This window comes from Schistocerca cancellata, chromosome 6 (assembly GCF_023864275.1).
Source record: "Schistocerca cancellata isolate TAMUIC-IGC-003103 chromosome 6, iqSchCanc2.1, whole genome shotgun sequence".
NCBI lineage: Eukaryota > Metazoa > Arthropoda > Insecta > Orthoptera > Acrididae > Schistocerca > Schistocerca cancellata.
Genome location: NC_064631.1, coordinates 678,370,577 through 678,436,014, shown reverse-complemented (window position 1 = coordinate 678,436,014; position 65,438 = coordinate 678,370,577). Strand labels below are relative to the sequence as shown.

The 65,438-nt window shown below is 40.9% G+C and overlaps 1 protein-coding gene across 1 annotated transcript; it reads left to right on the top strand.

The window, feature by feature from the left end:
• The first annotated feature begins 4,761 nt into the window (after window positions 1-4,761).
• Window positions 4,762-32,989, top strand: LOC126190624 (translation elongation factor 2). Its single transcript, XM_049931038.1, has 18 exons — window positions 4,762-4,915; window positions 5,383-5,597; window positions 5,799-5,992; window positions 7,322-7,530; window positions 10,600-10,724; window positions 10,799-10,907; window positions 11,065-11,178; window positions 11,341-11,487; window positions 11,565-11,666; window positions 25,950-26,088; window positions 26,638-26,805; window positions 26,882-26,991; window positions 29,680-29,859; window positions 29,939-30,148; window positions 30,261-30,443; window positions 30,558-30,690; window positions 30,776-30,900; window positions 32,570-32,989. The coding sequence occupies exons 1-18, from the start codon at window positions 4,913-4,915 to the stop codon at window positions 32,636-32,638; spliced, it is 2,535 nt and encodes an 844-aa protein (XP_049786995.1). The 5' UTR covers window positions 4,762-4,912; the 3' UTR covers window positions 32,639-32,989.
• The last annotated feature ends 32,449 nt before the right edge of the window (window positions 32,990-65,438 follow it).

Genomic DNA, 65,438 nt, shown 5'->3' with positions numbered 1-65,438 from the left:
GCGTTCCGGAGCCCCTTAACCATTTCTAGAGAGAGTCTCACTTGTATAATCAAGAATGCTGTATACAAATGATGGATTAAAGTTAAGTATTCCAGCAGTTACGTACTTTTCTTTATAGCATTCATTACGTATCCTGTTTCAGACCTAAGGAAGCCGGCGTGATTTGACGCGTGCATTACGGCCTCCTCTAACTACAAGGTGTTGGCACATCTGCCAATACATCAAGAAACACGGCATCTACCTGTGAACCCGTGTCTATGGCCCTCTGAGTCTCGTGGACGAATAATGCGAGCTGGGTTTCACACGACCGTCTTTTTCGAAACCCATGCTGATTCCGACAGAGTAGATTTCTAGTCTCCAGAAAAGTCATTATACTCGAACATAATACATGCTCTAAAATTCTACAACTGATCGACGATAGAGATATAGGTCTATAGCTCTGCACATCTGTTCGACGTATCTTCTTGAAAACGGGGATGACCTGTGCCCTTTTCCAATCCTCTGGAACGCTACGCTCTTGTAGAGACCTACGGTACACCGCTGCAACAAGGGGGGCAAGTTCCTTCGCGTACTCTGTGTAAAATCGAACTGGTATCCCACCAGGTCCAGCAGCCTTTCCTCTTTTGAGCGATTTTAATTGTTTCCCTATCCCTCTGTCGTCTATTTCGATATCTACCATTTTGTCATCTGTACGACAATCTAGAGAAGGAACTACAGTGCAGTCTTCCTCTGTGAAACAGCTTTGGAAAAAGACATTTAGTATTTCGGCCTTTAGTCTTTCATCCTCTGTTTCAGTACCATTTTGGTCACAGAGTGTCTGGACATTTTGCTTTGATCCACTTACTGTTTTGACATAAGACCAAAATTTCTTAGGATTTTCTGCCAAGTCAGTACATAGAACTTTACTTTCAAATTCATTGAACGCCTCTCGCATAGCCCTCCTCACACTACATTTCACTTCGCGTAATTTTTGTTTGTCTGCAAGGCTTTGGCTATGTTTATGTTTGCTGTGTAGTTCCCTTTGCTTCCGCAGCAGTTTTCTAACTCGGTTGTTATACCACGGTGGCTCTTTTCCATCTCTTATGATCTTGCTTGGCACATACTCATCTACCACATATTGTACGATGGTTTTGAACTTTGTCCACTGATCCTCAACACTATCTGTACTTTAGACAAAACTTTTGTGTTGAGCCAACAGGTACTCTGAAATCTGCTTTTTGTCACTTTTTCTAAACAGAAAAATCTTCCTACCCTTTTTAATATTTCTATTTACGGCTGAAATCATCGATGCCGTAACCGCTTTATGATCGCTGATTCCCTGTTCTGCGTTTACTTTTTCAAATAGTTAGGGTCTGTTTCTCACCAGAAGGTCTAATATGTTATCGCCACGAGTCGGTTCTCTGTTTAACTGCTCAAGGTAGTTTTCAGATAAAGCACTTAAAAAAATTTCACTGGATTCTTTGTCCCTGCCACCCGTTATGAACGTTTGAGTCTCCCAGTCTATATCCGGCAAATTAAAATCTCCACCCAGAATTATAACATGGTGGGGAACTCTACTCGAAATATTTTCCAAATTATCCTTCAGGTGCTCAGCCACAACCGCTGCTGAGCCAGGGGGCCTATAGAGACATCCAATTACCATGTCTGAGCCTGCTTTAACCGTGACCTTCACCCAAATCATTTCACATTTCGGATCTCCGTCAATTTCCTCCGATACTATTGCACTTCTTATCGCTATAAACACGCCTCCTCCTTCACTGTCCAGCCTGTCTCTGCGGTATACATTCCAATCTGAGTTTAGGATTTCATTACTGTTTACGTCTGGTTTCAGCCAACTTTCTGTCCCTAGTACTATAAGGGCATTGTGACCGTTTATTAATGAGAGCAGTTCTATGACCTTTCCTTAGACGCTCCTGCAGTTTACTATTAGCACATTAATATTGTTATTCCCTGTTGCATTTTGCCTACTCCTACCTTGCCGCGTCTCAGGAGGCGTCTTGTCGGGCCTAGGGAGGGAATTCTCTAACCTAAAAATCCCCCATGTGCGCTCCTCACATACTCCGCTACCCTTGTAGCCGCTTCCGGCGTGTAGTGCATGCCAGACCTATTCAGGGGGACCCTACATTTCTCCACCCGATAGCGGAGGTCGAGAAATTTGCACCCCAGATCTCCGCAGAATCGTCTGATCCTCTGGTTTAAGCCTTCCACTCGGCTCCAAACCAGAGGACCGCGATCGGTTCTGGGAACGATACTACAAATAGTTAGCTCTGATTCCACCCCACGAGCGAGGCTTTCCGCCTTCACCAATTCCGCCAACTGCCTGTACGAACTGAGGATGACCTCTGAACCCAGACGGCAGGAGTCATTGGCGCCGACATGAGCAACAATTTGCAATCGGGTGCACCCAGTGCTCTCTATCGCCGCCAGCAGGGCCTCCTCCACATCTCGGATGAGACCCCCCCGGCAAGCAAACAGAGTGAACACTGGCCTTCTTCCCCGACCTTTTGGCTATTTCCCTAAGGGGCTCCATCACCCGCCTAACGTTGGAGCTCCCAATAACTAATAAACCCCTCTCCCCGTGTGCCTGCTAGGACCTTGCTGAAGGAGCAGCCACATGTCCACTCACAGAGCGGGCGATGCCACACAGCCAGCCTCCACATTTACCCTCTGCCTCGTGTGTCGCGAACGCCGCTGAACCCGCCACTCCCCTTGGGGAGAGGGTGGCCCAACCATGCCCGGTACCCGCGAAGATGTCTCGACAGCAGGGACAGTGGGTGAAGCATGTAACACCTGGGGTGTACCATGCGACACACCGGACTCCCCACTGCCACTACACTCCGAGGCAGCAGCCTGAAGACAGCTGACCGCGGCCATCAACACACTCAGCTGTTCGCCAACAGTGGCCAGCTCCTCCTATGTCCATACACAGCAGTCACACATCCTATCCATCCTAAGGACTCAATTTACTGTAGAGAGTTAATCAACTTTTAACTAGACTGCTAATTCACTAAAGGCGGCTTATTGTTGACTAAACTGTGATTGCTAGCCACTTATTGTAGAAAACAATGTGTAGTCTTGTGTTGAAAAAGACAGCCTCATGTGGTCATGTTCCTATGTCTTGTGCCAGAAAGACAAAGTTTCATGGTACGGTCTGCAACAATTTAGGATTTTCCTCTCATGACAGCATGTTTTGCACACATTGCTCATAACCTATATTGATGGTCACTGCTACTTATGTACTACCATTGATCGTTATGCCAGATGGCCAGACGCTGTACCACTTGCAGATGACATGGCTGAATCCATTGCCAAGACACTTTTGGGTGCCTGGTTTTCCCACATTGAATTTCACTTGAAATCACCATGGACTGCAACCATCAGTTTGAGGGTTCTCTGTTCAACAATCTGTCACCTTTGTGTCAGTCATCACACTCATATCACAAGCTATCACACTGCCAGTAATGGCGTGGTGGAACACATACACTACTGCCTGAAATCTACTCTCATGTGCCACAGAGATGCTTGGATCGAATCATTGGCATGGGCTCTGCACAGCCTATGGACAGCTGTAAAGGATGATTTGTCTTTCTCGTCGGCACAGTTGGTATTCGGTGAACAGCTGGATATTCCCAGTAATTTTATCCCATCAACACTCTATACAGCACAGCTGCCCTGTGATGACACTGATTTTCTATAAAAACTTGAGTTTCTTATACAAGAACTTTGGCCTTATAACTCGCAACGCCATGACCAATGTCATCCTTTCATTGTCAAAGATTTAGAAACTGTAACACGTTTGTCTGTGTGATGACATTGTAAGTCCTCCTATTACACCTCCATATTCCAGCTTATATGAAGTAATATCAAGAGGAATGAACACCTTCATCATCCGCAAATGCAGTGTGCATGAAGCAATGTCCACTGAGCGACTTAAACCTGCTTTGCTCGACAGTTCGACAAATGTAAATAAGAGCAATTTCTCGGTGGTGGCACCAACACAACAGCAACATGCAGCAGCAGCCATGACCCTCTGTGCACTACATGCGGCAACACGCGTGCAGGGTCAGTCGTACTTTCCTCCCCGTCCTTCCTTCCTTCCTTCCCTCCCTCCCTCCCTCCCTCCCTCTCTCGCTCTCTCTCTCATATATATATATATATCCTGTAATGAGCAGACAGACTAATCATGTGCAAATACCTGGATGTTCCTGGCGCACCAGGCTATCGTGCGGACAGACACTGACAGGACAATGTCACCAAGCTAACCGAGATTCTTACCAATATTTCTGTGCTGTCTGCTTGTCGCTTCCTTCTTCCGCCCTCGGCTCATTCTGAAATGACCCAGCTATGTCCCGACCCCAGCGGCCTACCATGGGCATGTGTTGTTTGCTTCCTCATAGATACTTCAATAAATTCAGCAATGACGCTCTAGAGCATTGGCGCGTATCGACCATTTCAGAATTCAGTGAACACGTCAAGACGAGCAGTACTGCACTGAACGAAAATCTGACTCAAACACGTTTCGCGCGCCAAATTCGCAGCGATATCTAGTCCACAAGGTATGCTTGCAATTCATCTCTCTTTTGTCTTAATTTCCTCCCGACAAATCTGAGCCTGATGCTGTGTCTCCGATTTCTGATGAGGATATCATTTCGATGAACATTTATGATCTGTACGATTTTAAATAGTAAATCCACTTATTAATTCTTTGAAGCCAGATAGTCAGTCACAGATGTGGAACAGCCTCCTAGTACGGAATTCTGACACAGCAGCAGCACGCGCACCCAATGAAACTCTATGTTCTAAGCACTGTGAAGCAAAGGCTGCACTCCGTGGCACAGTCCTTTCGCAGGGAGTCCGCCATTGTTGGACGACCGTGTTCGTTAGTGAGGAAGGAAATCCATAGTAATCCAACATGGTAAGAAAGAAGTCATCAAAATTAGCACTATTTTCAGAAGATAACGTTTTACTTAATTGGAATATATTATTCTCGATGACTAAATCTATTTAATGTGTGTTGTGCTAGTGTCCGTAATGCTCCCAGTCACATTGTGTCAGACAGAATGTCATAATGCATGTTTTAGATAATAATAGGTTGAAGTTTAGGTCTAGTAGGCTTGTACAAACTTTATGCAGCTCTAATGGTTAAGTAGACTGTCATTGATTAGACTTGCTAAAATTAAAGTAGTCTTCGTGAGAAATATGGCTGTGATTGAACCATGCTTTTTCTTGCGCACTATTATCGATCATACTGCTGTGAAATATTAAAATTTCTAATTCATGTTATATTACATACTTTAATCTGTGCGAATTCGTGGTCATTTTGTGTCTTACAATAGTTTTCATGGTGTTGTGCAATACATCTTACACTTCATCAAATTTCAGGTGAACTTCACGGTAGATGAGATTCGTGTGATGATGGACAAAAAGCGGAATATCCGCAATATGTCCGTCATCGCACACGTGGATCACGGAAAATCAACACTGACAGACTCCCTGGTGTCAAAAGCTGGTATTATTGCAAGTGCTAAAGCTGGTGAGACACGGTTTACAGATACGAGGAAAGATGAACAAGAACGCTGCATTACCATCAAATCAACGTAAGTAACGAACTATGTTGAAAAAAAATGTTTAGTAGTGAACTTCCTGCATGAACATAGTAGCAGCTGTTTAAAGTTATTGACGTTCATTAGGTGTAATACAGTGTATATAGTTGCAACTATAGTACTATTGCCTTGTACCAGTGCCTTTGTTATTATGCACCTGGATAGGAGTTTTAATAGAAGCATGTTTGATTCCAGTGCAATATCTATGTTCTTCGAGCTTGAAGACAAAGACTTGACTTTCATCACAAACCCTGATCAGCGAGAGAAAGGAGAGAAGGGCTTTCTTATTAACCTGATAGATTCTCCTGGACACGTAGATTTCTCAAGTGAAGTAACTGCAGCTCTCCGTGTTACTGATGGTGCCTTGGTTGTTGTGGATTGTGTGTCAGGTTGGTACAGAAATTTCTAATGTTTAATTAAGAAACCATTTAAATGTGGAAATTTAATTGTATTTGTGATTAGCAAGAGGAGCACTACTTAAATTGTGTTCAGCTAATGAAATGGCTGTAGCTCTGTTTGAATCTGTAATGGCTCATAAGAGAGTATTGTGGATAGGGAAAGCATGCATGTACATGGGAGGAAAAACTGCATTACCATTGAACTGTTTCCACTGGACCTCAAACTTTATGTTCAGTAGTGGATGCTGATGTGGTAATGTTATTCAATATAGGTTGAATATAACTCAGCACCCTTTGTTGGGGCTGGTAGGAAGTAAACCCTGCTGTTCTCTTGCAGTCTGAACAGTATGTTTCATGCTGTTATGAAAGCAAAACACTTCTAATTAATTTGAAATTGTGCAGGGATTACTTATAAGCATTATCTTTCATTCTTATTGGCAGCCTTGGAAAACTACTAATTTAGTTTCTAAACACATGGTAGTTTACGCAACTCATAGTATCTCCACCGAAAGAACAGACTGTGGATACTAAGCATGAAATAGCTTTTCCTGAAGTGACAAAAGAGCATGTAACTGTAAACAGTAAGATTGCATCAGGTGACTTGCTTTACCTATTTTGAAACTTACTTTTGTGCTTATCAAAACACAAAGCTGTTGCTTAGGTTTGCAGTTTTTTATGCTATAATCTGCAGAATTTAGCCGTTTCCATACAGTGGCTGAAAGTAACCTTTTTGGTATTGTTTGAGGTGAGTTATAAATCACCCATTAGTATTTGATGTTAAACTGATAACACTTTATAGCTTTCCATGACGATTGGTACACACATTGGTACATTCTAAAATTTCAAGTGACAGTGCATGCAAACTGACTTACATGATATGTAGTTATAATGTAGATACCGGTTGTACTGTACATTTTGAAGACAATAGAGTTTTCTGGATGATGAAAAATATTTCAAATTTACTTACGTAGTTATAAATGTTCTGCCATATGTTCCTGAATGAATGGGGGCATAATGTAGTTAAGTTGATGCTTTCTCTCCCTTGGGGAGGGGGGTGGGGGGCTGAAGACCTTGTGTGCCAACACCAACCTTGTCATTCCCTCTGGTAATGCCAGTGGTTAGTTTCTGTACCTAAACTATCTATGCCTAGGTTGACTTTCTGCATTGGTGCTTCCAGTAAATAGTAAATTCATTGTGGGTGGCTTTATATTCAATGCATGCTGACAGCAGTGCTATCCTCAACAGATTTTGCAGTAGGGTTTGGGTTTCAGCCTTTATCAAATTATTTATTAGTAAAAAAACTTTTGCTAAATCTTTCAGGTGTGTGTGTACAGACTGAGACTGTTTTGCGTCAAGCAATTGCTGAACGAATTAAGCCTGTCCTGTTCATGAACAAGATGGACCGTGCCCTCCTTGAGCTGCAGTTGGAGGCTGAGGAATTGTACCAGACATTCCAGCGTATTGTAGAAAATGTGAATGTCATTATTGCCACTTACAGTGATGATTCTGGTCCCATGGGTGAAGTGAGAGTAAGTAAACATTGTTTCCTTGTGTTTTGTATTAAGTCATGTGTGGACTGTTAAGATTATTTGGTTAAGCACATTGGCAGCTGGTGGTATTAGGAGAAGGTAGTGTAAAAGGATTTGTTGAAATGTAAGAAAAGGATGCCATTGGTACTGATATTCAGAAATGTGATACATTAAGGCAGCTAGTTAATTTGAGGCCAGTGAACAGCAAAGTGCTTTATTGGCTGGGATTTACAAAGTTTTGTGTGTGTGCATGCTGCAAGTCTTAGCCAACACAGCAGTTGGCTGGGTTGCTGTTTGGGTTACTGACAGTAACATCAGTGTTTGCAGTGGGGGGGGGGGGTTACAACCCACTTTCCCAGTGGATGTTTTGTGAATGTGTGTTGGTTCAGTAGTGAGTCACTCAAAATTCCCAAGAAGTTGCGCTAGATACGGCATAAACATTGTTCGAACAGTCACATGACATATGGCTCGTGTAGTACTAACGCAAGGAATACGTGAGGGCCTGTGTAGTCACTCTAACACACTTTGCCCTACTTAAAACATCATTTTCCAAAACAGGATGAAATAGTACTATAGTCTGTCATATCAAACTTTAGTATTAGACCATATTTCCAATAAATTCTTACGTATATTGTTTCTGTGTACAAATGTTAATGCTGCTGTCTAAGTAAAAGGTAACATTCAAAAGCAAATGTGATGGTGAAATTTAGATGAAGGAAGATGGGTCCTGAATGAAATAAAGGAACTGTAATTGTGGGAATAAATTAGTGGCAAGACCTGTTGTGGAGATAGCACAAACAGATGTTAAGAGTGGGATGAGCAAAATTTTGAGAATTAGATCCATTTATATATTAGTTCCTGTTAAATGACTTGCACTGTAGAAGATATAGCAGTCAGTGTTGCACTGGTGCTCAACACTGCATTACAGAAGGACTGGGCTGGGGGGGGGGGCATTGGTACCAATTTGGCAGGGAGCATGATGAGAAGGGGGGGGGGGCAGCAGAGAGCAGGCAGAAAATTGTTGTGCCAACAATGGGAATTAAATTTACTTTAAAATTGTACACATGCTTGACAATAGTATTCATTTCTGCAAGACAGTCTTGATAGATGCCATGGTGTACATGTTTCGTGCTGCAATATTGGCACTTGCCATAGCATAGGATGGGAACAAATAGAATATCAGCTACTGGTTTTATGCAGTCAATGGGAGAGCAGTGGGCAGATATGTTTGGATGTGCTGCAAGAATTTGTGGGTCTGTTGGAAGTGCTGTCATTTACATCAAAGAAATGTGGGAAAGGGGAAATATTGACAAAGAAACTAAAGTGATCTGCACATTCTTCACTTCAAAACATAGAAAAGAACTCCACTATAATATTGGATAATGCATCATATTGTGTTCAGTTACAGTCCCTACCAGCATAGGCAGGATATAGTGGACTGTCTAGAGTGGCATTGATTCATTTGATAGAGAAATGAAAAAAGCAGAAATAGTGAGACCACATGCATGTGGCACAGTGTAGGAAGAGATTAGAGGTGAAAGCAGGAGTGAAGATAATGAACATGAATAGGTGTGGTTAACATGTTGTCTATCCTTTTCCATGAAGAGGTGGTATGTGATGCACCTATGCATTAAAATATGTACTGAAACAGTAATCTTTATTTTGATGTAATTTCTAAACCTTAAATTCTTTAATTGTGAAAAATTTCTGATGTAATATTTGTAATTGGACCATCAAACGTGCAACAGAAAACAGATATGGGGTAGGTGCTGTCTGACAGCCATTGTTTTTGCTGTATTGACCATAATATACTACATTCCACAGAATGTGCTGTGGCTGTAGTCTCTCAATGTACATTGTAATGTGCTTCAGTTGATAAATTAAAAAGACAATTTTCAAGAAGTTTAGAAATAGCTTAATTTGTAATGTTAGTTACCTGGAATAATTACAACCACCAAGATTTTTTGAGGGATATCTTCCAGCACATTCTGTGTCATGCTTGAGTCTTGGCATGGGTTGCCCTTGCTATTGACAAAGAAAGTAATGACTGTGCATATGGAAGGAGATTAAAACACACATGCTGAATGGCTGTCATTGGACCTCTATCCTTATGTCCTACAAAGGCAGCTGAGGTATGTGTGTTACAGTTTGCTTGAAAATAAATTTTCAGTGCATAAATATGCATTTACAGTTAAATTAAGTGAATTCAAATATTATTAACGATGAAAGCAGATAGAATCCAACAGCACTCTCAGGCAAGTTTTGTAGAATCTAGAATTTTAGATGGAAATACGGAAGCGTCCGATCCCGCCCGTCTGCTTTGACCCATGACGTCACAAATATGGTGGAAACACACACACTTTCCACTAGAAGCCTAATGGCACTAATGGGACAAGTGTGGGAAATGGGGTGTTTTGGTTGGGGGGGCAAACTAAATATAAACAAATTTAGACACCTTGTGTAGCTACAACGTGTAAGTGAAGACAGCCATGCATGAATACCCACCCACCTTCCCAGGGGTTGTAACCCATGCAACCCATAGAAGATAAAGATGCTTCAGTAGCTGATTAGTGTTTTTTGTCTTCTTAAAAAAAAGTCTCACGGGATAGAACGAACAGATCAGAAAGATAAGTATAATAAACTAAAACAGAAATTGGAGGAAGCAGATAATTAAAATAAGTAATAAGCATTTTTAAATTTAAAAAAATCTCAAGAGATAGAACGAACAGATCAGAAAAGTAAACAAAATAAGATAAAACAGAACTGGAGACAGCCACACTCAAACCAAACTCTGCGCTGTCATGACGTCACACACAACACCCTTACGTCACGGGTCAAAGCCGACGCGTGGGATCGGACGCTTCTGTCGACCCTTTTAGATCTGGATTTGAAAATCGAGCTGGAAACTAATTAGTGATTCTGGAAGAGGGAAAGTCAATTTCAAATGTGGAATTGTGTGACAGGTCATTTAGCCTTTTGAAATATTTAATTACTGCATTTGTGGTACTGTTTTTACAACACTCTTTAAGTATCGTACATATAATTGGAACTGCTGTGGATTTGTTACAGGTAGATCCCAGTAAAGGAAGTGTTGGCTTTGGGTCAGGATTGCATGGTTGGGCCTTCACTCTAAAGCAGTTCTCAGAAATGTATGCTGAAAAGTTTAAGATCGATGTAGTAAAGCTAATGAACAGGTTTGTAATTTATTTACTAATATGTTGAAATCAAATTTAATATAGCAGTGATTGGAGTAAGCTGTGTTCCTCAGGTTGTGGGGTGAGAATTTCTTCAATCCAAAGACAAAGAAATGGTCAAAACAGAAGGAAGTGGACAACAAGCGTTCTTTCTGCATGTATGTCCTGGATCCAATTTACAAGGTAAACATAAAACTATTCTGAAATGAATATTGCTTTAATGATGATAAATACAGACCTGTTCTGATAAATGTTGAATGATAATACTATCTGATAAATGTTAAAGATATTTCCTTATTTATTAAACCTGCATTCTCTGACACTTTAAGATGGTTCACAGGTATTTGATTCAATCATGAACTATAAAAAAGAGGAAGCTGCAAGTCTCATGCAGAAGCTGAACATTGAACTTAAACCTGAAGATAGGGAAAAAGACGGCAAGGCCCTCCTCAAGGTTAGTCAGATTTAATGCTGTCATTAAATATATGAGAATGATGATGAATGTTCATTTTCCTATTGTTGTTGCTGGATAGAAGAACGGCCAGCTGAAATAACGATTAAATTATGTATAATAACTGAACCTGTTGTTTGGTGTGTAACAAAAACAAATGTTTAGGTTGTGATGAGGACCTGGCTCCCAGCAGGTGAAGCTTTGCTTCAGATGATAGCAATTCATCTGCCATCTCCTGTGGTTGCACAGAAATACAGAATGGAAATGTTGTATGAAGGTCCCCATGATGATGAAGCAGCAGTTGGTGTCAAGGTTAGTGAGAAGTTATATACAGTTAATGTAACTTATTTTTGATGTCAGTGATTATAAGGCAATTTTTTAATTTGCAGAACTGTGACCCCAATGCCCCATTGATGATGTATATATCAAAAATGGTGCCAACATCTGACAAAGGTCGTTTCTATGCCTTTGGTCGTGTCTTCTCTGGAAAGGTAAGACAAAGTACAAATCTTTTTCTCCACTGTCAAAATTACATGGTGCTAAGAATTGGTACCATAATGCATGTCAGTGGAAGAGTAAAATGTTCTTGGTTTTGGTAGCTATGCTGTGTGGTTGCCTGAATAGGGGAACATACATTTTTGTTCGTTCCAGATGAACATATATGGATAGTAGACAAGATTTGTACTCACCACATAGAGGTGATTTTAAAGTAGCACAGGCACAACAGACTGGTGCTCATTTGAGCATTTGGCCAAAGGATATTCTAAATTCACACTATGCATATTTCTGTAATATTGTTGTAATTCAATATGTTTAATACAAAGTGTGCTGAGTTACGTGACAGTGTTCCCTCCTTTATTTCTTCTTTGCTATCCTCGGTTTTAACATACTGGTGAAAAAGATGGGGGTTGGAAGTGCAGTACTGTCTACTGTAAATGATGTAGCTGACAGGTGCACATTAAGGTTACATAGTTATGTTCACTTTTCCCACCCCCCCCCCCCCCCCAACCACCAGCATCACAATATACACATTTAATATTACCAGTGAACTGTTGCTTAACTTTTAATAAGCCTAATTAATAGGTAGCAGGTGAACATCTAAATATTGCTACAGTAGTTTACTGTTGAACATCTATGAACAGGAAAAACCTAACCACAAAGTTCAGTTGAGGAAAAGGTACATATTGAGCACACACTATTGTTTTAACATACAGTTTGTTGGTGTAATACTTATTTCACTGTTAAGTTGATGCATTGTCAGTCTAACCAACAGTTTCCTCGTCTGAAACTACGCTGTGGGCAGACTGCTTCGTGACCAAAAATCAGGCCCTTATATATCCTCATAGGTACTGAGACTACACATTGTTTGAAGCTAAATTTACTGAAATTACAATTAAATCATTCATTAAATTAACAGAATACATTGAAAACTTGGGTATGCAAACAAAACTTTAGAAAAACTGTTAATTACTTTGTACTTAGGGGCTGGCTTTGCTAACATGTTTTCAAATAGAGCCAAATAAACTTTAAGATCACTAGTATTTTGTCTTCCAAATGTTCGTAATTAGTACAGAATTTGTTTATAAGTCAATAATAGAATTAAAGTTATGAAACAGTTGCTGATTTCATCCTATAACAAAAATTACTAACTAGCAATAGTTGAAATAAATTACATGAAACTTAGCACAAAATTAATCTGGTGTTCTATTCTTTAGAACTGAGGGCCAACCTTCCTCTTTTATGAAACTGCAGATTATACTCATTTTTGTTAATGGTAATTAGTTAAAAGTGAAGAAATGTATTTTAAGGAGGCTGATGGCAAAACGAAAGGGGGAAGTAAAAAGTCCCATCTTGCTTTGTCACAATGTTCTCTTTCCTTTGTGTACTCCTTTCAGATTATGATATTCACTTTTCCTAGGCATTGGTAAAATTAAAACAAGTACTTTCAATACTTTTTGCTTTGCAATGTTTAGTTGAAGTATTTGTTCAGTGATTTCTGAGGTTTGGAGGTATGTGGAATGCTAATCAGTGTTTATTGCACACAATGCATAATATGTTGAAATTGTTGAGCAAAATGTGAAGTTTCACAGGTATCCCCAGTAATACTTTATGGTTAAAGGACAGTGAGAAGTAAGATCACAAACCCCATTTGTTTGGAATGGAATTCCACTATTGGCTTCAGTATGCATTGTCTTACAGAAAAAATGTTGACTCTGAAAGTGACAAAGATTTGGGTTTCTAGGATTTAGACATGTGGGTGTCCAGTTGCTGTTGAAGGAGCCATTCTAGTTTAGTCTACAGTAACAAGACATCATTGCAACAAGTCAAACTTCATTTCTTGTCCTATCACCACAAAACGTGATCATCTGTGTATCACTGATCATGCCTCTTATATTTAGGTACTTAGGAAAACACTTACTGTGCTAAGTAATGTTATTCATTATTATGAATTACCATTTGTTAATGAAACTCTTGAACAGTAGTAAGGTGGTACAGTTACTAACACTTCATTTTCTTAGAATGAAAACATGGTCCAGGTACGGCTGTTATTCTTCACTGTCTGTGTGATTTCTAAGCTTGTATCATAAACTTTCAGCTTCATTTTATGTTGATATATTGTTGGTACAGGTAGATGTAGTCTTGTCCACATGTAGCAACGATGTATTAAAATGCTAAATGAAGTTTAGAGCTTAAAGATAACAGGTTGAAATTGGGTGATTGCACAGAAAATAAAGAATACAACCTACTTAGACCATGTTCTTACTCTCAAAATATGTTGGGACAACCTCACCCCGAAAATTGTTTAAGAGACTTTATTTGAATTCCAATGTTGTGCATGTTACACACAAAATAATGCATGAGATGAGATTTGAGGTCCAAATTTAGACCAGGCATAAGTGTCAGCTCTGGTGTACATAGTGGTTTTTTCCTTCTTCTAGTAAGTACTCTTACTTAGGTGCAAATTATTTAGGGACTAGAGGCTGTAGTTGAAATAATTCAGGCCACTACAAAGTTTCTTCCTTTATTTGAATTAAGAATTTCCTTCTCTTCCTCTTGAATAAGTTAAATTACAGAGAATTGCAGTCTCTTCTAAACCTTGTAATTTAAAAATAGTTAAACATCACTTAACTTCACGATAATCATAGCATTTGCAGAATAGAAATATTAGCTTTGCATTTGATGACACATTCAGATGCCCTGTAGGACATGATTTCTTTTGCCAGTTGGTACTTTCGAACTTCAAAGGATTTTGAATCCTACTAGATGTTCTTTCTGGCATGAATTTGATTGACCTAGGTCTGACATGAATGGGGTAATGATTTTCTGTCTTGGTATGCATAACTCTTAGGAAAGCAGCCCCAGCCTCTGCAATATGGTCTTTGCATTAGAATGCACCTTCTGTTAAATTTTCAGTTCTTGAATCCCAAACCTTTTAGAATTGTTATTTAAATGGTAGCCCCCCCCCCCCCTGTGAAAGCAATCTTCTACAGCTGTGAAGTGCATGGCAGAGGGTACACCCCATTGTATCAATTACTAGGTTTCTGTCCCACACAATTCATAGTGTGGGAAGAATGATTCTTCGAATGCCTCTATGAATGCTTTGATTATCCTAATCTTCCCTTCTTGATCCCTGTGTGAGATGTATGTGACTAGAATATTCATAAAAGCATAACTTGAATCTGGCTCTTGCAATGTTAGATTTTCTTGGGATAGTTCACGTTGCATCTTTAAAGATACTACCAGTTCAGTTTTTTAACACTTTCCTATGTGTCAAACAAATGTAATCATTTGTGCACCCTTCTCTGTATATGTGGGTATTCCCTGTTAGTCCTATTTGGTATAGGTCCCACACATTTGAGCAATAATCTAGAACCAGTCACATTAGTGATTTGTAAGCAATCTCCTTTGTAGACGGACTGCACTTCCCCAGTATTCTACCAATAAAATGAAGTCTACAGCCTGCTTTACCCACAACTGAACCTATGTGATCATTCCATTTCATATCCCCACAAAGTGCTAAACCTCCAGGTATTTGTAGGAATTTGCAGATTCAATCAGTGACTCATTGATATTATTGGAAAGTTAGCTTTCAGCCAAAAGGCCTTTGTCAGAAATAGTGAGCATATGTCCCCCCCCCCCCCCCCCACCCACACACACACACACACACACACACACACACACACACACAAAGATGATGTGACTTACCAAACGAAAGTGCTGGCATGTCGATACACACAAAATTCAAGCTTTTGCAACCAACGGTTGCTTCATCAGGAAAGAGGGAAGGAGAGGGAAAGATAAAAGGATGTGGGTTTTAAGGGAGAGGGTAAGGAGTCATTCCAATCCCAGGAGTGGAAAGACTTACCTTAGGGGGGGGGGGGGGGGGGAAGGACAGGTATGTGCACACACGCGCGCATACAGACACAAGCAGACATGCTTGTCTCTCTGTGTGTGTGTGTGTGTGTGTGTGTGTGTGTGTGTGTGTGTGTGTGTGTGTGTGTGTGTGTGTCAGAGAGGGAGAGAGTATACCTGTCCTTTCTTTCCCCCTAAGGTAAGTCTTTCCACTCCCGGGATTGGAATGACTCCTTACCCTCTCCCTTAAAACCCACATCCTTTCGTCTTTCCCTCTCCTTCCCTCTTTCCTGATGAAGCAACCTTGGTTGCGAAAACTAATGCAGTATAGAATTTGATAGGGATTCCATCAGGCTGTGGAGCTTTTGTCAATTTTAATGATTTTTTAGCTGTCTCTTGGCACCAGTGACAATACTTTTCATTCATCTTTCAGTGCTATCAGCAATAAATTTGAGCAATTCTCCTGGTTTTCCCTTTGTAAAAGAACATCTGAAAAGTGTTAAGGACTTCAGCTTTTGCTTTGCTGCCCTCTTTCAGTTAGTCTCATTTGCTAGGGGCTGGGCACTTTGGTGCCACTAAAAGTCTTGTGTAAGACATCTGCCTTCTGCCTTGTAGAATGATTACCAGTTACAAAATTCCAATGCAGTACAATGAGCATCTTCCTGGAAAGTGTCCAAATATGTTGTGGCCAGTTTCCCATTGATCATTCTTTGGCGGAATCTATACTGTGTGAAACATCTAATGCCTCTGCAGTGCTGGCAGAATTTCATATAGGCTGACATAACTGTAGAAGTGAAGAAATTTTTATATTTGACAGGATTCCCTTACAATCTTTACCTTTAAATTACCATTATAGCTCACGAAAACTAGCAGTATTTCCAGATTATAATCACTGCTCCATTCACAAATGTAAACTTGCTTGCAGTGCATACTCAGGCAAATACAGTATAGTTAGTGACAATGAAGTTGCAAAGTTGTACCCACAGCAGCATGAATGAATTTCAGCACTGCCACATAAACCTGTCTACAGGTGGTAGTTTCGTAATCATTGCTTCTTTGTGTGACCTTTCTTTGAATGACACGAAGTAGAACAATGCTATGGCAAAAGGATGAGCTTATTCTTGGACTCAGCCATAGCAGAGCAAAGGCTTTTCATTGGTACTTACTAATTGTAAGGAAGATGAGATCTGATGCAACCCTTGCAGCTCAGCTGCCATTTTTGCTGCTATCTAGTGTAATGAAGTGTTTCCTACAGATGGCATTTCTTGGGTATATAGGCACATGTAGTACCTGGGTCATTCCATGTCAAAACACACCTATTTTATCTCACCATTTTAGATTTTGTTAAAATTTAAGGTACTTTTAGTGGGTGTTGAGACTAAGAAAAATTCCAAATTTAAATTTTTATCTCAAACCATTCCTGAAATATGGCTATGTAATATATTCAAAAACCTGCCAAAATTGTGTGAAGGGACTTTTTTAAATTGCCCTAGGAGCTGCTCTAATTGAGCTAGAGCTGGGAAAGGTGTCATTTTGCATGCTCTTTCCAGGGATACACAAAAACATAGCTTCTAATTAATAACCTTCTTCAAAATACTAATTAATATTTGATACAATTTTTTACAGAAAGTACATAATTGAAAATTTTGAAAATATTTCCATAGCTACTTCATACTGTTGTAAATCACATGGCAAAATATAAATGAAGGATGATGGATTTGTTACGTCAAGTTTAACACACACATTTCAGAACAACACAACACATATGTCAGAGTAAGTTGACAAGCAAGACATGTGTAGACATTAGCATTCGAATGAGCATAGTCCCAGTCTAGCGGCCGCTGCTCGGCTGGCCGCTTAGGTGGCGCAGCTGCTGCATGGCTGGCAGACAGCGCCGCACGTAGACGACGCGCGTAATTGCGCGGCGGCGCTTTGAATGATCGGCGAGTCACAACACTTTTCCCCCTCTGAAATTGTTGCACTGGTCTTGGTGTCCTGGAGATGGTAACGTCCATAGGCATTGTTTGACTCGCCGTAAAGTCTCGAGGAGGAGGCTTCCCGTACGGACGGAAGTGTCCCCGATGATAACGAGTCAAGATGACAAGAGACGTAGGGGTCGAATCTGCTGGGGCCCCATGCACCAATCTGCCCATTGTGGCAAGTCCAGTTGATATGACAGGAGACATGGGCGATGTGTCGGTGTCCGTTGGAGGAGAAGGCAAGTAGATTTGCTATGACAGAGGATGGTCATCCGGTTCCTGCATGGGCACGTCTCCTGGTGGTCTCCGTTCTTGTGCTGGCATCGCGATGACGGTGAGAGGGCTGCATTGTGAGTATTGAGAGATTCCAAGATCCCGAGCATCAGGTAGAGCCAAAGGTGGTGTAGCGGCATTCTGGCACATGCGGCCGAAGCTGGTCCGAATGACGCACGGCAACACCCGTGTCCGTTTGAATTTCATACAGGTGTCTGCCACGGTGTCTTAAGATGCGGCCTGGGCTCCATTTTTGGCTGCCTGCCACATCCCTGTATCCAGACGAGGTCGCCGGCGGTGAACCAGCCAAGTGAAGGCACCCGCGACCGTGACATGGAAGGCGGCAGAAGATGAAGTAGCGTGCGGGGCTGTCAGCCATGTAAGAGCTCAGCCGGGCTGTGGTCGCCTGTGGGGGTGAAACGGTAAGACGCCAGAAACTGGAGAAGCTGCATCATCATCAGCAGCAGCAGAAGAAGTCAGAAGTTTCTGCATCTTAGCCTTAAATGTGCGGACCAGTCGTTCGGCCTCACTGTTGGATTGTGGATGTAACGGCGGGGCCGTGACACGCATATCGCCGTGACGAGCACAAAAATCCGCAAATTCGGAAGAGGCAAATTGCGGACCATTATCAGTAACAAGAGTAGAGGGGAGGCCTTCCAAAGAAAAAATGCAGGAGAGAGCGCTGGTGGTCGCCGCAGTGGTAGGCGACGTGCAACGGACAATGAAAGGAAAGTCAGAGTAGGCGTCAATTACGAGGAGCCAATAAGTACCTAAAAAGGGTCCCACAAAGTCGGCATGAATGCGCTCCCAGGGTTTCTCAGGCAAAGGCCACGGTGACGGATGACTTCGGGGCGGCGGCTTGTGACACACAAGGGCTGCAGGCAGTGACCATGTGTGCTATTTCAGTCAATGCCAGGCCAGTACACATGACGGTGTGCCAGAGATTTTGTGCGAGACACACCCCAGTGCCCTTGGTGGAGGAGGCGCAAGACCGAAGCACGCAAAGACGCAGGTACCACAACACGCGGCGAAGCATTGTCAGTGGAAAGGAGGATAACACCACCCCTATCTGTGAGGCAGTAGTGCAAGGAGTAGTAGTTTCGCAACGGATCAGAAGTCTTAGCGGATGGGCGATCTGGCCAACCCTTCTGAATACAGCGTAAAACCCGGGAGAGGGTAGGGTCAGAACCCGTAGCAGCCGCCAGCCTGTCCCCAGTGATGGAAACCCGTCCACAACCCGCTGCTCGGCAACATCCAGGTGGAAACACAAGTTCGTCCATAACGAATGCCTGATCTGGACCCATGGGAAGGCGAGACAGAGCATCAGCATTTGCATGTTAAGCCGTTGGCCGGAAATGAATCTCATAATTGAAACGAGACAAGTAAAGAGCCTAACGCTGGAGGCAGTGTGCAGCCTTTTAGGAAGCGACGTTGATGGATGAGACAAGGAAACAAGTGGTTTGTGATCCGTAACAAGATGAAATTTTGAGCCATAGAGAAAAACACCAAACTTACGAAGAGCATAAATAATGGCCAAAGCTTCTTTCTCCATTTGAGAATACTTTTGTTGGGCATCCGTGAGCGTTTTGGAGGCATAAGCAATGGGTTGTTCCAAACCGTCGGAAAAACCGTGCACAAGGACTGCACCGACCCCTTATTGGGAGGAGTCTGTGGCAAGAACAAGATGTTGGCCAGGTCGATAAGTAGCCAGGCACGGGGCCTGTTTCAGCATAGTCTTCAATTTCTGGAAAGCCCCTTTGCATGATGCGGACCAGTGAAAAGGCACATTTTTATGCAACAGGCGATGCAACGGCTGAGCCACCGAAGCCGCAGATGGTAAAAACTTGTGATAGTATGCTATTTTCCCCAAGAAGGCCTGCAGTTCCTTAACAGACGTAGGGCGAGGAAGGGCATCGGTCGCAGCAACAGTTTGCTGAAGTGGACGAATACCGTCCCGAGAGTTGAAACCCAAAGTACGTGATAGATGCCTGAAAAAATTGTGATTTCTGAAGATTACACTTAAAACCAGCAGTCTGTACGACATGAAAAAGTGTGCGGAGATTTTGAAGATGTTCTTCAGTGGTGGAGCCAGTGACAACGTCGTCTATGTAATTGATACACCCAGGGACAGGGACAATAATTGTTCCAAGAATCGCTGAAAGAGCAGGGGCACTAGCAACCCCAAATGGCAAGCGTTGGTATTGATAGAGGCCGAAAGGCGTGTAAAGAACCAGAAACTGCCGGGAAGCAGTGTCGAGAGGAAGTTGATGATAAGCTTCTGATAGGGGCATAGGGTAAGTGTCGATGAGGCATTGAGCATTTACAGTGGCTTTGAAATCGCCACAGAGAAGAATATCACCATCTGGCTTAGCAACGATGACATGGGAGGACCACTCACTGGAAGTGACGGGAAGCAAGACCCCTGAAGTAGAGACGATCCCACTCCCGTTTTACGCGATCACAAAGGGCCACAGGAATGGGCCGAGCCTGAAAAAACTTAGGCCGAGCAGTGGGTTTGAGTGTGATATGAGCTTCAAAGTTGTTCGCACGGCCTAATCCAGGAGAAAGGGACGAAAATGTTGTCAAGGAATCCAGTCGAACATAAGGAATAGCATTAGAGACAATATTGACAGTCATCTATGGAGAACCCAAAAATGCGAAAGGCATCGAAACCAAAAAGATTTTCTGCGTTGCTCTGGTCTACCACAAATATGGGAACAGTGCGAACGACGGATTAGTAAGATACCTCAGCATTAAACTGTCCCAAGAGAGAAATCTTCCCTTTATTGTACATCCGTAATTGCCGAGTGACAGGTGACAGGAGTGGAGAACCCAACTGAAGATACGTCTGAGAATTAATTAGTGGCAGCAGAACCGGTATCAACTTGCATGCGAACATCTCGACCAAGGATTCGTACAGTGAGGAATAACTTCCCTGAAAGGGAATCTGCGCAATTGACAGACAACACAGAATCAGAATCGGCGTCGTGTTCATGAACATCATGTATGTGGTCGGATTTGCAAATGGAAGACACATGACCTTTCTTTTTGCATTTGTGACACACAGCCCAACGTTGGGGACAATCCTCGTGTGGATGTTTCGTAAAAGACCGCGGACATGAAGGAAGTTGCCGGGGGGTTTTGCTGCAGTTTCTTAGCGGGTTGTTTACAGCTAGGCCGAGGATGCGTGTGGGAGTGCGCTGCGGCCACGACGGCCGGCGGGGATGCGTCACACGTGTCAACAGCGCACAGAGGTTGTATTTCCCCGACATCATCCCACACCTCTATTTGCGCCCCAGTGGTGTGAGATATTTCAAAAGACTGCGCAATGGAGAGAACTTCATCTAGAGTCGGATTCGCCAATTGAAGGGCACGTTGCCGAACTTCGTCAGGTGCCGACAGGATAATAGCATCCTGTACCATGGAATTGGCATAGGATTCTTTGTGAAAGTCAGTAACAAATTGACACTTTCGATTGAGGCTGTTAAGTTCAGCAGCCCAAGTGCGATAGAATGATTTGGTTGCTTTTGACAACGATAAAAGGCAACACGAGGGGCTACCACATGCGTTTGCTTTTGAAAATACAGACAGAAGTGAGCACATTTCAGCAAAGGACAGACACAGGATCTTCCGCCGTCTTGTCGTAAGGAGAAAAGGAGGTATAGCCAACAACGAGAAACGCCCCGCATTTGACGCCGCGACGAAATCTCAAATCGCCGCTGTTAGAAGCGTTTGCTGTTCAAGGAGATTTTGCAATAGTTGCTAGACAGTAGCCATAGAACCCTGTGGGTCAACGGTGAAGAGGAAAAATCCCATCCTCGTCACCAATTGTTATAACGTCAAGTTCAACACATATATTTCAGAATGACACAACACGTCACAGAGTAAGTTGACAAGCAAGACATGTGTACACGTTAGCATTCGAATGAGCACTGAGTCTGTCTAGTGGCCGCTGCTCGACTGGCTGCTTAGGTGGCGCAGCTGCTGCATGGCTGGCAGACAGCGCCGCACATAGAGGACGCGCGTAATTGCGCGGCGGCACTTTGAATGATCAGCGAGTCGCAACAGGGTTCATTGTTTTAAAAAAATTCTGGAGTCTTGTTTTAACTAACATGTGTAGTTTGACCAAAATGACCTTTAATAAATAGGAATTTCATTAAAATATACTGAAACGTAAGTAAAAGTATTAGAAATATCAAAACATCACATTATTAAAACAAAACTAATCAGCATATTTTATAATTGATTGCATATTTTAATTTCATACAACTGAAATAAAGTATGAAAAAGTAGAAGTATTTACATAATTACATAATAATTCTGGTCCATTATGTTTGGAATGAAACCATTAAAAAAATTAAATACCTAATGCTTGTCTTTGAGTAACAGGTATCTATACATAGCTAAATTTAACACAATAGGTACTAACAGTAATTTTGAAACTACTTCCTATAAAATATACACTAACCTGAGACAGAAATTTAAGTTTTGAGTTGAAAGCATTTTCCCAATAAATTGTCTTGGAACTTCACTGATTACATTATAATAAAGCCGTCTGGGTTTTGTTTACATCACTTTAAATAAGAATGTATGTTCTCCCTGTCGGAGTAAAAGGATTTTTGTGAGAACATCCACAACTGACATCCACAGGACATGTGCATATGCAGGATAGAATGACTTAGCTCTGGTCCACATGGATGAAGTTATTTTAACTTCATAAAGTTTTTGTTTTTTCTAAAATGTACCCAAGCCACTGGTTTCTGCCATATATGGTGATGACATAGCCTGATACATTCAGTTTGTCTAGTGATGTAGCTACTTCCGTCTCCCAGCTCTGCATATCACCTGAAAAGTATTTGATTATTTTTGATGTAGTGTTGGGAATCAGTGTGGAATTGCTGTGTTCCTTTGATTGTCAATACCTCTTAAAGCTGGATTTTTAATATTATTGCTGAAGCAGCATAGTCTTGAGTGAAATACGCAAAATAAACATTTGTGATATTATCTATTGCTCACTCATAGGTCTTGTGGGGGTTTGGATCTAATTTTGGTATGGCCGTTGCAAACTTGCACAAGCTGCCAGTCTCTTAACTGAACTCCCTAGTCCATCACAAGGCCCTTTCACATGTGCTGTGGCTGAAAAGTGCCACTCAACTGTTGTGCTGAAGTCTTCCTCATAAAGGCAAAGGTTCAGGAAGTTTCTTATTTCTGTACTGAGCAGCAGAACTGTCAGAATAATAGTATCTTTCTTGGAAGCTTTTGAAATTTGTTAGATAAAAAATAAGCTTATTTTGAAAGGTGTAAACAGCAGCTTTGTGCTCCAAGCAATCAAAAACAATGATAAAGCTCATATGCTCAATTTTGTATTCCTGTTTGCAATATACAACAGGATGAATGGTAATCTGTTTTGTCCAGTGGTAACTCAGAGCTTCATCCTATAGAACTAAAATATAATTTTCTGAAAAATCACAAATGACAACAAATTCAGATTCCTTAAGGTTTTCTCTTGTGGAGTTAAGGAATGTTCGTTGTTGCTTGACAATTAAGTCCTGCCAGATCAAAGTAGACAACTTACTAAAAAATAAATCTCTGAATTCTTCAGAAGTTTACTGAACAGTTTCCAGATCACAGTGGTCAACTGACACCCTCTGTTGGAACTGAACTCGTTCAATTAAGTTTTCATCAAAATAGTCTTGTAAAATTTTATGTATGACAGTTTCTCCTGGGCAATATTCAGTTTCCCATGTTGCACTCAACTGATGATGGATTGCAAAGAATTTCTGCGCGCACGCGCGTGCTGCTCCAGCCAGCAAATAGTGTTTTAGTCTCAACTCAGCAAATTTAGAGAAACCTATTTTTATGTTAGGAAACATGTCTTTAAAATGTTTATAAGCTTCTTTAAGGTTACACAAAATAAGTCTTTTTGATATTTTTGTTTTACTTGCACTTGATCTTTAATACCTGGCATTGCCTGGCTAACTTAATAATTTTCATAAAATGAATGTACAGTTTTGACAGTTTCTGTTGGCAATCACTTCCCTGGTTTTGGGTTTGGACCTTCCATGAATCCTTTCTCTTTCAAAATTTTTTGGACTGACAATGTAATTAGGAGCATTAAATTCCCTAATTTTCCTGACACTCAATTTTTCAGATAAACTTGTAAGAATCATTAGTTTTTTGCTCTACTTATAGAATTATTAGTTTGTTTTGAGATGTTGAAGAACTGTCATCAGTATCAGTATCTGACGAAGTAGTTTCAGCAGCAACAAAAGTTTACATGTCACTGAGATTTTTTCACTTTTGATTTGGTGTAACACCTAGATGTTACTTTTTTCTTATCAATTGGACTCTCCTAATTCTGGAAGTGATGTGTTAAGTGTTTGAACCACTGAAGTTTCAGTGAAGTCAGGGTCTCTCTCTGGGATGATTATATCTGATCCACAAGTCTTGAACAACTATCACTTATGGGCTCTGGTGTATTTTTTCAATCTTTCCTAAATTTGTCACAAATCCTGCCACCACTAGGTATCTGGAAATAATTTGGGCATCTGTGCTGTGACCTTTTTTTTGTCTAATAAAATGATTTGTCTTCTTCAGTGGATTACAACAATGCACTTTTTACTTGGCTCCATGTTGATACAAAAACTACCTACAAACTTTCCTTCAATTTATAGATTCACTTGTAAATGAACTATTAAATATACTAGATAAAAACTGGTCTACACAGAGGTAACAATTGATTTGTACTAAAACCACAGTACACAATAATGCTGTAGGCACACTAAGCCTTAGAAGGTAAGTTTTATATCCTCTCAACCATGGCACCAGTCTCTGATTGTACAGATATTAAGCACTGTGCTTGTTTCAACTTGTTCAGCCTGCTGCATACATAGACAGGAACACAAGCATGCCCAGCCTTCATATGGTGGCTAGTCTGTGCTAATGAAATGTGCATTTTTGGACCAGAAGTATTACATCAGTAGTCTACTTAAAAGTTTTTCACACATTATTTAAATCTTAGCTACAGGTCCCACACTCAACATTTCATTTTGCCAGTTAAGACTTAGTTTAAACTGTAAGAAACTAAAAATATAAGCAATCAGTTATAGAAAATGTTTAGTTTTGTTTCAAGAAGGTGATACTTTGATATTTTTAGTACTTTTTACTTACCATTCAGTATATTTTAATGAAATTCATGTTTGATAAGATCAGATGTGTCAAACTACAGCTGTTAGTAAAAAACAAGAGCCCAGAATACTTCTTTTTAACAATGAAACCATTATCATCCCACATTTATATTTTGCCATGTGATTTAAAACAGAAGTAGTTGTGGAAATATTTTGAAAATTTTCGAATATGTACTTTTGTAAAAAAAATTAAATCAAAATATTAATTAGTATTTTGAAAAGTTATTAGAAGCTATGTTTTGTTGTTTCACTGGAAAGAGCATGAAAATGCTGCAAAATGACACCTTTCCCACCTCTTTAGCTCAATTAGGGCAGCTCCTAGGGCAATTAAATCAGTTCACATTTTTGACCAGTTTTTGAAAAGTTTACATGACCATATTTCAGGAATGGTTTGAGGTGAATTGAAATTTGGTATTTTTTAGTTTCAGCACCCACTATAAGTATACCAACTTTCAGCAGTCTGAGGGCGAGGTCAAATTTTTAAAGTGTGATGATTTGACATGGAATGACCCACCCATGGTATTTCCATATTAATTTTTCATTTATAGTAGGCATAGTGTTATTGGTGTAATTATGAATTTTACGTTTCAAATAATTGGTTATGCTTTGCCCATCCAAAAAATTTCCTGCCAGAATCTTACTAATAGTGTTACCTACATTAAAATGTGGGGGAAAATGTTACATACAAAAAAATGTTAAGTTACCCAACTTCCTTGTCTGAATTTGTAATTTTTCCTGTTCATGTGTGAAATCAAAATTTGGGTGGTGTTGGTAGTAGAAAGTAAAATGTCTGCTGCTGCTTACTAGAAATTGTTCTAGTGCTCGTCACCTCCCCGTGATCTTCCAAAAATGCTAAATGCTTGTTGTGTTTGTACAAACATCACCCTTAGTAAGAGGAATTCAGAAACTTTGAGAGTAGCAAAACTTCGTGATTAAATTACTAAACTTACGTTACTACTTTTTTAATTGTTTGTGCTTACAGGTTGCAACTGGCATGAAGGCACGCATAATGGGACCCAACTATATTCCAGGAAAGAAGGAAGACTTGTATGAGAAAGCAATTCAGAGAACAATTCTCATGATGGGCCGTTACGTTGAAGCGATTGAAGATGTTCCAAGTGGTGGGTATTTGGTGTGATTACTGTATCAGTTTGTGAAATAGTCCCCATTGCCACGCTTTGAATTCCTAAATGAATTCAAAAGTGCCAAAATCTATTTGGGGAAAAGTAAATGTCTCCCAGGAAGCATCACAGTTTTGTGATTGTTGATGTGCCGATGAGGAAGACTACACTTACGTTTAATGTACTTACTGTGTATGAAATATCATATTGCTTTGCTGTGAGTATGCAAAGTTTAAGCCAGCAGAGGTGGTACTTATGTTTGGTGGGGTTTTAACACTAACCACTCCTGTTGCACGAGGAGTTTGTATTACCAGTTTTTATTTATGCATGTTAATATGAAATTGTTTGTTTATATGAAGTACTCAGGTTCCACAGAGCTATTACAGAAAATAAATGTGTTTTAATATATTGTAGCATTAATCTAGTTAACTAGACAAGTTAGAAGTACAAACTTTTATGGTGTATGAGTGTTTAAAGTAATTGATGGAATATGTATTTCAATTAAGCCTAGAACCTTGAAGTAATTAAATTTGGTGTTTCATTATATAGGAAATATCTGTGGTTTGGTTGGTGTTGATCAATTCTTGGTGAAGACTGGCACAATTACCACATTTAAGGATGCACATAATATGAGAGTTATGAAATTCAGTGTATCTCCTGTTGTGCGGGTAGCTGTGGAACCGAAGAACCCTGCAGATCTACCAAAGCTTGTGGAAGGTAAGATTGATAGACAATAAACCATTGTCAGTATGATAAATTTTACCGGAGAGTTAATTTCAGTTTTATTTTCCAGGTTTGAAGCGCCTTGCAAAATCAGACCCCATGGTGCAATGTATCATTGAGGAGTCTGGTGAACACATCATTGCAGGAGCTGGCGAACTGCACTTGGAAATTTGTCTGAAGGTACACTTGTGAATTAACTAAATCAAGAAATTAAAATTTAATTATTTCAATGTTCCAACAGTTAATGTTATTGAAGGTGAGGTATATATACAAAAATTTGAGCAAGAACCTACACCATTCCAGTGTAGAAATGTAATGCACTCAGCCTTGGCTTCTAATGTGAGATCACCTCGGCAACTTGATAAACTTGTGCACTATAACTTGTCATAGGATGGCTGCAAGTGTACAGGTTGGAACTGTGCTGCTGCTATGGTCACAGGTTCAAATCCTGCCTTGGGCATGGATGTGTGTGATGTCCTTAGGTTAGTTAGGTTTAAGAAGTTCTAAGTCTTGGGGACTGATGATGTTAGATGTTAAGTCCTGTAGTGCTTAAAGCCATTTGAGCCAAACTAAGGTTGTCATCCTCACTATCTTGGATCATCTGGCCATACTAACAGGAAAACAGTAAATGCTGTGTAGAGTTTTCCTGTTGCAGTGTAGCCAGATGAGCAAGATCGTCGTTGCTATTACTTTTCTGCATTCCCTGTGTAATAAAGTGGGACATGCGACTTCATTTGTGCTGCAGGTGACAGTGTGGAAGACTTTATTGTATGCCAGAAAGGAGAATTATCATTCTCAAACTGGTTATAAACAACAAAATATTTGTGCAGCCACTGTTGCAGTGTCTTCAGTTTGTGAAAAAACTCACAGGGCATTGCACCTAAGCTGTTCTTTATACTCTGCTCATGGGAAATAGTGCCAGCAACAATTTGGGGTGGCAGAAATCTCTGGAAGCATCACAGTTGGATACTGCTGGTGTGCAGTTGTTGAGACCGCATTCTATCAGATAGTGCAAAAAGTTATCTTTTCTGTTCCAAATGTAAACATGAATTTAGTTGATAAATTCATTTAATAGATGTTAATGTACACACCCTGTGTGAACATAGTTACTGTAATGTAAAATTTCTTTAACCATGCTTAAAACAGATATAAACATTGTTGCAGAGAATATCTATAGCTGTACTCTGTGAACCACCATGAGGTGCATGGCAGTCATTACATACCATTGCACCAGTTATTAGGAATTCCATTCATGTATGGGGCAGGGTAAGGATTGTTTGAAGAATGCCTTGGCGCAAGCAGTAATTATTCTGATCTTCATGGTCCTTGGTGGCCATTATGTAGGGGGTTGTAGTATATCCATAGAGTAATCATTTAAAGCCAGTTCTTCAAACTTTTGACTCTTGGGATAGTTGTCTGTTTTAATGTGTCTGCCATTTGTTTCCTCAGTATTTCTGTGACTCTCCCCTGGATTAAACAAACCAGTCACCACTTGTACTGCCCTTTTGTTGCTCTTGTCTGGTACAGGCCCCACACACCTGAACAATATTCTAGGATAGGCCACACACACAGACTGAGAACATTTCTTTCATAGAAATCCTTGACGTGTGTTGTTTTCTTTCAACAAGGATTGCCAAATGTGCACAAACTGCACATATTATGTTGACCCATGGCAAGGCTTTCACAGACTTCAGGAAATGTGTGCTCATTATTACATTTAAGTGGTTTGTTGGTCAATATGTAACACTCAGTAGCAAAGTTCAAATCAGTGGAGAATCCAGGCTGGAATGTAACAATATTATGAGAAGGAAAATTGCTACTCTATAACAGATGTTGAGTTGCAGATAGGCACAACAAAAGATTCTCACCCTTAAAACATTCACTAATAAGCCAATGTGAAGCACTTAATGATCCCCCATACACTGCTGGTACTGTTAGATGATTCCTTCTCATCCTAAGAGCTTAGTGCCAAAACTGTACAGAATGTGTTGGGGCTGTATACTAACTTGAAGCTTAAGAAATCAACTGGGGATCAGTAGTGCTGATGAATATGGCTAACATCTAATGTGTGGCGTGCACATGTGCACTACAATTTTTGTTGCTACTCTAATCATAATTTTTAATGTTAAAATGTGTTATCGTGCTGGCTGTTGTAAATCTGTTGCATGTGATATTAACTAATCATAATTTTTAAAAAATTCTTTCATGTATTAAGACGACAAAGCTTGTTGATTTTAATGCTTTAATTGGCCTGATGCTTTAGAGCTTTCTTGTAGCATGCCGACTGAGAACTAACACAAATTATGCAGGATATCATACCCCGAAGCCACGCTTCATTTTCTGCTTTGGAATTTGAAGTGCCAGTAGTATTTTGGGGAAAAGTAATGTCTTTTAGGAAGCATCACAGTTAGATACTGCTGGTGTGCCAATACAAAGACTACATAAAACTAGCTCTGTGAGTAAATTCATTTCTGTGCAGTTATGTTACCATATGAAGACACTTCAATTTACATTCCTTGCATAATTACATTTTTTTACTTAACTGACTTCAATTGAGACAATTGAGAATACTTATCTTCAGAACAGTATGCAGAATTATCTAATACAAGACATTATTCTCACTGAATGGCCCTCAACAGGGCTCAGGCTAATATGCTGCTTATTGATTTGAGAATGTATTTTTGATTTAAAAAAGCGGCAATTGTAAATATGCTCATGAATTAGTTTCTACTGCCAATTTCTTTGTGTGAATTCGCTGCATGAAAGTGCGCTGAATTACATTCACTATAAGAAATTACTTTTAAAAATTGATGATTTATGGGATTGAGACAGATTGTTGCATGGCACGGTGAATTTTGGTGTTTCTAGGATCTTGAGGAGGACCATGCTTGTATTCCCATTAAGAAGTCTGATCCTGTAGTGTCCTATAGGGAGACTGTTTCTGAAGAGTCAGATCAGATGTGCCTTTCAAAGTCGCCCAACAAGCACAACAGGCTTTTTATGAAGGCTGTCCCAATGCCAGATGGCCTTGCAGAAGACATTGACAGTGTAAGTTGATATACACACATCTTCATTTTCCGTGTAAATAAAATGTGCTCTTCATATTTAACTTTATTTTTATTTTCAGGGAGAAGTAAACCCACGTGATGAGTTCAAGGCTCGCGCTCGTTATTTAAGTGAAAAGTATGAGTATGATGTTACTGAAGCCCGTAAGATCTGGTCATTTGGACCTGATGGAACTGGTCCAAATCTGTTGTTAGATTGTACTAAAGGTGTCCAATACCTGAATGAGATAAAGGATTCTGTTGTTGCTGGGTTCCAGTGGGCTACGAAGGAGGTACTATATTTTGGCTTTCTTAAAGTATTGAAAAGTACAGTGTGTTATTTCTGCTGTTGGTTTTTACTGGGTAGGAGCTAATTTCCTGATAATTGTTTCAAAATTTTCCCAGGGTGTGCTTGCAGAAGAAAACATGAGGGGGGTGAGGTTTAACATCTATGACGTCACCCTTCACACAGATGCTATACACAGAGGTGGCAGCCAAATTATTCCAACAACAAGACGATGTCTGTACGCTTGTGTCCTTACCGCTCAACCTAGATTGATGGAGCCAGTGTACCTTTGTGAAATTCAGGTCTGTATTTTAAGTTACTTGTAATAATTTTTGCTGTAATGCTGATATGTAGTTGTCAGGTGGTAGCAATTTTGAGTGCTGTTCATAACTGTTACAATGTTACTTAAATTTCAGTGCCCAGAGGTTGCAGTTGGTGGAATCTATGGTGTGCTTAATAGGCGACGTGGCCATGTATTTGAAGAAATGCAGGTAGCTGGTACACCCATGTTTGTTGTGAAGGCATATCTTCCTGTAAATGAGTCTTTTGGTAAGTGCCTAGACTGCAGTGAGTTTTGTGTTGACCTTACTGACAGCATAGTGAAATAATATAATGTTTTGTTTTGTCTGTTCAGGATTCACTGCTGATTTGAGAAGTAATACTGGTGGCCAGGCATTCCCACAGTGTGTATTTGACCACTGGCAGATCCTTCCAGGTGACCCACTGGAAAGTGGTACCAAGCCATATGGTGTTGTGCAGGTACAGTGCAAGTTCGTCTTCTGTGCTACTATAGTAACTCATCAGTTTGTCAGTAATTTGCAAATACTTAGACATAAGAGTAAGGCAGGTGTGCAGTTGTAGAGGCATCAGTTTTGGAAATCTAGTTGTATGGATAAAAAATCTAATTACAAAGTGGCAGCAGGGGCAAATGTGCACAAAATTTAAAGAAATGAGCAAGCTTTTGGAGCCAATGGCTCCTTCTGTCAGGAAGGTTAAGGGAAAGGACTGGTGAGAATTACAGAACTCTCCCAGAACCACATTGTAGGGGAGACCTATTAGATGGGATGAGGACTCTCCTTCTCATCCCATCTGGTAATTCTCCTAGTGTGGATTTGTCAGCCCTTTCCCCTCACAAGCAGATGTTTAATCTACTCAGTTATATTGAGCTGTCCTCAGTAATTTTGCAAGTTGCAGCTACCCAAGAGCTTACATTGAACCAGTTTTATGGTGTATATCAATTACTAGTGTTGTGTGGAAATGAAAGAAGAAAATAATTTTTTTAAGGATGAACATGCAATGTTAAATAAGTCTTAGCCAAAAATTGACAGATGCTGGAGTTCCAGGTGGCAAAGTGTTAAGAAACAGATGGTTTTGGTGCAAGTCTGGCAAGACGTGAGCAGTTTATTAGTGTAGTTGCCAGGCATTAGTTTGTGCAGTGGAAAGAGTACAAAATGGTAATTAGAAGGTTGTGGATTGGAGCTTCCATTAACTTGCAAGAAAACTGAAATGATGCTCAGTGTTGTATTTTGCCATTTACTTTCATGTGTTTCTTGAGAATATTAAATATATTGAGAATCATGTGGTTTATTTGCAGTGTAACTAATGTAAAAATTAAAAATGTTCTGTGTAATGACTCTACAACCATTGGATTAGTGTTCAATGCTTTTGCTGTTGTGCCAACTGCTGCCTGGTAACTGCACAAACATAACGGACTTAGTGGCCTGTGTCAACAATACTATTTTTCTAAAGGCTTGGTGGCCATCTAGAGCTACCACTTCTGTCACTCATATCTGGTAGAGCTTACATACACCATAAAATATGGATGAAATAGCATACATGGAGTCACTGTTAGATCCAAAATTGAAGTTCTTACTTTGTCTGCCGCCAGATAGTATTTGAATGCCCCTCAGTTGAGTTTGAAATGAGAAATGGCCAGTTTGGGGGTCAGTCTGAAGGTAGTACTAATTGACACATTTTTGAGTGCCAGATTGTGTACACTGTTCAGGTTTTGACATGTTTTGCACCTTTAAGAATTTCCTTACAGTGTATCTGTGGAATGGAAGTATCACCTGTGAATGAACACATCATTGCTGCAGATTGGCAATGATACATCTGCTCCATGTTGCATTCTCTTCACTGGGGAACTCAGTTCAAAAGTGTGGTGTGAAGTATATAATCTTGTGTGTGTGTGTGTGTGTGTGTGTGTGTGTGTGTGTGTGTGTGTGTGTGTGTGTGTGGTATGCCAACCCCATAACAAATTTAAATGTGGAATATTGATAGTGGCTCACCATTAATTGCTGTGTTAAAGCTTACCAAGTGTTACTCTTATGAAACATTCTTTGAAGCATGAAAATAGAATGGAATTAATTATAAACTGTTAAATTTTTGAATTCATGATTTACATTGTTTACTGAAAAATTTGTTGCAGGACACACGTAAGAGGAAAGGGCTGAAGGAGGGTCTCCCTGACCTTACGCAATACTTGGATAAATTGTAAAGTTTGAGCAGCTTAGGTGTATTATAAAAACATAATTTAATCAATCAACATTGCTGTTAATTTCATCCTCATGAACAGCAAGTAAAGAGGGCTTTCCATTCAGTGATAGTTTATGAAGTTTACAGATTGCTTGAAGATTCTATGCAACTGTATGAAGCTAAAAGCTGATACCATGTTCCCAAATAAAATCAGTGGAAATGTGAATTATTTTTCTTTCTGTACACACACCATTCCTGTCAGTTATACATTTGAGTGGGCACTTCAGGAAAAGAGGTAATTTGTTATTTGTAAGAACTGTTTCTTTTTGTGATCATTTATGTTGTGATAATAAAAACATTTTATTTACAAGCATTTGGCATATTTAATTTATTGTGTGAAATAAATTAATTTGTGCAAGACTTACAAAAACATTCTGGTAAGAACAAGTCGGCTTCATTCAAAACTCTTTACCAAGTAGAGCATAATAGTTAATTTGATAGTGAATGGAGTTGAATCAAGATTAGAAATTATCAGTGGAAGAAAATTTGGATACAGAACAAAAGTTTATGGACAGATACTGGAATTCCAGGCTACTGCTGTAGCTGTATTTTAAAGTTACTGTCAGTAGTCCTCAACTAAATTTCAGAATCCAAGCTAAACAAATATTAGGTCTCACTTTAAATTCCAGCTGTTTGTTTAGAAATTTTGCCATTATGTTCCTGGTGCAGTTTTTAACAGCTTAGTAATGTTAAACAAGTTAAAAGGAACTATTGGGAATCTTATTTGTGTATACTCCCTATCAATGTAGAAATTTTGTGGATGAAATAAGATTCACTTCTTTTCAGAAAAATATTTAACCTCTGGTCAGTTTTTATTCAGAATGTTGCGAACGAATAGAAGAAAGGATGAAAGTACTAAAGCATAGTGCAAGAATTGAGGGCTGTAGGCTTGTGTAGCTTTGTGTGGAAACTATTTTAGTAACTTGTCTGTCATGTCAGCAGTTTCTATTTCCAGATGGAAAATAAGAACAGGTTTATACTAGCCTGAACGTTCTGTTGGGAGCTAAAACTGGCAAACTGAAGAAGTGTCCCCCCCCCAATCAGAGTGGTTTGATGCAGCCTGCCATACATTAATCTCCTGTGGCAATATATTAATCTCAAGAGTAGCAATTGCCCTGTACATTCTCAATTACTCGCTGGATATATTGAAATTTGTCTTAGGTTTTTACCCTATGCAGCTCCCTCTAGTACCATGGAAGGTATTTTGTGACATCTTAACATGTCCCAGCAGTCTGTCCTTTGTCAGCATTATTCATATGTTCCTGTCTTTGCAAATTCTCCAGAGAACCACCTCGTTCCTTATCAGTCCACCAAATTTTCAACGTTCTTCTGCAGCACCATATCTCAAATGCCTAGATTATCTTGTGTCCCAATTTCCCATAGTCTGACCATGTTTCACTGCCATACAATGTTCTCCCAATGTATATTCTCGGAACTTTCTTCCTCAACGTATGGGCTATATTTGACACTAGTAGACTCCTCTTGGCCAGAAATGCCCCCTCTTCCAGTGCTAATCTGCTTTTGATGATGATCTTGCTCCATCCATTGTGGTTTACTTTGTTGACTAGGTGGCATAATGCCTTAATTTCATCTACTTCATGATCCCAATCCTGATTAGTTTGTCACTGTTCTCATTTCTGCTACTTCCCATTACTTGACTGCAGTTGACTCTATAGACCCACACTCTGTACTTAATGCTGTTTATTCCATTCACCAGAGCTTGTAATTCACTTTCATGGAGGATAGCAATGTCATCAGTGAATCAAATCATTGATATCCTTTCACCTTTGAATTTTAATTCCACATTTGAATGTTTCTTTTATTTCTGTCATAACTTTTCAAGAGCAGTAAGGGCAAGATTGCATCCGTGCTATACTTGTACTTCTTTATATTGTTCCCTCTTGTTTCTTGTACATATCTTTCCCTCTAGCTTACCCCTATTTTCTTTAAGAGTTTCAAACCTCTTACACCATTTGACATTGTTGAAAACTTTACCAGTTTACAAATCCTGTGAATGTGTCTTTTTAGTATTTCTTCCAGAATCAACTGGAGTTTCAGAACTGCTTTTGTTTCCTTATGCCAAACTAAGCATCTTAACACATGCTGTTTCCTTTCAACTCTTCTGTATATTGTTGTCAGTAACTTGGATACATGAGTTGTTAAGCTGATTTGCAATAATTCAATTTGACAGCTCTTGCCGTTGTCAGAATTGTGTGGATGTCTTCCTGTACGCCTGATGGTACATTGCCAATATGTTCTACACACCGTGAATAGTCTTCCCTAACGATTTTAGAAATCCTGGGCAAATGTTACCTATCTCTTCTGCCTTATTTGATCTGAAGTTGTCAAACTCTTTTAAATTCTGACGTACTGGATCCCTAAATCTTACCTGTTAACTCTTGTCAGGTCATCAGCTAAGGCCCCCCCACCCCCCCACCCCCAAGAGGTGCTCAATGTACTCTCGCCACACTCTCCCTCTGCATTTAACAGTGGAATTCCCATGTTGCATTCTTGATGTTACTGCCCTTGTGTAAGTTTTGCTGAAGGTTTAGAATTTTCTATGTGCTGAGCCTGTCCTGACCATTTATTTTTAGATTTGTTCACATTTTTCATGCAGAAACTTAGCCTTCATGCACTCACTCCTAAGTGGGTTGTATTCTTGGGTTCTGTGAATATATTGGTATTTTTTTTAATAAGCTGAAGTATTTCTTCTCTTACCCATGGTAAGTTGCTTTACTTGCACTTAGTTTTGCTTTCCATTTCTGTGATGTTGTTGTCAGAGATATCCATTCCTGTTGAGCTGAACTGCCTAATTGAACTGTTATCACAGTATTTATAGTCTCAGAACTTAGTATCTCTCTTCATTCTTTGGAATGGAATGGGATGGGAAGGATATTTGTTACTCACCATACAGCAGAAATGCTGAGTCGCAGATACGCACAAGAACACTATCACAAGATGACATTGAGGCTTTTGTTGAAAACAGGAACATGCAAATGCAACTCTTAAAACGTGCATGACCAGTGTGTGTGGCAGCTGCTGGAGACTGTGTGTGTGGTGTTGTTGTTGTTGTTGTTGTTGTTGTTGTTGTTGTTGGTTTTTTTTCCATAAAAGCCTTGTTGGCTGAAAGCTCCTTTGTGACAGTCTTTCTGTTGTGAATATCTGCAACAGACAGCCTCTTCACTATATGGTGAGTAGGTTCCTCATTCTGTATCCCATTTCTTTGTGTGTTGGTTCTTCCTGACTAGTATCCTAAACTTAAGTCTACTCTCCATAATTACTAAACTGAGCTTAATCTATATCTGTTCCTGGGTATACTTTACAATCCAATATATGCTGTTGGAATCTGTGCCTGATCATGATGTAATCTAACTGAAATCTTCCTGTATCTCCTATACTTCTCCAGCTGTATCACATCTTGTGCTTCTTTAACAAAGTATTTGCTATTAGTAGCTGAAATTTATTGCAGAACAGCCTTTCTCTTCTTTCCTATTACCAAGCCTATATTCTCCTGTAACCCTTTCTTCTACCTCCTTCCCGTCAACCACATTCCAGTCCACTGCAACTGATTATTTCCCTTTATATACTGAATTTCCATTTTAGTATTATCCTACACTTTCTCCCTTGAGGTTGTGACATCAAAATGTCTACCTGAACTATCATTGTCTGTGTAGGTATGTTGTCTATTCTGATAACTCAATCACTGAAGTATTTATATTAAGTTTCTTACCTTCCTATTCACAAAATATACTCCTGTTTTACCATTTTCTGGTGCCGTTACTACACACTATTTTTCTGACCAAAAATCCTTATCTTTCCATTTCACTTAATTGACCCCACATTTAGATTGAGCTTTAGCATTTCTATTTTCAGGAGAAGAAGTAGACTTGTAAGTTGGAAAAATAAACTTATTGTGGCCTTAACACAGGACAATTTTGGGTTCAAACTGATCTCAAATTTTTTTGAAAATACAAGCATTGTGGTGGCAGTGGTTCTAGGTGCTCAGTCCGGAACCGTGTGACTGCTATGGTTGCAGGTTCAAATCCTGCTTCGGGCATGGATGTGTGTGATGTTCTTGGGTTGGTTAAGTTTAAGTAGTTCTAAGTTCTAGGGGACTGATGACCACAGCTGTAAAGTCCCATAGTCCTCAGAGCCATTTGAACTTTTTTAAATACAAACATAAAAATTAAGCAACCAGAATAGATTACCCACAATCCTTCATTTAGATGTCACCGATTAGTGATGAGAAACCTCCAACCTGCTCAAGTAAAGAGGACTTCTTGTTTCATAGCCAGATCACTTGACTAAGTGATAGTCTGAAATGGCTCCTCTTGTATAAATTTTCCAGGTTATAATGTATCAGGTGCTGAAGCTGATAAAAAGGAAGTACAGCTATTCACATTTGTAATTGAAATTCTTGTAAAGGTAGATTATTTTTGCTTCACATGAAATTACGTAGACTTTAAGACAATGAAAATTAGCTTTCCACTAAAAGGTCATATTGGGTTAATGATGTGCTTGATGAATGATCGTATGTAAATCTTTATACAAAAGAAATTTTACGAAAAGTTAATTTTGTCTCGGGATTAAAATACGGGCTTGACGTAAGATGATAATGTTAACAGCCAGAAATTTCTGAATCAATCAAAACTGGTTTGTTGATTAATAGAAAGTTGAAATGAGATTTTCAAGTTACTGTTGACAGAAAGGTACATCTGGTGCAAGTTGCATCTGTATTGTTGATTCCAAAACAGTGTAGTGTTGCATACTTCTCAGAATTATTGGGAAACAGATTAGTAAAACAGTGTTAATGATTTCTCAAGGTTGTTTACATATTCAACAAAGTTTCTTTGCTGAACCTTCAGTAGAATTTACATTTAACTGAAGTGCTATTATGTGGCAGTCTACAAGCAGGAACATGATTTGACATTTACTATCATGTCCCAGGTTATTTAAATGCAATGTCTTTAACTAAAGGTATAATTGATGGAGATTGTTGCATCCCCAAGGTTGCATCCCCAAGGTGCTATTTGGAATTTGTGGTGTAAACTATAAATTTACAGTTAAGTATAAAGATGAAACAAAAAATTGTAGTATTGTGTAGACCATTTTGATTTGAATCCTTATGCCCAAATACATTTCCACCTTAAGTTTTTGTTTTCATAAAAATTAGTTCCAGCAGAAATCTTATCTTCACGGTACTAAACAAATAATTTTATGTAGGTTTTGCTTCTTGTGTAAGATTGTGGTTTTGTGCTGTGGTACAAGGGTGGTCAACCAACTACCATTAACATAAACCAGTTCAATAGGAAATTAAAGATATACACCTTATTAGCCACTCTTTCTATAAATTATCTGAAAATTCAAGGGCCAAAAACTAACTATATAAGTAACAGTATTAATTGCAAAGCTGCATTCAAGTAGTAATGTTCTGTAAATAGGACAGTATTTAGGCATAGGTAACTTTTCTTTGAAAATTGCAACATTCCTGAAGTAAATATTAACTACTAACACGCTGTCATTGTATTTATGTATCAAATTTTTTTCATAATTTGAAGTATGTAAGATTATATAATTGAGATGTTTGTAATGAGTAGTGTTGATATATTGTGTAAATTTTGCACTATAAAAAAATTCACATAGGGTGATTCTGTATTTAAAAAAACGACGGGTATGGAAAAATGGGAAGTCCCTCTGTAGAGGCACAAAGACACTAAAGGCAAAGGTGCAGGTGAACTGTGACACTATATCGGCAGTCGAACAGGACCTGCCTAGCACTTCACGCAGCTGGCAAGAGGCCAGCTTGGTGCAAGCAAACTGATAAGCCCTTGAACAATAATACTGTAAACTGGGTAAGTTGGGCTCTTCTAACATTGCTCTATCAGCACAGGTGCTTGTGAAAGTCTGTCAGCTTGCCTGCAGATAGTGTACACAACCTGCCAGATGGCCCTGTTGCATGCAGTCTGCCCCTGTGTGATGTGCTTTGTCACCAAAGCTTGGTCAATGGAGTAGTCATGTATGCTGCAGCTCAACTTAAGTGGTGCCCGTCTCACTGTTCCTGAGCTGGAATAGTTGCGTCTACTTTTTGTGGCAACAGCTTCGTAGCATGTCGTAAGAGGTTATACTGCAATGAAGAACTGAAGTCCAGTCAGAAAAACTGTCATCCATTAGCCGCACATATGAATGAATAAACTCAGAGTTTGGGTACAGTACCGTTTTGGTTTTTAAATCCATGGGTGAATATTTGTGTTAATTGAATGTACTGATTTACTTCAAATATGTTAGAAATATGTATGTAATCATATGTTTTAAGATTGGTAAAATGTGGAATCGGGCACTTTTAGTTGGCACTCAGTGGTGCTGTTAAGTGATGAAAACATACTTCAGAGGGTATCACAGCAGCACACATCTGTAATCCATTTTCCCCCTACAATGGTCCCTGTACATATGTCAATTGGTTCACCCCTCTGGTATAGGTGGATGGGAGCAATTTACTCTATCTTTTCAGTTCATTGTGAAGATGGCTGAACGAGCAGTTTACAGCCAAAATACTAGTAGGAAATCAGTTTATGGCTGAATTACTACTGTTTCCTGGATCAAGTAATACACTGGAAACTTGGAAGATTCACATTGTTGCAAAATACCATCTGACAAAAGTAAACAAATTCAGTGAAGATACAAACATTTGCATAGATGTGTGAATAGCAGAAATCACCAGATACCCGAAATTCCTTGGAATAATAAATGAAAATGTAAACTGGGATAAACGCGTGACTAGAAGTGTGGAAAAATCAGCTCTAACCTGTATGTGCTGCACAAACTCGGTTACCAGATCCAAATATTATGAAAATTATGTACTGAGCACTAGGCCATTTGGCATTAAGTTTGACATAGTTTTATGGGGAAGCACCTCCAAAGCAAACATTAATAGAATATCCAAACTAAAGAGCAAGAAGAACGATAGCCAACCTTAAGTAGAATCATGTAGGCCAGCATTTTAAGATCCTATCACTACCCACCAGATACATATATAAACCCCTGTGATGGACAAAATTCAAATGTTTCTGATCACTGAAAATAGAATGCAAACCTGCCATCAGGAAACAGAACTTCTTCCACAGACAGATCACAATTCAGTCAAATGCAGAACCAAAAGCTGTAGGAAAAATTACCTTTGAGCTTTAGAGATAAACAATAAAAATATATTCAGAGACTCTCTCAAAACTTTATACAAAATTGTATTAATGATTTTATGCACACTACAGTTAAATTGTACGACAAACTGGATTGAAATTAGTGCATCAAAAAAGAAATGTTAAAAGTACAAATAACATGAGTGTTGTAAACAATAATTGTAATTTATAATGAAATAAGCCTCAAATAACATCCTAAAAAGATGACAATTTACTAAATGCTTAGTAAACAATGTGTACTTATCAATGTATGTAATATATTTTGTCTGTGGACCCAATAAACTAACTTGCATACACTGTGCCACTTTCTGCATTGATGTGTTTTTTAAAAAAAAAATTCTATAACGGTACTCACATTAGACACAGTTCTGGCTCAAGTAAAACTAGAACAGACACTCAATATTTGATGTCTGACAGTTACATCTTTCCAGTATTTAGCTCTTTGCCATGTTCTGAAAAATACAATTTCAAAAATCTTGTGTGATATTTAGGATGTTATTTACAGTGCCCTAAACATTATTTTAAATCAGTATTTTCACTCTTGCACCCAAATACTACAAAATAATAAATTTATTCTATATCAAATTTTGGAGCTATGCTTTGTGCAAGTGGGCTAAAAGACACTGTAATGTAGTTGATTTCCTTTATTGAAAGTGTACTCAATATGAAATACAACAACAAGAAATCTTGTTACTTTCTTTCTGAAAACCACTAGGCAAGTGTTCAAAGAGCATTGAAGTTTCCAGTATGGGAATCAGGTTAGTTGAATGTACTCCTGGCATTGCATTTATTTTCACCATTATTTCAATGAAGTGAGCTGCTATGAGACCCTGAATATATCCTTCAGTAATTAAATAAATCTAATGTACTTCATACACACAATAGATTCTAACCTAACGTAACCTATTTACCCCACCAACAGCTGACAAAGACATCGGATGCACTGTAACCAAGCAGTTGGCTGACGTTCAGTTGACCTATGGTGACGGCATCTGATGACTGTTGCTTGTGCCATTGTGAATGTAGCCTGTTGGGGGCATAATGCTGTTTACACGACTTGAGCGGAGTTTCTTATTGGCACAGTTTCATGATAGTGTAAAAAGAAGTAACTTTCTAGAATGAAATTTTCACTATACAGCGAAGTGTGCGCTGAAATGAAACTTCCTGACAGATTAAAACTGTGTGCCCGACCGAGACTCGAACTCGGGATGTTTGCCTTTTGCGAGCAAGTGCTCTTCCGTCTGAGCTACCCAAGCACGACTCACGCCCCATCCTCACAGCTTTAAATCCGCCAGTACCTCGTCTCCTACCTTCCAAACTTCACAGAAGCTCTCCTGCGAACCTTGCAGAACTAGCACTCCTGGAAGAAAGGATATTGTGGAGACATGGCTTAGCCACAGCTTGGGGGATGTTTCTAGAATGAAATTTTCACTCTACAGCAGAGTGTGCGCTGATATGAAACTTCCTGGCAGATTAAAACTGTGTGCCGGACCGAGAGCACTTGCCCGCGAAAGGCAATGGTCCCGAGTTCGAGTCTTGGTCCGGCACACAGTTTTAATCTGCCAGAAAGAAGTAATTTGTTTGTGCATTATTGTAGTTGCACAGATTTGTAGTTCAGTTGGCCATTTATTGCAGTTTGCCCAAGATCTCACAGAAATATTAACAAAGAGAACGGATTTCTTCAAAAAATTATGTGGAAACATTAAAAAACTAACATATGAGCTATGAAGAGTAGATGTTTGAAAAACATTTTTGAATGAGTAAAACTAATTTTGAATTGCTCTGAGCTGAGTTTCTTCCTCTGTAGAAGAGGCAAGAGGGAGGTGGGCAACAGGGACAAGGGTAGGCGCAGCTAGGTGGGGGAGATGGGTTACGGGAACAAAGGCAGTATTGTAAAAAGGTCCCACCTGTCCAGTTCAGAAGAGCTGCTATTGCTAGGAAGGATCCGGAAGGTGCAGTTTGTGAAGCAGTAATTGAAGTGAATCACACTGGGTTGGGCAGCATGTTCAGCAACTTTGTGGACTGTCGCTTGGCCTCTGTTTGGCAGTGGCCATTCATGCAGACAAGACGGCTTGTTAATTGTCATGCCCACAAAGAAAGCAGCACGGTAGTTGCAACATAGTTTGTAGATTGTGTGGCTGCTTTGACAGGTTGGCCTGCCTTTGATGGGAGATGCCTGTGACTGGATTGGAGTAGATAGTGGTGGGAGGACGTGTGGGACAAATCTTGCATTTAGCTCTGTTACACAGATATGAGAGGCATGGGGGTTGGGAGCAGGGGTTGAGTAGAGATGGACAAAGATTTTGCATGGGTTTGTTTGGGTGTGGAATACTGCTGTGGTAGGGGTGGAGAGGATATTTTGAGACCCTTGGCATACCCGGAGAGGTACTGTGCTTCACTATAGATGTGTGGCTCACAGGTGGTTAGGCTGTATGGAAGGGACTTCCTGAAATAGAATGCATGGCTATCTAAATGGAGATATTGTTGTTGGTTGGTTTGATATGGACGGAGCTACTAATGTAGCCATTCTTGAAGTGGGGGGGGGGGGGGGGGTAAACATTGAGGAAGGTTGCTTGTTGGGTTGAGGAGGATCAGATGAAGTGAACGGGGGAGAAATTGTTGAGGTTCTGGAGGAATGTACATAAGGTGTCCTCACCCTTTATCCATATCACAAAACTGGCATCAATGTATCTGAACTAGGAGTTGGTGGAGGAAATAGTTTGTGTCTTCTATATAGGAGGGTGGTTACTGGTAATACGCTGAAGGTGATGACCTGTGAGAGTGGAGATTCTGTTGGGTGCAGTGACAAGCCACAAGGGGGATGGCCAGGTGAGTAGATTTATGTAATTTCGGAAGCATGTATAAAGTAGGAGTGTGGAGACTGATAAGGATGAGGGGAGAGAGATAGTCAGGGGAGAAGTCTGGGAATGGGCCTAAGGGTTTGAGGAGGGGCTGGAGATACTGATGGATTTCTGGAATGGGGTCATTGTTGCAGGGTTTGTAGGTGGACATATCCAGCAGCTGGCAGAGTCCAACCGCCAGGTAATCCATGCAGTTCATAATCACAGTGGTGGAGCCTTTGTCAGCAGGTAGGATTAATAGGTTGAGATCAGTTTTTAGGTGGTGGATTGAAGTTCTTTCTACAGATGTAAGGCTGTTTTCCATGTTGAAGGATTTGGGAAATGATAGTGAAGCAAGATTCAAGGTTAGGAAATCTGTAATGTTAGCAGGAAGTGATTTGGGGGAAGTGGGGTAAGGATTGTAGTAGGAAAGCAAGTGATCGACTTCAGTTTATTTGGAGAATTTTAATACAATGTGGGTTATCTGTAATGCTCGAGTGTTTGGGATTCCCAACAGGTAGACATTAAAGAAATTCAGAAATGGGCTGCTAGATTTGTTACCAGTAGGTTCGAACAACATGCAACTATTACAGAGGTGCTTTGGGAAGTCAAACAAGAATCCCTGGTGGGAAGGCGACGTTCTTACCAAGAAACACTATTGAGAAAATTTAGAGACCTGACATTTGAAAATGACTGCTGATCTATTCTACTGCTGCCAACATATATTTTACCTAAGGACCATGAAGATAAGAGAAATTTGGGCTCATATAGAAGCACATAGGCTGTCGTATTTCCTTCACTTTATTTGCAAGTGGAACATGAAAGGACATGACCAGTCATGATACAAGATACCATGCACCATATGGTTACTTGTGGAGTATATATGCAGATGTAGGTCATGGCTTGATGGAAAAGTGGACTGAGTAAGACACGGTGCCGTATTGCTTTTGGGTTACGTCTGATTGATAGGGTCAGTTGTTGAAAAGTGTTTACACTGTGGGGCAGGGAAGAAGGTTGCTAACAAGTGCAGCATGATTAAATCTGGGAGTGGGGCAGAAGGTAAAGGCATTTGGAAAGAAGTGATACTTCTGTGGGGTTGAGGCTTTTGGGGGACAGGTTCATTACTGTGTTGCGGGTCGATTTAATCTCAGTGTTCTGGAGGGTGGCGGGAATGTGTTTTTGAGGGTGTGGCAAATGTAGTTGATCTGCAAGGTAGGGATTGTTGGCTCCGAGGGGATGCAAGGAAGGTTTGATGGAGTCTGTTGTATACATGGTGGATAGTGGTAGTCAAAGGTGACAGTAAGAGGTGAATAGGTTTGAGTGTTTTTTGAAGTGGCATTGTGCATGCTGCTCTAGTTCCTGGAGGGCAAGAGTTTCAGTCTAGGAGATGATATGTAGGAATTTGTAATTGCAAAGCAGGAGAATTTTACTAATGAATAGGAGGTATTGCAAGATTTGGGTCTGATTTATATGCTTTTGCAGGACTTCATTGGTGACAGCTATAGACTGATGGAATTTGAACAGATGGAGGTCATTGGGAATGAGGGGTTTGCAGCTGGAAATGAGTAATTTGATGCTAAGGCCATTTGGGGGCATTCCATGTACTAGGCAACAGTGCAGGAACAGTATGTGAGACAGAGTTCTGGTTAATGACATGGAAAGTTGTCTGCATTGGCTCAGATCGAAGGAGCAAGGATCCATAGTGGAGGATAAATGTGTAAAAATACGGGTGAGAGGGAAGGGGGATAGAACTACAGAAAGGACAAAATAGATGACTTTGGGAAAGGTAAAACGTGAAGGAGCGGGGCCAGCACCCTGCGTATCCTTCAATGCCATCTCCCTCTACATGAACATCCCCAATACCCATGGCCTTGCTGCTATTGAGCACTATCTTTCCCACGGCTTCCAAACCCTCAACCTCCTTTATGTTCTCCATGTTTGACTATATCCTCCTTCACAATTACTTCTCCTTTGAAGGCATCACCTACAGACAAATCCGTGGTAAAGTAAAGGGCCCATCCAGTACCATCCTATGCCAATCTACCTGTATTCATTGATCATTTAGAGGAATCCATCCTAACTGCCCAAAATTCCAAACATCTCACCTGGTTGAGGTTCACTGATGACCTCTTCATTATCTGGACTGAAGGTAAGGACATTCTATCCACATTGCTCTAGAATTTCAACACCGTCTCTCCCATCTGCTTCTCCTTGTCCTCCTCAACCCATCAAGCCAAATTCCTCAATGTTGACCATCTCAAGGGTGGATACATCAATACGTCCATCGACAAAAAAATACCAACCAACAACAATACCTCCACTTCGACAGCTACCACCCATTCAGTATCAGCAAGCCCCCTCCATACAGCCTAGCCCCACTTGGTTGTCACATCTGTAGTGATCAGCAGCCCTCTCCAAATATGCCATGGGTCACACTAAGGCCTAATTGGACTGAAATTGCATTCTCAACCCTCTTCAGGTACATATCTCCCATGTCTTCTCTCTCCAGTCACTGCCTCGCCACAAAGGAGCACTCTGCTCTTGACCCAGTATCACCCAGGACAGGAAAAACTGAATCACTTCTCTGCCAGGGTTTTCAACTGCCTCTAATTGTGCTCTGAAATGAAGAATATTGCACAAACTATCCTCACCACTGCTCCCAAACTGGTATTCTGCCATCCCCAAACCTACCCAGCACCCTTGTCCATTACTACTCAAGCCCTGCTCCCAGCCCCGTGTGCCATGGCTCATATCCCTGCAATAGAACTATATGCTCAAACGGTTTGGAGGACTTAAAGTGCTGAAATATGTATGCAAACTTCCATTTCTTTTCCGAGATGACTTACTTGAGATGTTCAGCCAAACTTCCCTGCTGGCTGACCTGCTGCTGCAAACTCTTTCACTTCTTCTCCGAAGTATGCTGCTAGGTACAGGAATTTCTTAAGACCCTTTCTACTTATAAAAATAAATAGACCTACCAAATTTCATTTGCTTCAATTAACGGCATATATTTTAACTTCAGGCATTTTAAAAATTCCACACTTCACATAAATAAATACTGTTTCATAAGCCTCTCATGTCTCCAAGCATTAGAAACAAAATAAGTTACACGTGAGAGAAAGTTGACTTAAAAACCATGTCCATTCTCAATACGATATCAGAAAACATGTCTTCCCTTCACCAAGGGTAAGACAGAAGTTTTGAATGGTTCTTTTTCAACTGTTCATGTTACAATAACAATGGTCAAAATACAATTAGAGCAGAGTAGCATAAACACTCCATGGTTCTTCCGTCCACTTTCATTAAACTTCCATGGATCAACCAAGTACTTGTCAGTGCAGTTTGACTGCCGCATTACCATTCTGCTCGCAACTCATTTCCAACCTGCACACACAAATATGTGACGTGCAGTAGGTAGGATTCCACTTTCTCACTCTCGTATCTAAAATACTCCACCTCTCATGCACTACTTTTAAAAGACAAAATGTCTTCTTTGCTAACCACAATGTATCTTTGGTATGCCTCTGCAGGCTTGAACAGAAATCTCATCAAATTTGATAATACAATAGAACATGGAACATTATACTTTATTACACTTAAGGATACACAACTAACAAACAAAAAAGTAACATATATGGAAACAGCAATGTGCTTGTGTGAGATGCATGATAATGTCACGTACAGGAAGTTTCATATTATCAAATGCAGGTAATTCCTCTCAGCTTCGCACTATGCACTGTGATGGCCAGCAGAACCCACGTGCATACACATGTAAAGTCATATCACCTCTCCACTTTCACACCAAGTGTCACACTGACTAAGTACACACAAAATGACCATCTAAGCACAATAAATATGTACTAATTACTAATGACAGAAAATCTGTTCACAAAATACAACATGTTTTTAGCAGTCATCTGCAAGTATCTGTTCCGCTACTGCTATACTCTACTATAGTGAGCCACATATGCTCTCAGGCTGCGGGTATTAAATGTCCCAACCTCATGCTCATCATCATAAACTGCATACACATTTGTATTAGCCACAGTATCCCCTGCTTCTGAGTAAGACACCAATTTTTCTTGCCACTTTGACACGTGGAAACACCTGCGGTCATCCAAAAACCATCTGACCTTCACAGATTTCTTTACTGCAGATGGAACAACATTATCTTCTAGTACTGGCAAGTGGGCACATACTGTACATTCGTGGCACAAGTCACAGTGCTCCTCAGCCACTTTGCAATCTTCTGTGTATTCTCTGCTCTGTATGAGTTTCCCTGTTGCTGTGAGGCTTCACACTTAACCATTGTTACAGTCTCAGTGCACTTTTTGTCATTGCATCTGATTGTGGTATCTATCTGCATGTTCTTATATTCCTTTTGGAGCATGTCTTCTGCACTCACGTGGATAGCTTGGGGTGTCATGGGATCATATTCTTAATGGCCTCTGGCCCCCTAAATCCTAAAAGTACATGTGCAAGGGTCTCTAATCCACGACCAGTCACATCATGTCTGTCAGATTCTCTTTCATCGGCTGTGTGTGTGTGTGTGTGTGTGTGTGTGTGTGTGTGTGTGTGTGTAATTCTCATCATTACTTGTGGTTGTCCAACTGACTTGATCTGGAAACCATGTTCCGTCTAATAAATTGTTTTATCTCCTGTGGCTGACCTATAAAAATTTTCTCATTACCCATACATTTACTAAATTAATTGTTCCCTTAGTGCTCTCTGCACCTCATGTGACTGATTCTTTGAACAAACTGACCTTAGTTTTAGTGGTCCAATCTATGATTATCACTCTATTCTAGAGTATGTCATTTCCGATTATACACCAAAGAGCCAAATAAATTGGTACACCTTTGTAATATCACATAGGGACCCCACAAGCATGCAGAAGTGCTACAACATGATGTGGCATGGACTCAACTAAAGTCTGAAGTAGGCTAGAGGGAATGGACATCATGAATCCTGCAGGGCTGTCCATAAATCCATAAGAGTACGAGGGGGTGGAGGTCTCTCCTGAACAGCACATTGCAAGGCATCCCAGATATGCTCAATAATCTTCATGTCTGAGGAGTTTGGTGGCCAGTGGAAGTGTGTAAACTCAGAAGAGTGTTCCTGGATCCACTCTGTAGCAATTCTGGACATATGGGGTGTCACATTGTTCTTCTGGAATTGCCAGAATCCTTTGGAATGCACAATGGATGTGAATGGATGCAGGTGATCAGACAGGGTGTTTACATACATGTCACCTGTCAGAGTCATACCTAGACATCAGGGGTCCCATATCGCTCCAACTGCACACACGCCATGCCATTACAGAGCCTCCTCCAGCTTGAACAGTCCCCTGCTGACATTCAGAGTCCATGGATTCATGATGTTGTCCCCATACCCACACACATCCATCCACTTGATAAAATTTGAAATGAGACTCCTCATCTGATGCAACAAGTTTCCAGTCATCAACAGTCCACTGTCAGTATTGACGGGCCCAGGCGAGGCATAAAGTTTGTGTCATGCAGTCATCAAGGGTACACGAGAGGGCCTTTGGTTCCAAAAGCCCATATCAATGATGTTTCATTGAATGGTTTGCACACTGACATTTGTTGATGGTTCAGCATTGAAATCTGAAGCAATTTGTGGAAGGGTTGCACTTCTGTCACATTGAACAATTCTTTTCAGTCATCGTTGGTCCCGTTCTTGCAGAATATTTTTTTGACCACAACAATGTCAGAGATTTTATGTTTTACCAGATTCCTGATACTCGCAGTACACTCATGAACTGGTCATATGGGATAATCTCTACTTCATTGCTACCTCGGAGATGCTGTGTCCCATTGCAGTAACCAGTCTAACAACTGCGCCAGACACTTGTCTTACATAGGGATTGCCAGCTGCAGCACCACATTCTGCCTGTTTACATATCTCTGTATTCGAATACAAACGCCTATACTAGTTTCTTTGGCACTTCAGTGTTAAATAGAGTGGGAATGCACAGATAACTGCATTGATTTGGAAGCCACTTCTTCCATCACTTAGCAACATCACGACCTGTTTTTCTACCGTCTTCCTTTTTGATCTGAAAGTGGGAGTTAGTGAAATTCCTTTTATTGATATCTGAGCTAATTTACTACCACCTTTTACAAGCTTTGAGTAAAAACATGTAAAAAATGCTGTCACTTATGACCCAGAATACAAATACGCTCTCATCTTAATTCCTTCCATGGTTATCTTAATGAGGAGACACTGATTGTCCTCATTTTCTGGCAACTCTGTCATCACAGAACTGGCCAATGTCGTTTTGAGCTTGTGGCTGCCAGTATCGCACAGTGGATATGTGATGTCCCTTTTGTACAAAGGTATCCCTCCAAGATATCTCATTGTCTTTGGTCATTCACTTGCATGATCTCACACACCTCTGCCTGAGGTGGGGCCAGTAGTAGTGAACCTCCATTACCCCCTCACTCTGTCTCATTATGCAACACTTGAACGCAGTTCATGTGATGCCTGTGGTTCGGCACTTTTTCTTGTCCTGCTATCCATAGTGTGAACCATAGCACCTATCAAACTCTCACTTGTTCCCTTTTTCTCTCCTTCATCTGTTATTGTGCCAGTTCTGCCTGTCATTATGCTATACAAACCCTTGATGCACTCTATTTTCAGCCCTTATTGCATTAGCTTGAACCATCCTTCATTTCTCCTGCTCTTCAGTGTCATCCAAATATCATTAAATATCAAAGAACTGCTCTCTCGACAGTGCCTTGACCAGAGCACATTGTAAGTGAACATGAGAATGTGTGTGCATCTCACTGCACAATTCCTCATCTCTCATTTTTGTCATCCATACATCTCAGCAGAACTACAAAGTGAGCAGTGTATCTTACCATGGATTGGCATGATTGTGGCACATACTGTCCCTGATATATAGTCATCTTTGCACTTGCTTGTTCAGCCATGTCCCACTACATTTCATGAAACTTAGTGCAGAAATCCTTGTAACTACTGTTCTCTTAAATTGTTACAAACCAGGTAGCCTCGCCATAGAACATCTTCTGTGCAATCAGTAAAGCATTACATTTGCCACTCCTTTCACCCACAGATACACACTAAATTTTTTTGGTACACCTTCAGGCGGGCATTGTACATTCGACCAAATTTAGACAGTGGTAAGTCCACCCTGTGCATCAGCAATATTCATTGGCATGATCTGCATTACAAGGACATTACTTCATCACATTGCAGACACTTGTTGCTGAAGGACTGACACTCGTGTTTGTGTTTCCATGGATGATTTATTTTTCTCATCTGTGCATGTGGCGCTGTCAGTCACTTTCACATTTATCCTCTTTTCTAAGTTGACAACCTTCATTTCACACACTTTTCTCACCTTGTCCAGGCTTTCGGTAACCTCTGTCCATATGTTTTTGGTTTTGTCTCCAATTCATGCCTAACTTCAACAATCTGTCATCGAGCTTTTGATAGCAAAGTTTTAGCTTGGCTTCCAGTCTTTCAAACCATGTTTTTTTTTCTCCTCCCTCATGGCTGGCAACTGTGTTGCATGGTTTTATAATATTGTGAGAATTCAATCCAGTGGACTCTGCCTTTGTGTATGGCCTACAGATGTGCCTTGTGTTTCCTTGCTCATCCCTGAACTTTCCTCAACTGGCCTCTCAGTTTCTAGTGTACTCCCACAGTCATGCAGTCATTTTCTCGCTCACACCTGCTCTCTCCTCCATTAGCTTGATGGTTTCCATAATTGTCTATCTCCCAGACCTCAATTCCAAAGAAAAATGAAACCACAAACTAAAAGAATTTCACAGAACAAATTAAGACAGACAATATGACATGGATGGCAGCGCTGGTATCCTCGAACAGAACAATGAAAACATGGAACAGAATATTCACAACAACAAACTATATGTCCTAAAACCACTGCACAAAATACAGAGGAGGCTGTGGGTGCCGAAACAAAATACACTAGCTACTACTATATCTACTTCACACAGCACATTTGCAACACGTACAGCATGCCCAAACACACCATCTGTGTGCCTGACGTCACACATAAAGAGGTTAACATATTTTAGTAAAGGAATGAGAATTCTTTCTGAGTCATGTCTGAAAATTTAGAAGTTATCAAACTAGCAAGAATGTGAGAATGAAATCAAATCAAAGCCCCACATTGGACACAAAAATGTAGTGAATTGAGAATTATTGTCTGCTCTCTGACATGAGATGACAAATGACATTGCCCCATGTTGGGAACTAATAATAAAGTGACATTAATTAAATGAAATCAAACACAAAAGGCTATGAGATTAGGGGACTGATAAGTGAATGGAGCAGACTGTTTAGATGAATAGAACATGATATGACTACATTTTTTCAGTAACTTATCTACATAAAAGAAAACAAAAATCACAAATCTCAGGGACAATTTGACTGGACGTGGACATGACTCAGTTATTAAGGGGAAGGAGGGGGGGGGGGGGGATGAATACTCTCGTTATTTTTCAGAATTAGTATTGTGGTGATTACAGTGTCAGAATGGTGTGTCACCCCATAGGTGTGAGGCACAAGTCGGCAGCTGTACTCGCTGTGCTGCACCTGTGCAGTGATGGCCTGGAGCAGTCCACATTGCCATAACCAAAGCAGTGTTATTGCACTTTTGGAAGGTGTATATTGGCGATGGGTGGAAGAGCCTCCATGTCCTCTTGCTCCCGTGCCGCCTCACTGACTGTCCTCTTTCCTTTTCACCCATCTCCCAGCTCAACTACTTCTCAAATATTTACCTCCTCACAACACTGCCATTAGCAGGTTAAATTTGCAATGCTTCCCAATAAATGATCACTGTTCCATGACCAGGCTTCCCATTGCAGGGTGGAAATTCTCTATCTTCCATGACTCAGGAATTGGCGTCTTTCTCACAATTTCACTGTTAAGGGTGTTTTTCCAGTGTTGGTCATGCATTGTTGCAATGTTTTACTGCATTCCTTAGTTGTTGTAAAAGCAGACACACAACACTTATTTCTAGCAGCTCTCTCTGCATGCGGTCTGGGCAGTCTCAAGTCTGTGCTCCTTCGCAGAACCTGTTGGTGTTTGTGATTTATAAGGAATGTCCCTCCAGTCCAGAAAACATATTTTTAAGCAGGCTGACTTTTTTCACAGTTCTTTAGTTTTACACTCCTCCCTGTGCATGCTCCTTCCAGTACCTGTGGGGTGCTGGAATTGTCGACAGGTTCTCACTTTCTAAGGCAGGTAAAAACAGATGCTGTGAGCCAGAAGATTTAACATGCCTTCATGTATGCATTCTTGATGCTCCATCCTAGTGGCTGCAAGGATCCATCAGTTTTCAGCAAACCAGGCTCTTCGTGAGGTGTCCATTCTTTAGCTAGGCTTTCCACGTACCCCCTTTGCAGTTTCAGAATGGTGCCAGTGTCTGCATCTCAGGCCCTTGCTGCATGGGATCCGGCTTTCTCCTGGGACGCTGGTGCTCTGAATTGTCAGAGGTGGCCCCTGTTGGAAGCATCACAACATGGTTAGATCAACCACTGTTTGTCATCTATCTAGACTGGATACTATGGTGGATATTCTGTCATTAACTAATACTAAAGCATAGTCTCCAGTTAGCTCTTCCATATGTGTCCCGTAGCCAATTGTATCTCCACACCACCAAAAAACATTATGTGCATCAGAGTCACCACATACTAGCTACAGCGGTTGTGTCTGTGTAAAAATATTTCTTCATATTCTGTTAATGAATCTTGGTAATTGGTGGACAGTAAACAGACATTAGAGAGAAACTCTGCATGTGTAAATGAATTGTGACTCCTACAACTTGAGTCCCTTTGTCCAGTAGTAGTTGTACAGGTAAAATTGTGTACGAAAGAGTCCTCTGGAAAGACATTGCCACATCTCCTCTCCCATCCATTCTGTCATTTCTTATAAAACCATATGCTGGAAACACTACACTTCAAGAAGATTTAAACTATGTTTCCGAGAGTGCTGGAACAGTTACTTCATTTTGGTGTAATTCTTGCAGAAAACTCTCCTTATTGGATACTGCTAATTGTGCATTTCACTGTAAAATTTTAATCATTGTTTGTTTAATGAGTTGTTTGATGTTTTTCCTGATTTCTTGTAGATGCATATTTCCACCTCCCATTGATTTTATTTGCTCCATTATAGCCAATATCAAGCTGAAGATACCATCCACTAACCAGTGATTGTCTGTAGTTTACGTCTTTGAGATGTCTGCTTTATGAGATGAAGGTATGTACAGTTACTGAGAAAGTATGTGAGGTGAACAATATGCAGTCCAGTTTGGAATGTAACACACCTACCATTGTTCAAAAGGCATATGGAGTTGGACTACTTAGGTCACAAGTATTTTTGCTTGCTGTTACTTATCTCTATTAACTGTCTGACTGGACCATGTTGCTGTGTCTTGAGGCAGCAGACTCCATTCTCAAAGATGCAAAGTCTATACCAGCTGGAAATCTCAAACAGCAATCACTATGAAATAAATTCAGATGCTGCTTCTCTGTCACACAGGTATTTTACCTTTATCACAGTCCTTGCTAGACTTTATTATACCAAAGCTTTAACAACACTTGCTTTAACAATGCACCCCAATACACATATGCCTTTGTCGTTTAGCTTTGTCTGTCTTCTATGGGCTTCCATTGACAAGTGACATCACTGTCTTGCACTACTAAGTTCTGTGGTCCACAACAAATCTCCTAGGTGGGACAGCATTCTTATGGAATAATATGCACGTGTCTACATGTGCAAGAAATACAGCTGCCCATCACCCCTGCCATACAAATACGCTACATCAACTTTCACTCTCATGACATGCATGAAAGAAACAAAACTTCCCACACAATATGCGGCCCAAAACAAATACTTACTAAAATAACAAAACTGCTCGTTCAGGGTCATGACTATCCTTCATTGGTTAAAGAGACAGGGGGAACAACACATCACTTTGCACAGAGTGACACATTACTGCTCATATCCCCCCCACTTACAGGAAAGATGTTGTGACAGTTGAATCACCTAAACAACTAAAAATATCTTTAATTATTTTACAAGTGGCTTCACACTTAATTCATTACACATAGCCAATAATGCCTTCTTTGCATTACTTAAAACTACTTACACAAAAAAATGCAATATGTCATTTTATGGTGTTTTAGAGCTCATTTCAAAATGAGAACATAGCTTACACTAAATCCCGTACCCTTATATTTGTATTTCAGTCTTTGGAATTTGGAAGTCTTAATAATTACTCGGTATTGGCATACCTTTCCATTTATGTGTGTCGCTTTTTCACAAAGCCCTTTCATTAACAGTCCAAGCCACAACAACATTTTGCACACTGCACCTTTTTGTGTTAACTTTGTCATAATCTGTATGGACTAGCCACCCAAAACAACTGTTCCATTATTCATAACTTCCACTCAGTCATCACTACTTTTTAGGCATCTGGTATATCTTTACAATTCCATCCCTTTCACTCAAGAAACTATTAAGTATATCTACCAGTCATTCTCTTTTACTGTGTTTATTTCATTTGGCAATTTATCCAAGAAAATGCATAGATAACTTATCTTAAATTAGAACTAACCTCCCCCGAGAAAAGTACTTATAAACTCCACCAGGTACTTCTTATATTCCACAAAACTATAAAATTTCACAGGTACAAGCATTTAATCCCCTTATGACAGATAGTTTACCAACTCAAGACATATTTCTGCACAATACATAAAATAAAATGTGCTAATTCCTTATTAGTAAGATAGGTTTGTGTCCAGGTTATTCTTGAGATATGCTGTGCAACATATAGTTAAGTATGTATCAACAGATTCATTATTGTCCCTATTTTCAGCTCTGAGGAGTTACATGCTGAAGTACATTTGCAAACATCTGTTGCTTTTGCTGCTACCGATATACTTACACTCATTATGCCACAAATTGATAGCAAAGCTGAGGCCTCTGTTTCCCATTTTCATTTAATTTTATCAAGCTTACAGAATACCAATGAGTTCATTCACTTTGCTAGCTCGGAGTAAGCAAAAAAAGGAAAGAAAAAGAAAGAGAATACACCACTTATTTCAGAAAGACACTCCCTATATGCATATAAATCCCCTTATTCCTCCCTTCACTCCCTTTTCATTGTAGATCATTCTTTTGGCCCACCCAATCTTTTTCTTTGGTACAGGGTCATTATGCGGTGCCATATGAAGCATATATCTACATTGTGTTTTATATAACCTAGGCCCGACTCCTTTCTGCCATCTGGGACTCACTTCTACATCTTGAGCTTGCACATCCACTATGGCTGCTGAAGAGTGCTCCTCCAAGTGTTGCTACACTGTAATCTTGGATACTGATACACCATCTACTCTTAGTGTATAGGCTGGATGTTACCACAATGTTAGCTATGGTACATTGGTTATTTTGACCTGCCTAATCCTTCTCCAGTTTTATGTGTCGGCAGCCAGAAATATGTTTATTGAACAACAAATCTGGGGTACAGTGGCAAGATTAAAATTTGGTGTTGTTAATATTTAACCTTCAATGTTGCATACTTTCTTAATGTGTGCATCTCCGGTACATAGTGTTAGTGAATGGTAGATGACACAATGGTACAGAGTCCACAGCATACTTTCTTTTGTAGAAACTCGATACATACAAGGATACATGACAGAACACAATTGAGTCACAGAGTGAACTGAATTGCTACCATCAACCATCAGAGATAAGACTGCGAGTCATTTTCTCTGGCCAGTGATGCTAACATTCCCACAGAGTAGCCCCTCCCCCTTGGTGGGAGGGAAAGAAAAAGGCGGGTGCGTGGATGGCACAGGTGAGCATGGGAGGGGGAGGCGGGGAAGACGAATCCCCCAGTATATGTGCATCAGATGAGTCTGTGAGGAGCTCACTGTTCAGAGGGGGTGGGCAAGTAGTGGTGATGACCAGGCTGCTGTTATTGGTGAAATGTACAGGCAGATTTGCCAGGTCGATGTTATCAGGTAACGTGAGAACTTCCTGGAAGTGGTGTACTAGGGTCACAGGTGAGATTGTACAATCATCACAGGATAATGTGACTACCAGATCCTTGTCTATAACAATGAGACTAAGATCCTCTGGGTGGAAGCAGCAGACATCGAGTAGCATCTGGAAAGAGGGGGGGGGGGGGCATAGTCGCACGGGAGGAGGGTTGGGATTAAGGGGTAAGCCACCTTGATGGTAGAGTCTGTATCAGGCATCTTGTCAACGAGATACATGGCAGCCTTCAGTCAGCTGATGTAGACCATAACTGGCTTGCCATTAAGTAGATTGTCACAGGTGTTGGTGCAGCATTGGAGTACTATATGCAGACCTGAGAATGGAGGCTGGAGTGCGGCACTGACATTATCGTCACGCAGCATGACATGTTTGCATGTGGCTAGGTTTCAGAGATGAAAAAGATATTAGGAGGGTATGGGGGGGGAGGGCGGGGAGGGAACATGAAGGTTGGCAATGTGACACAGACACTGTCAACCAAGGCAGGAAGCAGGATTGGTGTAGGGGGGTGGTTGGAAGAGATGAAATCACCATGGAGGGATAGTGTCTCACCGTATAAAATCTCAGCTAGTGAGGTCTTGTCTATGCATTGTGCTGACATCCAGCAGCACCCACTGAAGTCTGTCAGACCAGTCACCCCCATGGCACATAAGAGTGACTTTTAGGGTAAATGCCACCTGTTGACAACCCCATTAGCTTGAGGGTGGTAGGCAGTAGCTCTGTAATGGGTAATGCCACAGAGTTTACAGAGTTTGGCAAACAGCAAGGTCTCAAGATGCTTACATTGGTCCATGGTTATGGAGTCAGGACAGCCAAAATGCATGAACCAGGTGGACATGAGAGCCTTGACAACTATTTCAGCATTGATGTCTCAGTTGGGGGTAGGCTCTACCCGGCTTGTTACCTGGTCAACAATGTAACGAAAGTAGTGGTAGATGCCAGATGGGGGAAGGGTGTTGACCAGGTCCACATGAATGTGTTGGAAGCGTCCCTTTAGTATCTGTAAGAAGCATAGCAGGGGCTGAGTGTGCCAGGTGGTTTTAAATTGCTGGCACAGTACACAGTCCATCTTGCAATCTTGCTTAACATGGGGCTGAAAGTATCGCTCAATTATAAAGCGGCAGAATTTTTGTGGGATAGGTGGGCATGCGTGTGCCTGTGACAGAGGACAGGGCGTGTTGAACCGGGGACAAACTTTGGCTCAATGATGAGGGTTGAGCAAGCATTGTTTAAGAGGTGCTGTGGCTGAGGGTCATCCCGCTGAGCCTGCATGAGCTTATCAAAGTGAATCGTGTCTGACACTGTGCCAGTGAGTGACAGGTAGTCAGCGACTACACTGTCTGCACCTTTCACGTGATGGATGTCCATAGTGAACTGCAAAATGCATTCGAGGCGACAGTAATATGTGGATGCACTTTTCCTTGGGTGGGCTATGGATGGCGTCAGCTAGGAGCTGGTGGTCTGTATAATGACAAGGGATGTACTTCAATATCTTCTCCAAAATACTGCACGGCCTTGTAAATGGACAGTAGCTCCCAGATGTAAGCCCACCATGTGTGTTGTGCCTTGGCCACCTGCAGTTACATCTACATCTATTTGGATACTCTGTAAATCACACTTAATAGCCTGGCAGTGTGTTCATCAAACCACCTTCACAATAATTGTCTATTATTCCACTCTCAAACTGTGCATGGAAGAAACAATCACCTATTCCTTTCAGTGTGACCTCTGATTTCCCTTATTTTATTATGACGATCATTTCTCCCTATGTAGGTTTTCCTTGATGACTTTCCATCAGTTACTATGAACTGTGACCTCTCTGACAGGAAATCACGAATCCAGTCACATAACTAAGACAATATTCCATAAATACACAATCTGATTACAAGCTGCTACTGTGGTAGTGTGTCAAAAGCCTTCTGGAAATATAGAAATACGGAATCAATTTGAAATCCCCTGTCAATAGCACTCAACACTTTGTGTGACTAAAGAACTATTGTGGTCCGCGAGAATGATGTTTCGTAAATCCGTGTTGACCATGCGTCAATAGACCATTCTCTTTGAGGTAATTCATAATGTTCAAACACAGTGTATGTTCCCAAATCCTGCTGCATATTGATGTTAATGATATGGGCCCATGTTTTAGTGAGTTACTTGTATTGTCTTTCTTGAATATTGATGTGATCTGTGCAATTTTCCAGTATCTGGGTACAGATCTTTTGTCAAGCTTTGCTTTTATTAAGTGATTTAAGTTGCTTCACTACTCCGAGGATACTTGCTTCTAAGTCACTCATGTTAGCAGCTGTTCTTGATTCGAATTCTGGAATCTTTACTTTGTCTTCTTTGCTGAAGGAACTTCAGAAGGCTGTGTTTAATAACTCTGCATTAGCAGCTGTGACATCAATAGATAGCTTACGGAGAAAGGACCACAAGGCTTGATCGGAGCTGTTAATCTCATGCTGAAGGATGGCTCCTATCGCTAAATCACTAGCATAAGTGATTATGTATAGGGGAACTTCTGCAGTCAGGTGAGCTAAGGTGCTCGCCTGAACCAGATCATCCTTGATCGCTTGAAAGGTGCACTGCATCTCTGTAGTCCACGTCAACTTCCTGTGTCTTTGAGGGCCTGTGTTAACGGTTCCTGCAGGGCAAGCAATAGAAATTGACCATCCTGAGGAAACAGCAGAGTTCGTGGTAGGCGGATGGTGGCAGTAGGTTATCAATCAGCTCATTGCACTCTGGAGTTGGGCAGATGCCAGAAGCATTAACGATGTGGCCCAGGAAGGTGACTTGTGCCCTACGGAGTAGACATTTGTCAGTGTTAATCATTACACCATTGGCTTCAAAAGCACATAGAATTTGTTCAAGGTGGGCAGAATGTGAGTCCATGTCTGGAGAAAATAATGAGGCTATTGTCCAGATACGTGTAACAAAATTAAAATTTGAAAAGCAGGCTCTTTATAAAGCATTGCCAGATCTGTACAGCATTTTTTTAGTCCATAAGGCATAAAAAGGGACTCAAACAATCCAAAAAATGTGGTTATAGCTGACTTGTGAATATCATCTTCATACATCGGTTTCTGCAGATATGCCTTCTTACAATCAATTGCACCAAACATTTAGCACAGGCAAGATAGCATGTGAAGTCTTGGATATTAGGGACTGGGTAATTGTCCATGACTGTGTGATCAGTCAAGGGGCAATAGTCTCTGCAAAGCCTGGCCAAGCCATCCTTCTTAGGGATGAGGCAGATGGGTGACACCCAGCTGCTATCTGATGGACGAATGATGCCACATTGCAAAAACTTATCGACTACTGCCTTCACAGTGTGGAGATGGTCAAGGGGGTAGACATCTGGGGCACTGACTAACCTTTGGGCCAGATATGGCATTAATGTAGTGCATTGTGCCATTGTTAATGGTTGACAAGATAAAAAGATTATGAGAAGTGTAGTCACTCGTGAAGAGTTTGACAGCAGGGGCCACTTGGAGGTTGATGTCCTGGTCAGCAGAAATGATATTGGATGTCAGTTGTAAGGCTGGAGCCGGGTTTCCCAAGCAAGGTGGTAGTCTGCGCATGCGTGATGCGGTCAGCGAGCTGCGGAGGTTTGGATTTGATGCAGCAGGCAGCCTCACATGCAGGTGCTGGCTCAGACTGGGAGGCATTGGAATCAGATGGCAACTGCAGAGTAGTGCTGGTCTGCCCGGGTGAGGCCAGTGCTTGCACATGCACATTGCGGTCAACAGGCTGTGGAGGTTCAATTACGATGCGGCAGGCAGTGCCGGGTGCAGGTGCTGGCTCAGCATGGGCTACAGCATACCACGCAAGCATGGGAGTGGCCCAGGTGACACCATTCTGTGCGAACACTGATTGAGATGCTGCATACTGTGCACATGTAGAAGTGGTATGACAGGCATTTTCTGGCCCAGGAGTGAGGGTGAACAGCAGTAGCACAAGTGAGGTGCTGATGACAGCGGGTGATGAAGGAGCAGACATGGAATAAACAGCAGGCAATGCAGGCAGAGGCGGTTGCATCAGGTGGCTTGAGGCGTCAGGTTACAGGTACAGGTCCACAAGTGTAGGTGATAGGCAAGGAATGGAGGTGCTTGATGGTGGAGCGAGCCTCCATGAGTTCTGCTTCTGAAGTTTAGTGTCTGTGTCTGGATACCCCTAGCAACGATATGAAAGCCATCAGTAACAGTCAAGCAAAGGCACAAGTCTTCAGACGTAGGCAAAAAGGTATGTGAGGTGCTGGTGTCGATCAGGATACATAGTCTGCTGATGCAGTTGAGGATGTGCAGATGGTTGTTTTGAATGACATCAGAAGCCAGTGGTCAGGCAGCAGCTTTGTGCATGTCAAGGCAGCTTAAGCACTGTTCACAGCTCGGAGGTGCCTCTCACTTGCTGTGAGACAAGTTTGCGTAGTCACAAGGTTGATGACAGACGCATGTGATGTCACCGCAGCGTGCATGGTGCAAAAAGAGGCAGGACTGTGTGTGCATGGCTGCCAATGTTCTGGCAGTGACAGCTGGAGCCGAGTTTGTTTTGTAAACACAGGGACTGTGGCCAATGTGACATCAGTGTCAAGGAGGACCGGGAGCACTCAGTGACTGTTGTTCACTGCAGGAGGTCGCACATGTGGCAGTGTGGTGCGCATATCCATACCACTGTTGCAAGCTATGTTGATGCTGTGCTTATGTCAAGATATGGTGAAAATGCAGTTGGCCAGGCACAGATGGGCGTCAGAAGACAGGTTAATAGTGGCAAGTAAAGTCATTTGCACCAAGGATGGGGGCTTGACAACCCAGACCATCAACAGCACTTCGTCGGGCATGATGCATGGATCTATTTTGTTGCAAAGATGCCACCATAATTTGGAGGGGTCCAATCTCGTAAATGGTTGTTGTAAATTACCTTATGTAGTTGCTCTTTGGGAATCCAGGAGAGGCATCTTAAGAGCATTGTTTTGGCGGTCCCATACTTGTCCGTAGGTGGTGGTTCCATGTTGATGTCATAGATAATGACAGCATAGGTGCCAAGGTGGCTGAGTAGAGTGATATACTTCATGTCATCTGTGATTGTAGCATTGGATTCAAAAATGCTTTCAGTGATCACAAAACAGAGGCATGGGTTGCCCATATGGAATGGTAGTAGCGTGAGCCATGGATAAGTTGACTGTTTGGTTTGGTAATGTGGTTGGAATAAGGCCACCAGCACAGGGAGAACTGTGGGTGGGTGGGGCTGATAATGCTGAAGCTGCAGAAACCAGAGGAAGAACAGCCCACTGTGTGGCGCGGATGAGATGACATGCATATTGGGCAATAACAGCCACGACATGTTCAGCATGGATCAGTAGTCCCCATCATGAAAATGTGGTTGGAATGCAGTGTAGACATTACACTGGTAGAGTCCGTAACAAAATCAATAAACTGATTGTCAGTTGCATTGCATTGCTGTACCCCTGCGGTTTGCATCAAGGCTACAATATGAGAAGTGTCACTGTCACTTTTAATCACTTGGGCAACATACAGAGCACTGTTCATGTCTGTCGATAGTGAGGGGTGCAAGAGTTCAACGAAATTCGCGGTTGGTGGAACACAATGGGAGTGCGATGGCTGTGTTGTTGCGATGCAAATTTGTACTATTTCAGCATTCACTTGAAGTCTGGGGTCACCAACATGGAACTCTGGTACATAGTGATAGTGAATGATAGACGACACAGTGGTACAGAGTACACAACACACTTTATTTTATAGGAACTCGATACATACAAGGATACATTACATAACACATTCAAGTCACAGAGTGAAGTGAGATGCTACCGTGAACTGTCAGAGATAAGACTACGAGTTGCTTCCTCTGGCCAGAGATTTATTTATTTATTTATTCTTTGCCCTTGGACTCCAGCTGAAAATCCAGCTGAGAGTATTGGGTGTGTCATACAATAGGCTATTAACATCAAACTTGATTTCATTATATATAAATGAAACAAAGAATTAAACAGAAATAGTCCATAATCATACAAAGGTATTACATGTTTCAAATTATATGTACACACAAATCCAAACAACATACAGAAATGATAATTTTTAAAGGTACATTTCAGTAATGATATAACATATTTAAACACCTCTTAGTATTCACTCAAAATGTATATACATTTCTCTGTGAGATATAGTTTCAAATGATTTTTAAAACATTTTAGGTCTGTTTCTTTTTTAATGATTTTGGGGAGTTTATTAAAAAACCTTTTGCCTGCTTCTTCTGGGGCATTCAGAGACAGTTTTAGATTTCTGTTTATCATGTAGTAATTTTCATTTCCTCTTGTACCGTGTTTGTGTACATCTTTATTTAGGAGGTGTTTATCACTTGACCTTACTGCCATTATGCTTTGGTATATGTACAGTGAATATACTGTCATAATATTATAGTGTACAACAGCTTGCCTACAGGTCTGTCTTGGTGGTATTTTTGCAATGCATCTCACTGCCCTTTTCTGAATTGTGAATATTCTTTTTAGGTAGCCAGTTTGTGCACTTCCCCATATATGAACTGAACAAGACAAATGTGGGAAGACAAGTCCATAATACATTGATCTGAGGACTTTATCATCCACAGTCTTAGCTGTTTTGTGCATGATGAAGATCTGTTTGTTTATCTTTTTGCACAGTGCATCTATGTGCTCCCCCCATGCCAAATGTTTGTCTATTATAGTTCCTAGAAAATTTGTGCGTGATACTTCTTTAATAGTCTTTCCATTTATATTAACATTTATATTATAATTTTCACTGTGCTTGGTCTAAAATACTACATTCACTGTTTTAGACTGATTCATAAACAGGTTGTTTTGTGTTAAATATTTATTTGCATTTTCGATAGTCAGGAGTGCTTCCTTCTCCAGCTCCTCCTTTGTGTCAGCTGTGCAAATGATTGTTGTGTCATCAGCATACATTATAAGTTTCTGATTTATATAGCTAGGGAAGTCATTTATGTAGAGTCGTAGAATATAAATAGTATTGGCCCAAGCACAGACCCTTGCGGCACACCGTGTTTAACTGTTTGTAATTCTGATTTGTAGTTATATTTCCCCCACTAGTATGTCTGATTTCTGTGCATTGTATGATTTAAGTATGTTTTATCATTTTCCTCTAATTCCATACTGACATAATTTCATCATTAATTTTGAGTGGTTCACACAGTCAAATGCCTTAGATAGGTCCATAAAAATCCCACAAGTCTTTTGTTGCCTGTCAAGTAAACTAATAATGTGATCAATTATATCTGTTGATGCTGTTTTTGTTGACTTCCCTTCTCTGAAACCATGTTGTGATGAATGCAGTATACTGTACTTTGTTATAAAACTTACAATTCTATTCTTTATTATCATTTCATAGATTTTTAGCAAATGTTGAGATCAATGATATTGGCCTGTAATTTCCTAATTCATCCCTGTTCCCTTTCTTAAATATTGGCTTCACTTTACTTACTTTCAGTGAATCTGGAAATATACCTTCTTCTATCGCAGCATTCATCATGTGTGTCAACGGTTTTAATATACACTCCTGGAAATTGAAATAAGAACACCGTGAATTCATTGTCCCAGGAAGGAGAAACTTTATTGACACATTCCTGGGGTCAGATACATCACATGATCACACTGACAGAACCACAGGCACATAGACACAGGCAACAGAGCATGCACAATGTCGGCACTAGTACAGTGTATATCCACCTTTCGCAGCAATGCAGGCTGCTATTCTCCCATGGAGACGATCGTAGAGATGCTGGATGTAGTCCTGTGGAATGGCTTGCCATGCCATTTCCACCTGGCGCCTCAGTTGGACCAGCGTTCGTGCTGGACGTGCAGACCGCGTGAGACAACGCTTCATCCAGTCCCAAACATGCTCAATGGGGAACAGATCCGGAGATCTTGCTGGCCAGGGTAGTTGACTTACACCTTCTAGAGCACGTTGGGTGGCACGGGATACATGCGGACGTGCATTTTCCTGTTGGAACAGCAAGTTCCCTTGCCGGTCTAGGAATGGTAGAACGATGGGTTCGATGACGGTTTGGATGTACCGTACACTATTCAGTGTCCCCTCGACGATCACCAGTGGTGTACGGCCAGTGTAGGAGATCGCTCCCCACACCATGATGCCGGGTGTTGGCCCTGTGTGCCTCGGTCGTATGCAGTCCTGATTGTGGCGCTCACCTGCACGGCGCCAAACACGCATACGACCATCATTGGCACCAAGGCAGAAGCGACTCTCATCGCTGAAGACGACACGTCTCCATTTGTCCCTCCATTCACGCCTGTCGCGTCACCACTGGAGGCGGGCTGCACGATGTTGGGGCGTGAGCGGAAGACGGCCTAACGGTGTGCGGGACCGTAGCCCAGCTTCATGGAGACGGTTGCGAATGGTCCTCGCCGATACCCCAGGAGCAACAGTGTCCCTAATTTGCTGGGAAGTGGCGGTGCGGTCCCCTACGGCACTGCGTAGGATCCTACGGTCTTGGCGTGCATCCGTGCGTCGCTGCGGTCCGGTCCCAGGTCGACGGGCATGTGCACCTTCCGCTGACCACTGGCGACAACATCTATGTACTGTGGAGACCTCACGCCCCACGTGTTGAGCAATTCGGCAGTACGTCCACCCGGCCTCCAGCATGCCCACTATACGCCCTCGCTCAAAGTCCGTCAACTGCACATACGGTTCACGTCCACGCTGTCGCGGCATGCTACCAGTGTTAAAGACTGCGATGGAGCTCCGTATGCCACGGCAAACTGGCTGACACTGACGGCGGCGGTGCACAAATGCTGCGCAGCTAGCGCCATTCGACGGCCAACACCGCGGTTCCTGGTGTGTCCGCTGTGCCGTGCGTGTGATCATTGCTTGTACAGCCCTCTCGCAGTGTCCGGAGCAAGTATGGTGGGTCTGACACACCGGTGTCAATGTGTTCTTTTTTCCATTTCCAGGAGTGTACATTCTCTGCATTCCTTTATGAGATGTGATGTGCAAAAATATATGTCTGTTGCTTGTATCCTTGCTTATGCATAACGTGGTTGTTTACTTTTTTTTCTTTACGAATATTTACCTTGTGTTTTTCTTCATTTAATCCACTTGAATATTTTTGTGTGGATAGTTTGTTCATATTTTTATCCTTAGATGCACTATTAACACTTTCTTTCCTTGCATTTAATTCACTTGTGTCTTTTTGAGTGATCAGTTCATTCGTATTTCTAGTTACAGTCGTACTGTTTACACTTTGTACATTTGGTTGTGCAGACCTACGAATTTTATGGCTAGCATTAATGAGATCTTGTTGCCTTGACGATTCAGACAGATCCTGTATGGTTAGTACCAAATTTTCCATTGTTTTTATATATTTTTTTATAATGTCAAGTTCTTTTTGAAGTTCGTCATGCACGCTGTCTTCTATTCCCGCGTAGCACTTTTCACTCGCAATCTCGCGGCCATTACACTCTGTCACATTTACACTTTATTTGTAAATCTTCTGGAGCAAAGCAGTGTGAATGGCACCATTTATGTTGAAACACGCATATTCTAATTCCATTTAGCACTGTTTCGTCACAAACAATACACTTGATTGAAATTAAGTCCTAAAAAACTGCAGAGCAGTTTAAAGTTACATGTAC

Excerpts from the sequence above, each read along its gene's own strand:
- LOC126190624 (XM_049931038.1), top strand. Across the intron at positions 30,149-30,260 it reads TCCAGTGGGCTACGAAGGAG|GGTGTGCTTGCAGAAGAAAA; the intron begins GTACTATATTTT and ends AAATTTTCCCAG. Across the intron at positions 30,444-30,557 it reads TGTACCTTTGTGAAATTCAG|TGCCCAGAGGTTGCAGTTGG; the intron begins GTCTGTATTTTA and ends CTTAAATTTCAG.